The sequence below is a fragment of the Salvelinus sp. IW2-2015 genome, linkage group LG17, assembly GCF_002910315.2.
Source record: "Salvelinus sp. IW2-2015 linkage group LG17, ASM291031v2, whole genome shotgun sequence".
Lineage (NCBI taxonomy): Eukaryota > Metazoa > Chordata > Actinopteri > Salmoniformes > Salmonidae > Salvelinus > Salvelinus sp. IW2-2015.
Window position 1 is genome coordinate 14,920,283 of NC_036857.1, and position 61,877 is coordinate 14,982,159.

The 61,877-nt window shown below is 42.1% G+C and overlaps 2 protein-coding genes and 1 pseudogene across 3 annotated transcripts; all 3 read left to right on the forward strand.

The window, feature by feature from the left end:
• The window catches only part of LOC111976894 (nucleolar protein 4-like), a 178,163-nt pseudogene extending 174,246 nt beyond the window's left edge, over positions 1-3,917 (forward strand).
• A 4,649-nt stretch (positions 3,918-8,566) lies between these two features.
• LOC111976783 (tyrosine-protein kinase Srms) lies at positions 8,567-23,559 on the forward strand. The gene is made up of 8 exons (XM_024005902.2): positions 8,567-9,423; positions 12,937-13,058; positions 13,538-13,704; positions 20,768-20,915; positions 21,266-21,424; positions 21,752-21,933; positions 22,331-22,487; positions 22,711-23,559. The coding sequence occupies exons 1-8, from the start codon at positions 9,077-9,079 to the stop codon at positions 22,908-22,910; spliced, it is 1,482 nt and encodes a 493-aa protein (XP_023861670.1). The 5' UTR covers positions 8,567-9,076; the 3' UTR covers positions 22,911-23,559.
• A 1,352-nt stretch (positions 23,560-24,911) lies between these two features.
• On the forward strand, positions 24,912-51,120 carry LOC111977245 (intermediate filament family orphan 2-like). 2 transcript variants are annotated; one of them, XM_070447877.1, is made up of 9 exons: positions 24,912-26,014; positions 40,304-40,364; positions 42,039-42,137; positions 43,037-43,222; positions 46,926-47,089; positions 47,892-48,096; positions 48,649-48,747; positions 48,999-49,135; positions 49,422-51,120. In XM_070447877.1, exons 1-9 carry the CDS (start codon positions 25,455-25,457, stop codon positions 49,522-49,524), a joined length of 1,614 nt encoding a protein of 537 aa, XP_070303978.1. In that variant the 5' UTR covers positions 24,912-25,454; the 3' UTR covers positions 49,525-51,120. The 2 variants fall into 2 exon arrangements, with proteins under 2 accessions (XP_070303978.1, XP_023862387.1); XM_024006619.2 differs by having other exon boundaries at positions 47,925-48,096.
• Positions 51,121-61,877: the final 10,757 nt, after the last annotated feature.

Sequence of the window (61,877 nt, forward strand, 5' to 3'; positions counted from 1 at the left end):
GTGTGTGTGTGTGTGTGTGTGTGTGTGTGTGTGTATTTTCTCAGGTGGGTGGATGTACTGTGGATGTTTTCCAATAGCCAATGGCGAAGTCTGTTCTTCTTAACCTTGAGTATATTATATACTTGGAAGTGGGACTGAACTCTCTCGTCTCGTCTCCCCCCAGGAGGAGCAGATAGCACTTGACAAGCCCAGTTCTCGCGAGCCAGCCTCCCTGGCCCACTCTGCCTACTCCCTGGCCGCCTCAGCCTACTCCCAGGACCAGCTCTACATCAACGGTGGGCTCAACTACAGTTACCGTGGTTACGGGGGCCTAGGAGCAAGCATGCAACACCCTGTCTCCTTGACAACCGCCACTGCTCAGAGCAACGGTGAGAGAGGATGCTTCACGTCTTTGATTGACCAGCGAATGGCATCTTAGAGTAGCAGCATACCTTAGCTTACCTGAAGCATGCTCCTTGTACTGTAGCAGCAGCACTGGCCTAGTTAAGAATGGACTGAGATGTATTGAAACATATCGAGAATGAGAAATCAATTCCATATTTAAATAATGCCCATATTTGGACGTARCAAACATTTACAAACATACATAAAATATATTTCCTACTGTTGATAAGTGGATAAGAATGCATATTTACAATTTCTAAGAGTTACATTTGTAGTAAAATGCCCCCAGTAGGTGTCTTCATTTAAGTGTGTTTTTCCCCAGGCCCTACTGACCTCAGCATGAAGTCCCTGGTGTCCAACTCGTCATCGGCCAGCTCCAACAGCCACGGGCGGAGCGGTGGCGGCGGAGGGAGCGGGGCCTCGGCACAGCTCAGCCCCACGGAGATCACAGCCGTGCGTCAGCTCATCGCCGGCTACCGCGAGTCAGCCGCCTTCCTGCTCCGCTCAGCCGACGAGCTAGAGACCCTGATCCTGCAGCAGAACTGAGATGAAAACTCCATCTACCCCGACTCCCTCCTTCTCCCTCTCTCACTCCAACTCTCCCACACGAACCCTAACTAACCGACCAACCACTCTCGCACTCAGCAGATCCATTCGTCCGTGATATCGTCCTCCTCCACCAACCTTTACATTCTCCTCATCGCCAGGAAAAGAAGGCATGCAACAGCGCTACCTTCCTCTAGTCTAATAATCCAAAGCCCTTTGATTGTTTTGGCATCAGTGCGTGGAGAGAWAGAGCACTGTCTGTGACCACTTGGGAACAGCGTTTCTCCCTCTCTTCAACCACCTGTAAAGGAACGCGCTCCCTCCCAATCATAACAGCTCTCCCTCACTCCCATAGCTCTGTGGAAAGAAGAGGGATGACACTAGTGTGGGGGAGAGAGTGGTGGGCTGGTGCACTGGAGAACACTGAAGGGTTGTGCTGTAATGAGAGAAGAGCGCCCCCTTGTGTACGAATAAAATAAGTGGATCCTTTTTGTGTGCCAGGAAGCTCTATGTGCTGCAGTACACAGATCCCCTAAACAACCTCGCCCTCCCCAATAACAATGAAAGCGAGACTCCCTGATTAGTACAAAGAAAAATCCTTTGATTTGAATCAGTTTTGTTTTTTCGAAGCCTGTAGAATATTTACGTTTGTTTGGCACCGTTCCRAGCTACTGAAAAGGGGTGTTGACTGATCTGAAAGAGAGCACTAACTATAAGACACTGAACCACTTTGTTAATGAAAAGAGGCTAAGGAAGAAGACTGGGGGAAAAAATGTAAAAAGAGAGACAACTTGTCGCGCTCGCTGTAAATAAGCTCTCTGTGTCCTAAAGCACTTTCCCCTGATTCAGACCTCACCTACCCGTTGAGTAATAAAGACCGTGATGTCCCGGGAGCAACACTTTAACTTATGCATTATGGAGATGCCATCTTTTCCACATGGAAATACCTCAGATCTACCAACCAACCGTTCTAGTACTTCATTCATACTGGGTGCCGTTATCATACAATGCTCACCAGTTACTACCTGATGTGTTCAGTGTTTTCAAAGACCTGCAGGAAGCAACGTCTTAACYATTTCAAGAAGAATAAATATTGTAACTATAGTTAAAATTTTATCCCAAACGAASTATTGTTTGTCCCGTTATTTGTGTAATGTATATATTCAGTCCATATTTGATTCTAGAAGCATCAGTAAAGTGAAGGACTGGGGGCAAGGAAGTATGTTCTGTGGGACACTGAACCTCTCCAAAGGTAGCTGGAGATTTTTTTCCAGAGGTTTCCATGTTTTCCACCCCCCTGGTGGCTCGTTGCTCCCCCATCAATTCCAGGTTTTGGTTTGTCCCGATCTGGTTGTCAACACTCATCACCCGATGATACCGTCTCTTCTGGGTCTGGTTCTGCATTCCTCTCTCTAACCTACCCTCCTCCTCCGGACCTATACCCCCCCCCCCATCCCCTTCTCCCCCCTGACCTTACCTGACCTCTGTCCGGCTTAGTTCTGGACCTTGGTTCTGGGAGGAATTCTGTATTTCTTTGTCTATTGACTCTTTGAGATGGCCATTAATCCACGCTGCTGCTATATGGACCGGACTTTTGCCACAGACCTATAACCTCAAGTCAGGACGCCAGCCTCCTGCACAACCAGAGCACCTCAAGACAACAACACAAACAAAAAGAAGCAAAAACTACTCGAGACAGATAAGAGACAAAAATTWAATTTTTGAAAACGACATGCCATCCCAGTCAGTTGCTTCTCTCTGCTACTAGGCACTCTGGTTGATCTTTTTGTTCTTTCATAAGGCTGTGTTGTTTTTACATTAACTTTTTCCTTTGTAGTTTTCTTCATGAGTTTGAACCTCTGGAGGCATAAAAGGAGCAATGTGCTTCTCTTGCAGCCACTCACAAGGGTCATCTGGRCCTATCTATCTTACTGTACAATGTGTGGCCAAAGTCTGTGAGGTTTGTACCTTTTTAGAACGAGAGGAGAAAAAAAGCTAAATGTTTCTTCAAGAGGCAAGCCTGAAGGGGCTCATTGTTGTGTCACTGTAATTTGCTCCCTTTTGCACACTGAAGCAACAGAAATCTGTGACGAAGGCCCTGCTTGTTCAGGGCTCCATCTTGCACTGGCGAGGTGTGTACTACTAAAGGAAAGAGGAAGAGTATCGCAATGCAGTTGATAATCATCACATTCCTGGCCCTTGACTGCATAGTGTTAACGAAAAGAGGCTATCTGAGCCCAAAGTGCGAGTTGTACAACGCATCACATACGACCACCTCTATTGTGTAAATGAAAGCCATTGATTTAGGTGCACTAGCTCCGTGGCCTGTGAGAGGTCATGTCTAGAAGGGATGTCAAAACATAGATATTCGAGTCACATCAGAGAGAATTTTTGCATTTTAGTTAACCCTAACTATTTTCCTAACCTTAACCTGCTGCATAAGTTCTCCGAACCTGCTATGAAAAGTCACTAATGACATTAGCGGCATCCCATCTAGTCAAGACCCCTGTGAGAGATTGAATGGAGCACTGGGCTCACTGGCAACATTCTGAACCACAGAACAACACCTTGATCTATCCGCCTAGCATACATGTGCAATGTCAAATCTGATCTCCATAATGAGTACAAAATTATTAAGATTTATTTTTTATTTTTTTACGTTATGGAAATAGTATGCCTAGATAGAAAGTAGAAAATGAAGTCCAAGAAGTCCACTTCATCTCAGAGCAAGCTCTTGATTGAATCTGCTTAGTGGGTAAAAAAATGACAAACACAAGAGAAATATGCAAAATGACCAGTCAAGAGGAAACCCCCTCACTGTGTTCTCTCTCAATGTGGCTTTGATGGCTTCAAAACGTGTTTTCTTATTAGTATCGCCCTCATTTCTGCGGATCCATCCTTCACTCTGCTTATGCCCTGGGATCTTAAGCTACAATTCTCTCAGTACAGTAGATGACTATGACGTTTTTTTGTGGGGGGGGGGGGGGGGGGGGAATTAACTTAGAAGGGGATTCTCTTCATTCTTATTCACTTCAGTCTTAAAACTGCCTTTTTTGCCACTGCAGGTTTGAGGTTTCAAAGGATTGCCAGACAAGTAGTACAAGCAGTGCTGTTGCCAAACTGTACATAGTGCTGTAATTTATGATCTTACAGAGCAGTTGCTAGAGACAGTTTTGCCGTCCTCTGTATTTCCCTACTACCCCAGGTCAACACAGAGCGATGGATGGATCCTACCTCTTTAGAAATGACCAGTTGAGCGCTGCTGAATTTTGTACTGTCACATGCCACGAACGTCTGCTATATAGTTTAGTGGGAAAAAGAAGAAGATTGTGAAAGTTATGCATTTGTAATATAGATGAGGGACAATTAAATGTATCTCTAAGAAGGTGGTAAGAGATTATATAGTAAAGCTCTCACTAAATACTCCTCCCTCCTCCGTTTGCACCTCTGGGGTTTGCTCTGTAGTTTCTCACAGACAGCTACATACGTTAAGAAAACATACTGTAAAAATAGGCAAAAGACAATCTTGGAAATATGTAACTTGCTCACTGTTTAATTTCCATTCCTTTCTGTGTGCAGCTATTGTATACAGTGCGTCTTGGAGTATTTTAGCCATAATCACAGCATTCTTACTCAAACTTCTGGCTCCTTAACGGCGGTGGAGCGCTCATAGTGGCCCACTGTCGATACACATTTTCTATTTTTATTATTATTTTATACATATTTTATAATGCAAGTCAGTGGTATTATCAAATAATATTTTGTACAATACCAACATCTCAAGTGAAGTTACTCTGTATGCCTATACTGTACATTCCAAACAAGGATGTCAACACGTTTAACAACCAACCTGACCAGCTTCACGTTTAGTGATCTGACCTCTGTGCCCAACACAAAACCCACACCCTAACAAATGCTTGAGGGAGTGCTCTCTGTTAAGATTAGCATTGTTGACCTTGTGATTAGCTTCAAACATGTTGTTGATTGGAGCCATGATTATTCTCCTGCTTAGGTCCAAAAAGACTTGACATGCCAGAGAATGTGCCAACCAAGCACAGACCAAGTTTGCAACCTTAGCCATGGCCTTCATGAAACTCCCCCTCTCAGACTACTGCATGTATCTCTCCCCCTGGGAATGCTATGCAGCAGTGTCRGCACTTCAGTGAAGGGGCAGTGTTCTGAGTGTGGGAAAGGTGTGATTCCCTTAACCCTGATCATACTGTTTTAAGCGCCAACTGACATTGGACCTCAATGACTTTACAAATGTCACCCCCAACAGAGATGGTTCCACTCAGACAGGAGCAAAAATATGTGTGGTGCTGGTCAGGGTACCGCAAATGAACACACATTTTAAAACAAATATCTGCTTTGGTCAGATGTATAGCTCGACATAAAAACAAGAAAGGAGAAAAAAATGGCGGAACTTTTTATTTTTCTATCAGGGCAGTGTACAGCTACAGTCAAATTAAAATAGTTTTTCCGACCATAGTGTGTTTTATTTTATAATTTGGTGGTGCTTTCGATTCCTCGGTTCTGTTTTAGTTTTTCCACTTTACCTACTGTACGAGAAGCTGATTGTCTTTCTCAGTTTCGATTTGTACCTAATACCAATGTGAAACTGTATTTTCCTCCTGATTTTGGACTCAGTGGAAGTGTGATGTTTACATGTACAGATTTTTGCTATTCTTTTTTGTTGTTTTGTTTGGTCATTTCTCTCCACCCTGTTTTAAGTTAGTCTGATACCTTGTACATTGATGGGAAATGGGACCATGTCTAATTAGGTTAATGTCACATGGACACATATTTAGAAACTAGTTGTTGGGAGAGCTGTGTGCTTGGCTTAAGGAATGCCCTCTCCTTAGCTTACCTGATACACACAAACCAGTGAGTCACAGTGAACTGAAGCTCTGGTGTGACCACTTTACCAATATACGAGAATTTGTTCCTCAGTGAATGATAAGCCATTGACATGCCCTTGAAGGGTTTTCTAGACTATTAGTATATTTAGTGAGGAAAAACTCAACTGCAGACAAAAACCTCAGGAAAAGGACACTTTAACACATCTTACTGAAGGCCCATTTCCCTCATTGATACCATATAAATTATATCAAAATTWTTWTTTTTTTTTATATTTATTGTGTTATATATATATATATATAACAGTGGATACCTTTTTTTCCAGTACATGTGGCTAAATATTTTTATTATTTAGAAATATATATATATAATATATATATATATATATATATTATGTGTGTGAAGCAACTTAAAGATTGAAAAAATAAGAAAAAAAATATTTCTGTTTGTTTAATGCAAAACAGCATGGGTGGTTCTTTTCCCTAACATATCACTTTGATTAATGAAAAACCAATGATTTGAAATGAAGCTTTCTTAAGTGTGATGTCACTGCTAAGGTAAAATGTTTCCAAACTTAAATGTGACTTTTTTTCTCCAAAGCTGTACATCACAAAGCTAAATATACTAATAAAACAGTGTGCTATCTATTAAACAGAAACCAATGTCTTTTTGTCTTTTGCCAGGGATGTAATAAGGGAACGGTTGTTTTTACAAAATATATGTATAGGTATTAGCTTTAGTGGATATTTGTTTATTTTTTGTTGTATACACTAAATTGCACAACATGATGTACTCTACTGACAGCTGAATGCTTTATTGTAGGCTATACGTTTACATTTATATTGTGTTCATTGTACAATACAATATATTTCCAAACCAATGAGGAATTGAGGTGTACATCATTACCATAGTTATATAGTCTACAGTGAGGGAAAAAAGTATTTGATCCCCTGCTGATTTTGTACGTTTGCCCACTGACAAAGAAATTATCAGTCTATAATTTTAATGGTAGGTTTATTTGAACAGTGAGAGRCAGAATAACAACAAAAATATCCAGAAAAATGCATGTCAAAAATGTTATAAATTGATTTGCATTTTAATGAGGGAAATAAGTATTTGACCCCTTCTCAATCAAAAAGATTTCTGGCTCCCAGGTGTCTTTCATACAGGTAACGAACGGAGATTAGGAGGCCACGCTCTTAAAGGGAGTGCTCCTAATCTCAGTTTCTTACCTGTATAAAAGATACCTGTCCACAGAAGCAATCAATCAATCAGATTCCAAACTCTCCACCATGCAAGACCAAAGAGCTCTCCAAGGATGGAGGACAAGATTGTAGACCTACACAAGGCTGGAATGGGCTACAAGACCATCGCAAGCAGCTTGGTGAGAAGGTGACAAAGTTTCTGTGATTATTCGCAAATGGAAGAAACACAAAAGAACTGTCAATCTCCTCAGCGCTGGGGCTCCATGCAAGATCTCACCTCGTGGAGTTGCAATGATCATGAGAAAGGTGAGGAATCAGCCCAGAACTACACAGGAGGATCTTGTCAATGATCTCAAGGCAGCTGGGACCATAGTCATCAAGAAAACAATTGTAACACACTATGCGTGAAGGACTGAAATCCTGCAGCGCCCGCGAGTCCCCTGCTCAAGAAAGCACATATACATGCCCGCTGAAGTTTTGCCAATGAACATCTGAATGATTCAGAGGACAACTGGGTGAACGTGTTGTGGTCAGATGAGACCAAAATGGAGTTCTTTGGCATCAACCCAACTTGCCGTGTTTGGAGGAGGAGGAATGCTGCCTATGACCCCAAGAACCATCCCCACCGTCAAACATGGAGGTGGAAACATTATGCTTTGGGGGTGTTTTTCTGCTAAAGGGACAGGACAACTTCACCGCATCAAAGGGACGATGGACGGGCCATGTACCGTCAAATCTTTGGGTGAAAACCTCCTTCCCTCAGCCAGGGTATTGAAAATGGGTCGTGGATGGGTATTCCAGCATGACAATGACCCAAAACACACGGCCAAGGCAACAAAGGAGTGGCTCAAGAAGAAGCACATTAAGGTCCTGGAGTGGCCTAGCCAGTCTCCAGACCTTAATCCCATAGAAAATCTGTGGAGGAGCTGAAGGTCGAGTTGCCAAAGCTCAGCCTCGAAACCTTAATGACTTGAAGAAGATCTGCAAAGAGGAGTGGGACAAAATCCCTGCCTGAGATGTGTGCAAACCTGGTGGCCAACTACAAGAAACGTCTGACCTCTGTGATTGCCAACAAGGGTTTTGCCACCAAGTACTAAGTCATGTTTTGCAGAGGGGTCAAATACTTATTTCCCTCATTAAAATGCAAATCAATTCATAACATTTTTGACATGCGTTTTTCTGGATTTTTTTGTTGATATTCTGTCTCTCACTGTTCAAATAAACCTACCATTAAAATTATAGACTGATCATTTCTTTGTCAGTGGGCAAACGTACAAAATCAGCAGGGGATCAAATACTTTTTTCCCTCACTGTACTTCTACATCATACACTGTGATAACCAATGGGTTATAATTGTGTTACCAGCATCTTTCTTTTTTAACAGTAAAACTACGATTTTAAAAAACAACATTTATTAGTATATTGATAAGGAGAATTACGTATAATAGATAGGGAATTAAAAACTGTGTGTTGCCTATACGCACGGACTATATCACTTGCACCAGAGACAATGGTGTAGTTGTAGATGGACAGATATACTCTGGGGTGTTGTTGATTTAACCGCCAAGCACGAGCAGCAGGCGGACAGGTTCACAGACGCGGGGATAGCGGGAAATGTCTAGTGTTCCAAACAAAAACCCTGACTATACCCATTTCGTGGACCTGGCACAGCAAATGCCACTTGCAGTGCAGAAATTTTGACCGTATTCCAGAGAGATGCGGTATTTGGTTATCATTCATTGGAGGACAAGTATAGGTAGGCTATTTCCTCTTTTAGGCGCACTTGGCAAATGACTGAGGATCAATGTGGGCACAATTGGACATGGATATCTCGTTTCCGCATTCCCACGGCCAACAGTATTGTGTCCCTGATCCATCTCAACACAAAACAGGTTTCTCCTGATTATCAACCTAATTATCGCTGATGCCGCACTATGTTTGCTGTGAAGGAGAGAAAGGGCAGCTCGAAGACGTCTCGAAACTGTATAGGCCTCTGGCTCTCCTATTAACACATTTATTTTCGCGTCGTATTGTCGCGGTTCCCTAAAAAAACCTGGATACCTCGGCGTTGCGACTGGCTTGGGATGGAGGTTTGTTGTCGTGGTTGCATGCCATGCTGTAGCCGACTATGGAACTGGATATGGCCCGAATTCCATTACCCAAATATGACCCGACCAGCCGAAATCCCCACTATTTCAGGTGATATCCGTTCCCCGTCCCCCAAGAAGAAACCGACTCAGCTCTATGCGGCTCTGTTTGATTTCGAAGCCAGGAGCGAGGAGGAGCTGACTATCAAGGAAGGGGACAAGCTGTCAGTAATAGAAAAGAGGGGGGATTATGTGTTTGCCAAAAAACTTACCGGTTCGATGGAGTCCGGACTGGTCCCGGCTACATATGTGGCCATTCTACAGGACGAGTTCGCTAATCACAAGTGAGTGGCGCGTCTATGCGCGCGGTCAACCTCAACATTGTTTCATTCATAATATGCAGTTGAGATTTCACCATGTTTCTTTCACTCGTTTCGGGTTTGATTGGCTTTTGTCCACCATATTGTATAGGATCATGTTTAATCTACCAGGTTTACCAATAAGGTATTCCAGAACCTACAGCGACATCTTTTTGGACGTATTTATTATTATATTTTTTTTGGTCTGATCTGGACCGGCCTTAATTGATTTCTGGACCCATAGCCGCGGGAAGTAGGRGGTACTGTTGAAAATGTRTAATTATACTTTTTTTCTTCACAAAAGTAGTATGCTGGGACTTTACTAGTCCTGTATTAGCGGACCAATATAGCCTTTTCTAGCGTAGCTCGGGCTAAAAAATCACAGCACCCCCCACCCTGCAACATCTTCCATCTGGACCGGCCTTGATTTGGATAAAACATAACACTATACAAACGTATATGGACACCCCTTCAAATTAGTGGATTCGGCTATTTCAGCCACATGTTGCTGACAGGTGTATAAAATTGAGTACACCGCCATGCAATCTCCATAGACAAACATTGGCAGTAGAATGGCCTTACTGAAGAGCTCAGTGACTTTCAACGTGGCACCGTCATAGGATGCCACCTGTCAAATGCCTGCCCTGCTAGAGCTGCCCCGGTCAACTGTAAGTGCTGTTATTGTGAAGTGGAAACTTCTAGGAGCAACAACTGCTCAGCCAAGAAGTGGTAGGCCACACAAGTGGTGCTGAAGCACGTAGCGTGTAAAAATCGTCTGTCCTCAGTTGCTTCCAGGGGCAGTTTGGAACTCACTACCGAGTCCCAAACTGCCTCTGGAAGCAACGTTAGCACAATAACTGTTCATCAGGAGCTTCATCAAATGAGTTTCCATGGCCGAGCAGCCGCACACAAGCCTAAGATCCCCATGCACAATGCCAAGCTTTGGCTGGAGTGGTGTAAAGCTCGCCGCCATTGAACTCTGGTGCAGTGGAAACACGTTCTCTGGAGTGATGAATTACGCTTCACCATCTGGCAGTCCGACCGACAAATTTATAAAAAATAAAAACAGAAATACCTTATTTACATAACTATTCAGACCCTTTGCTATGAGACTCAAAATTGAGTTCAGGTGAATATTGTTTCCATTGATCATYCTTGAGATGTTTCTACAACTTGATTAGAGTACACCTGTGGTAAATTCAATTGATTGGACATTGGAAAGGCACACACCTGTCTATATAAGGTCTCACAGTTGACAGTGCATGTCAGAGCAAAAACCAAGCCATGAGGTCGAAGGAATTGGCCATAGAGCTCCGAGACAGGATTGTGTCGAAGCACAGATCTGGGGAAGGGTACCAAAAAATGTCTGCAGCATTGAAGGTCCCAAAGAACACAGTAGCCTTCATCATTCTTAAATGGAAGAAGTTTGGAACCACCAATACTCTTCCTAGAGCTGGCCGCCCGGCCAAACTGAGCAATTGGGGGAGAAGGGTTCCTCTGTGGAGATGGGAGAACCTTCCAGAAAGACAACCATCTCTGCAGCACTCCACCAATCAGGTCTTTATGGTAGAGTGGCCAGGCGGAAGCCACTCCTCAGTAAAAGGCAAATGACGGCCCACTTGGAGTTTGCCAAAAGGCACCTAAAGGACTCTCAGACCATGAGAAACAAGGTTCTCTGGTCTGATGAAACCAAGATTGAACTCTGGCCTGAATGCCAAGAGTCACGTCTAGAGGAAACCTGGCACCATCCCTGCGGTGAAGCATATTGGTTTCAGCATCAAGCAGATGTTTTTTAGCGGCAGGGACAGGGAGACTAGTCAGGATCGATGGGAAAATAAACGGAGTAAAGTGCAGGGAGATCCTTGATGAATACCTGCTCCAGAGCGCTCAGGACCTCAGACTGGGGTGAAGGTTCACCTTCCAACCGGACAACGACCCTAACCACACAGGCAAGACAACGCAGGAGTGGCTTCGGGACAAGTCTCTGAATGTCCTTGATTGGCCCAGCCAGAGCCCGTACTTGAAGCCGATTGAACATCTCTGGAGAGACCCGAAAATAGCTGTGTAGCGACGCTCCCCATCCAATCTGACAGGTTGAGAGCATCTGCAGAGAAGAATGGGAGAAACTCCCCAAATACAGGTGTGCCAAGCTTGTACAGTGGCATCATACCTAAGGAGACTCCTGGCTGTAATTGCTGTCAGAGGTGCTTCAAAAAAGTACTGAGTAAAGGGTCTGAAATGTAAATGTTATATTTACGTTTTTTTATTTTTAATAAAAGTGCAAAAATAACAATTTAACACATTTTAGAATGAGGCTGTAACATAACAAAATGTGGGAAAAGTCAAGGGGTCTGAATACTCCGAATGCACTGTAAGTGCAGTGTGACAGATGAGAGCGATTATAAATATTATATTTTGCAATCTTCAGTTGGCTCATCTTTCCTATATTAAATGTATTGAAAAATTATTATTGTGATATAATGCTTACTTCAATGAGAATGTACAATATGTGCTGTTGAAATTTGGCCATAGAATCAATGACCTAAAAAAKATGTATTTTCAAAGTCTGTAAATTATCTATTTCCAACGTTTATTAAGAAACAAAGATAACCTGATTGCAACTTCTGGAAAATAAATATTTTCTACTATAATTTTAAACCAGATTTCAATGTACGAAAAATACGTATTTTCAACAACCGGAAAATGCATATTGTTTACGTCCGTAAGATCCATCTTTTATACGTTTTTTCCCCCAACGTCTTTTTGCTTACTGGGTAGGCTATATTTAACATGTTTTATTTGAGGCTCAAAAAAAAGATTTGGCATGGTCATTATTTCAAATAGAACTAATTCAGATTAAATAATGTCAATGTTTGTTGACAGAGAAGTGACACAGCACCCCTCCCTCCCTTCATGTTTACTACTGCACAGTTGACAGCATTGTAGTATATAACAATGCCACTGTATTACATTTCTGTATGTGGCTACCGTTACCATTTACAAATAAAGTTCCTGTCTTTGTGGTCAGATTGGTGCAACTGCAGTCAAGTTGTAGCTTTAGTAACTACTCTATGCGAAGTACAGCAGTGGATACACAACTTTTGACAAATGATAATCTCTCAACTCAGCTCACACCCGCACCTGACAGAGTTTCAGGTGAAACCTAATCGTCATGGAAAGGTACCTAGTGTTTGCAGCACAGCACAGCACAGCCACACCTATTCTTGTTAATTACTGTAAATAGCCTTCCTTACTCTCTGGAGTCTAGCCTATTAACCACACCTACTTTTCCACTCAAAGCAGCTTGAGTTTGAGAAATAGATCAGTTATTAGATTACATTGATATTGGGGGGGTTCACTGCGGTTGTTTTTTAGGAGAAATTTGTGTGTGTGTCTGTGTCAGTGTGTGTGCTCTTGTCTGCAAGTGTCTCTTTTTGTCCATCTGTCTTCCTCTTTCCCTGTCTGCCTGTTCATCTATCCATCTGTCTGTCTGTTGAGGTGGTATTATGGGAACATCAACCGGCTGAAGGCTGAGAAACTGCTCCAAGCCTCTCAGAATAAGGATGGCTCGTTCCTGGTGCGCATTAGCGAGAGCCACAGTGATGAATACACCATCTCAGGTAAGCCCATATTGCATGGTCACATGTTAATTACTTGGTAATTCATTAACACAAGCACCGTATGCACCATTTGGTAGCCTACTGGGTAGCTCTGAATTAATTTAAGTAAATACCAGAAAGAACCCATTGTTACCCACAGAGATCCTATTAAATAGAGTTCTAATATTTAATTATGTTGTTACCACACAATTTCACTATTAAATACTATGCAAACAAATACCAGTGGAAAAAGTGCAGTCATTCATTCACCAATGGGTGGCAATAAAGGACTTCCGTAGTTGAGAACCACCATCCTCTGATCACCCACTATACTGTAAGCAATGTCCAAGTCAGTGCTCATATGGCCTGTTGCTAATATTACTTTGGCCAAGTGTGGGTGTGACATAAGACATTTAAAAAGGAAAACCGTGTGTAAACCACCCTGCTTTTGAAATGTGTAATTTAAAACAGTCAAATCATGTTTGCCCTCTCCTCCGCAGCCAGAAACGATGGGAAAGTGTTCCATTTCCGGATCCAGCGTTCATTGATCGGGGCGTACTTTGTGTCAGACAAGATTTCCTTCGCCACTCTGGGGGAGCTGATCCGCTACTACCAGAACAACTCCAGGAGTCTAGGAGTGCCTCTGGATGAGCCATGTGCACAGCAGGTGTGTGTACCACCCGGATCTCACACACACAAATCCAGAGTTTTTGGCAGACAAATTCCCCAAAATCCAATCATATGTTAGAATTATGTGTTTACATTACATTACGGAATCAAGAAGCAGTAGTGTAGTAGCAGTGATCAGGCTGTTTTTACTGGAGACCTCTCCGTGATCAGATCTCTTCTCTCTTCCTTCCCAGCAGAGATGTGACTGAATCAGAGGCTGTGGAAAGCCCCGCAGACACACACACACTCCCCCCTCACTTCAGGCCCTTTTTATTTCAGTTGACACTTCTGTAGCTTCCTCGTTTTGTTGTATGAAACAAACATTTAGACTGAGCCTCTTGAAAGGAAAGCCAAGATTTCAAATTCTCTTCATGAGATTGAAAGGAGCAGATGTTACATTTCATTTGTAGTTTATTTCATTTAACCATTTGTTTATTTTGATTTGCCAAGACAATCACAATGTAAACTTGGTAATCATTTAAGTATAAATCATCCTTTGTAGATTATTTATTGATCATTTCTTGATTGACACATATATGTTGTAGCACTTGATTATGAGTCTAAGTATCAAATAATACATTTGTATTTTTAAGAGCCTGTGTTTTTAAATAAACGTACCTATCTTTCAATGTACTAAAGCCATCTGATCACCACACTCACACGACGGGGCTGTAGTGGAGCGGGTCGAGAGATTCAAGTTCCTGTGTCCTCATCACTAAGAAATGAACATGGTCCACACACACCAATACAGTCATGAAGGCACGACAACGACTCTTGCCCATCAGGAGGCTGAAAAGATTTGGCATGGGCCCTCAGATCCTCAAAACGTTCTACAGCTGCAGTACTGAGAGCCTCTTGACTGGCTGCATTAACGCTTGGTATCCGACCACAAGGCTCTACAGAGGGTGATGCGGACCGCCTAGTAAATCACTGTCAGAGGAAGGCCAAAGACCCCGGCCACCCATGCCATAGACTGTTCACTCTGCTACCGCACAGCAGCAGTACCAGAACGCCAAGTCTGGGACCAAAAGGCTCCCGAACAGCTTCTACCTCCCAGCCATAAGAATGATGAACAGTTAATCAAATGGCCACCTGGGCCTATTTGCATTGACCCTTTTTTGCAGTCGTCACTAGTTACCACAGCCACAAAGTCATAAACCCCCCACCTATTTCTACAATTTGTCTATTTAAAAATCTGATTTAACCTAAACCACAATCCTAACCTTCTGCCTAACCCTAACCATAAATTAAGACCAAATATAAAAAATTAAATTAGAATACGGCCAATTTTGACTTTTTTGCACACACTCATGCATATTGTCACGAACCGGCTCGAAGCCCATAACAAAATCTATCAGTGTCTGCATGGAGAGAGTCTTCCCAATTAATGGGATAGGGGTGCATTTATCCTGGGACACACCCGAGCCCAGGTGTCCCATTTCGCTGACGACCCTCCCGGCTCCACCCACCGGCATCCCAGTAAGGAAAACTAGAGCAAAAGAATTCGGCAGACAGTGGGAGGGTCGTCACCCTTCAAAAGCCTGTTGACAACGAGAAGACCATACGTAAATAGCCTTAGCTTTCAGCAAATCTGTCATGGGAGCGACCACAGTAGAGAAGTTCCTAGAAAAACTACAATAATAACTAAATCATTCCCAAGAAACACATCAGTTCCTTTTTAGTAGTTGGTGGGAAAGCATCAATAGCTACCACCTTAGCCCAAACAGGATGCACTTCAACCTGCCCAACCACCTTTCCATGGTATGTAATGGTCGCCTGAGAACTCACATTTAGCCAGATTTATCGTGAGGCAACCCGCAGCTAGGCGGTCGAACAAGGCTTGAATACGGGACAGATGTTCCTCCCAAGTATCTGCATATATATCACTACATCGTCAAGATAAACAGCGCACCCGGCCAGACCGGATACAATCCTGTTCATAAGTCGCTGAAAAGTGGCAGGTGCATTACGCATTCCAAAACTCATAACCGAATACGAGTACAGACCAGAGGGTGTAAAAGGCAGAGATTTCACGTGCCCTATACGTCAGTGGCACCTGCCAATAGCCCTATAACAGGTCAAATTTGCGCAAACTTAGCTGCGCCGACTTAATCAGCGCAGTCCTCCATTCGAGGAAGAGGCAATGAATCTGGCTTAGTGACACTTTACCTTACGGTAGTCCGTACAAAATCTGTTTGTCCCATCCGGTTTACTGACCAAGATACAGGCAGAATCCCGACTGGAGAAAGAAGGCTCTGCCATCTTACTCTCCAGCATGTACCTGACCTCAGCATCCAGACAACGCAGTTTCTCTGAAGAAACTCTATAGAACCGCTGACGAATGGGGTCAGCATCTCCAATGTCAATATCATGTTCCATTATGTTTGTACGTGTAGGTGTATCAGAAAACAAACCTGGAACTCTCCGAATCACACCAACCATCTCTTTCCGCCCATCAACAGGTAGATGAGCGAGAAGGCTGTCTAAAATATCCAGTGTCTCTGAATTTTTCAATCTACCCTGCAGTATGCAATCGTCGGGACCAGGAACATCTTCCTCCTCATGCACAGACCTAGCATGACAAGAACCCAGCGAAATAACGGTATCAGCCAAAAGAACAGATTTACCGTCCTCTGTAGACTCCCACTGTTCAGCCTCAGAGGAACGTGCATAATAGGGTTAACAAATTTACATTGCACAGTTGGTGCGCTTTTCTTCATTCTGGAGTGGCAACTAGATAGTTTTGCTCAGTGCACTGGCTCACAACGGTATATGGACCTTGAAACTTGGCTTGAAAAGGAGAACCAACAATTGGCAGCAGAGTAAGAACCTGGTCACCTGGACTAAAGTGACGAGGCTCAGTTCACCGATCAAATATGCCCTTCATTCTCTCCTGTGAAGATGATAGCTTCTCTTTAGCCATTTCCCCAGCGGCGTACAGGGGTCGCCGGAAATCACACACATAAGATAAAAGGGACTGAGGGGACTTCCAGTCATCCTGGAGAAGAGATAGAAGTCCACGCACTCTATGTCCAAACACAAGGTCATTTGGACTGAAACCCGTACTCTCCTGTGAAACCTCACTAGTGGCAAACAGTAACCAATGCAACCCCTCCTCCCAATCCATCTCAGTACAATAATCTCTCAAAGACTTAAGTGTTTGATGGAAACGTTCCAGTGCTCCTTGACTTTGCGCGGGATAGGCGCTAGACAAATTGTGTTTAATATGGAGCTGTTGGAGAACCTGACCAAACAGATTAGTGAAATTAGATCCTTGATCACTCTGAATGACCTTAGGGATTCCAAACAGTGAGAAACTGAGTCAAAGCTTTTAGCACAGACTTAGTCGTGATAGACATGAGGATAGGCAGAAGGAAACCTAGTGGTCTGACACATCACAATGAACAGGTAACTACTACCCTTTTTAGAACGAGGCAGAGGACCAACACAGTCAATAATCAGATACTCAAAAGGTTGGCTGAGTACAGGAATAGGAAACAGTGGTACCGGCTTTATAGCTTGATTAGGTTGACCAGTTAATTGACAGGTGTGACAAGTTGATGAACTCAGAAACATCCCTCTTTAGTCTAGGCCAAAAGAAATGTCTTAATATGCGATCGTAGGTTTTCCTCGCACCCATATGTCTGTCCAGCAACGTCTTTGTGGGAAGTTGGCAACACCAGCTCACGAAGCTTAACTGGTACAACAACCTGACTAATCGCCTCCCCCAGAAAACAACAACCATGAGACACCCACTTTCTCATCAGGACATCCTCTTGGAGAAAATAGACATGTGAGACATCTCCCAACTGTTCAACAGGCACAATTTGGTCACGCAACTCTTCTAATGTGGGGTCAGTCCGTTGCACGTTGATTAGATCGGAGCGGGATACAGATAACGGGATAACAGGGAAAGCAGTGACAGACTTCTTTGTGGTATTCTCGTTAGCCGGCGCAGTGACCAGGTCGCCACGGCTCAGAACTGACAGTGTTCAAACCTATTCCCCTAATTAGATCACTATTCCCCAAATCATTCTCAGCAGAGAAGGGTAACAGACTCCAACAAATGATTCAGAGGCACCTGTGTCGCTCAGGATCTTCACTGGCACTAGGTCCTTACCTAAGACACAAAACCCTCCATAATGAAAGGTAAATAGTCTGGGTCAATATGGACTTTCACATGCCCCTGGGCCTGAGACAATGTGTCAGGAGTGAACTGATGTGGAACAGGCACAGCTAACGCCTTAGATTTAACATAAGCACACGTACTGAATGTACCCCTAGCCCTGAGAACTTGACATTCGTTTWCCAATGACCTGAACCTTGACAGTAGTGACACTCTTGACACAAGTCAGCTTTACCACGGGAGTCAGGCTCAACCCTAGTTGAATGAAACTCTGCCCGTGAACCAAAGTATCTCGGTGAGCGAGGCCCAAATCTCTCCGAACGCCCCACTCACTCCGAATACGGGGCTCTGCCAAGACACTTGTGAGTCAAAATATACTCATCCGCCAAAACCGCAGCATCAGCGACAGACTTTACTTTTCGTTCATTAATGTACATGGCTATACGATCAGGGATTGTGTCCTTAAATTGCTCTAACATAATCATATCACACAGCCCTTGGAAAGTCATAACTGCAGAGGCGGAACACCAGCGATTAAACTGAAGATAATTCTCGCTCAAACTCAACATGTGTTCATCATCCCTTTTTAAAGTTCTAAATCGTTGGCGGTAAGCCTCAGGAACCAATTCGTAAATCTGTAACACAGCCGTTTTAACCTTATCATAACTGACACTGTCGGCTACACTAAGAGCTGAATATGCTTCCTGCGCTTTACCAGTCAGCACACACTGCAACATTAAAGTGCAGTCAGAATCAGGCCAACTCCTAACGTCAGCAACACACTCAAACAACGAAAAKAATATCTCAGGGTCCTTTTCATAAAATGTATGCAACAACCGTAAGTTCCCAACAATATCAAATGTATCTGGGGCACGACCCCTAGGTACATCTGGGTCACCTTCCCAGAGCAAACTCTCCCCTGAGAGCCTTCCTTCCCTTACCAGCTCTAGCCGCAGCTAGATTTTAGCACACTCCAAATCCTGTTTAAATTCCAATTCCTTTTCATACTTTAGCCGATCATGCTCTAGCTGTAACAGAAGCAGTTCTTTCTGCTGTTCAAAAAGAAGACTACTAGGACTAACCGATGGAGCGGTCATTAACGTTAGAGAGAGGGCGAGTCCTCGGCAGAGGCTGCCCTAGTGGTAACTTCAAGAACACCACTCTCCATCAGATTGGCCTTCAATATCAACCTCATAGAATTTTGACGGTTATCACTAATTTCAACCTTGTAGCAACCTTCAACAGCTGTTCTTTAGTAGATAATTCTAACAGTTCCTCTGATGGGAAGCAAATGAACTCATCTAGGTAAGATGCCATAGTCGCAAGAAAATTAAAAAAATCTCACTCTTCCCCTCTGCTGAGCACACCAGACCACAACCAGAGAAATGACAATCACAATGGGCACCACAGAAGAGCGATATGGAGCTTCCCCAAAACCCACAGTAACTCAACCCTAGTCTTCATGCGGATTTGCGGTGGGTAATTATGCACTGTAGCCCGCTGGCAAGGAAATAAATCACCCAGCACGCTGGCAGATTCCACCAAGCCACAGATGTGCCCCCGAGACAACTGCTCAGTCCACAGACACCACACAAAAATAACCATGCCCAACATATTCCAAAGTGAAACACATCACTAAGCCTAACAGAGGAAAAAAGGCTATAGCTCCGGGTAGCTAGTGTCACTACCCTACCCAAATCTCCCACTGAGGTACACAGTCAATTGTACTCACCGCCTCAGACCGATGTCCCAACAGCGAGTAGAGCAAGAGTCTCCAGCCTGAGCAGGGGCCTGGAAACTAACCAATGTACTTTCTCCAACGCAGAACACAACCAACTATCCACCACAGTGGCAAGTTTACCAAACAAACAAACAAAGGCAACCAGTACTGGGCACCAAATTCTACAACTCAGACAAAAGATGCAAACTAAGCACCTACAGAGTTTAACATTAACTCCACATTTTCTCCCAAACAACACACATACTAGTAAGCCAAATGACACTAGTATTAGTCTTTCATAATGCAACAAAGTGCTATACGCCAAAATGTCTAGGAACCAACCTTATGTTCCCAGATGAGCCCCCACTTGTCACGAACTGGCTCGTGTAAGTGAGTGGTTGCGTGGATAAATGTGATAATGAGGGGTGTTGAAAGGTGCCAACACAAACAAACAAAAACAGCTACAAAAATGCCACAACCAAAATCTATCAGTGTCTGCATGGAGAGAGTCTTCCCAATTAATGGGGAAGGGGTGCATTTATCCTGGGACACACCCGAGCCCAGGTGTCCCATTTCGCTGACGACCCTCCCGGCTCCGCCCACCGACATCCTATTAAGGAAAACAAGAGCAAAGAAAAATAATTCGGCAGACAGAGTGGGAGGGTCGTCACAATATTGACGCCACTTACACACACTTATGCACTCTTCACATACGCTGATACTACTCTGTTTATTATCTATCCTGATTACCTAGCCACTTTTACCTCTACCTACATGTACATATTGCCTATTACCTCAACTACCTCGTACCCCTGCACATTTACTCGGTACAGGTAGTCCTTCTATAAAGCCTCATTATTGTAATCTATTGTGTTACTATTTTTATTTGCTAATGTTCTTACTTTTTAACTCATTGTTGGTTAAGGGCTTGTTAGTAAGCATTTCACGGGAAAGTCTGCACCTGTTGTATTTGCCGCATGTGACAAATACTATTTAATTTTATTTGACACACAAATGCGTAATCATTTTGCTTGTGGTTTGCACTTTTGGGACTATTTCATTGGTTCCATTGTACTGGGAAAACAAAATGAAGCACAGCTCAAGTATTTGAAAGTATTCGCCATACCCGGTAGCTGTGTTCTGTGCTGCTGTAACAGTATTGTGGTGTCCAGTTGTGTGAGGCTGCTTGTAACAGTGTTGTTGTGGTGTCCCCAGAGGGAGCTGTTTGACATGGAGCCCTGGGAGCATCCTCGGGAGGAGTTTAAACTGCAAAGGAAGCTGGGGGAGGGCCACTTTGGAGAGGTGTGGGAGGCCCTGTGGATCAACCAGAAAAAGAAGGTGGCCATCAAGATGCTCAAACAAGGTAAGCATGCTAGCTATCGCTGCTATCATATTAATACATGATTCAGCACATTACAAGCAGAATTTTGGCAAATATTTGATGAGTGACTATTGATGAGGGAATTATTTTCAAAGACATAATGCAGATGGGCAAGTGCTGCAATGGCAAAACATTATAAAAAGCAGGAACACATGCATGCACAAAACACACAATTACATACTCTCTAACTTTGAGTCAGTCCACTCAGGTCAGGGCTCTCACATTATTCATAAAGGGATTATAATACTACATAGGGTTAGTCCTAAGCTCCTTATCACCTTGATAGCACTGACCTCAGCCTCTCTCTCTCTCTCTCTCTCTCTCTCCTGCAGAGGACACTAAGCAGGATGAGTTTGTGAAGGAGGTGCAGGCACTTAAGAACCTCCACCACCCCAAGCTGATCCAGCTGCTGGCCCTGTGTTCCAGGGGAGAGCCCGTGTACATCGTCACTGAGCTCATGACCAAGGGCAACCTCAAGTCCTACCTGGGCAGTGAGTCAGTCACACCCTCCCCTCTGTTCCCCAGTCTTTACATTGCATTCAGTGTGTGTGTTCACAGATGATTATGCTTGACCAATAACATAAGTATTCAAAAACCTCAAGTGGTCATTGGGTGCTTGGCTGAAAAAATGATGTAATAGCAGGAATCAGATATGGCTTGCATATTAAATAACTCCATCTCAGTTCACCTGACAAAGATCTGTTTGAGATTTAAATGTTTTTAACTAATAAACGTATATGTTAAGGCAATTGAGTAACTATGCTGACCTTATTATGCTTGACAGATCCTAACCTGTGTGCTCACTATGCTGTTCTCAGCGACGGAGGGTCATGTGCTGTCCTCTGCCCACCTCATCTACATGGGCAGCCAGGTGGGCGAGGGCATGGCCTACCTGGAGGACCGACACATCGTGCATAGGGACCTGGCGGCCAGGAACATCCTGGTGGGAGATGACCTGGTCTGTAAGGTGGCTGACTTTGGACTGGCACGGATCATTAAGGTAAGGATAGAATGGATGTGACATGAATGTGAAATGTATGGAGAAATGAAGAGGGAGAACCTATAGGTTAACTAAAGCTTTAGAAAAATATGCTGTATGTTGGGCTTACTTATCCTGGTCAAGGCGAAATTGTTCACTCTCAGATAAAGCAAGGATTCTTGCTTAAAAAGCAAAAAAAGAATTGGAACATTTCCATAGGAATATGAAGAAATTCTTAGTAAACACAAATGGTTGGATATGTCCCCTCGTCTCTCTCTGTGTGTGTGTGTGTTGTGTGTGTGTGTGTGTGTGTGTGTGTGTGTGTGTGTGTGTGTGTGTGTGTGTGTGTGTGTGTGTGTGTGTGTGTGTGTGTGTGGTGTGTGTGTGTGTGTGTGTGTGTGTGTGTGTGTGTGTGTAGGACAGTGTGTACACAGCCAGCAGAAGCACTAAGATCCCAGTGAGATGGACGGCCCCTGAGGCTGCTCTCTACCAGCGTTTCTCTGTCAAGTCTGACGTCTGGTCCTTCGGTGTGCTGCTCTATGAGATGATGTCACGAGGAAAGATGCCATACGATGGTGTGTGTGTCAAACGTTATTTTTACCATTATACAACACGTATCACGAGAAAAAGTCAACCCTCATTACAGTTAATCTATTACCTCTATCTGTAAAAATGCTTTTGAATATTTCCCTCTGACTGWTAATATTTATCCCTCTGAATAATATTTATTCTTCTCCCTCTTTCTCTCTCTCAATCTCTCTCTCTTTTGCTCTCGATCTCACACAAACACATACACAGGAAAGAGCAATAAGGAGGTGCTGGAGCTCCTGTCGACAGGCTATAGGTTGTCCTGTCCAAGTAGGTGTCCCCCCAACATCTATCGCATTATGTTGGAGTGCTGGAACCCAGAGGCCTCTAAGCGGCCCTCCTTCCATGCCCTGCACAGCCAGCTAGACATCATCTACGCCCGCATCTACTTCAAGACCGTGGAGGTCTAGATCTGGAGGAGGAGTAGGAGGCCAAGGGGTGACTGCACTGACATAGACACTCAGACCAATGCAAAGCAGAGGGACTGCAAGACATTATCTAACATGGTGATCCTTTTTTAACACCTTTTAGTCTGTTTTTAGCCAGTTGTCTTGGTTTTGTCATTGATGTTTTTATTTGAGGTTATGTGCAATAAATAGTCCCTCCTGGGGAAAGGGAGGAAGGAGAGAAGGAAAGGAGGGCAAGAGAAGTGGAGCCACTGTTACAGCCCACCAAGGCCCTATGCTACAGTTTGCCCCACTGCACACAGGCTAAATGGCCAGTCATACAGAAAGTGCCTATATGTTTACACACTACAAAGACTTATCTCATAGAGACAGCTCACACAGTCCACAGTGATGGAGGACATGGTAATTGAGACTGGAGAGTGAGCCATAGAGGACATCTTTTGGAATTTCTACCAATGGAAGATTTTTTTTGAACTGATGCAATTTTGAACAGTCAACGCATGATATTGAGGAGATATACTAATACAGTTTGGGAAATATGAGCCATATCATAAACTTCCTTTATTCTACTTTGATTAAGTCTCTTCCATATCTTGACTATGCATTGGGTATTTAACAACCAAAATTATAATAAAATATTTTCTAGATAACAGTCCTGTTTCATTTTGTGTGTGTGTGTATGTTAGGAAGAACATACAATTATAATGCTTCATTTGTGTACAAAAAAACGTAACCACCCAATTTCTTTAAATCCTCCATAAATTAATGGGAAAGCCAAATCAACCTCTGGTTCTTCAATCTTAGCTCATTTATAGCTGGCCGTACCGCGGCGCTGTTCACTGCCTAGGTGCTGAAATCGCAGCCGACTTTCATGACCGCTAAACGCAGTGCAGTCCATTGTGCCGAATTCAATTTCGTCCGCAGTTAGTCTTTCAGCGATATTTGTTGAATCTGAGAAAAAGGGGAAAATCTTTTCAATTAAATTCATATTACCACAATTGGATTTTGTGTGTTTGAATAAAATAAAAGTAGTAATATGACACGAAAAACGTAGGCCTAGTCTACAGTAGTATGCATTGGCAGCTGGAGTAAAATGCATTTTGACTTCTGTTATTGTTTCTTGTTATTATTATGGCCAGTAGGCCTACAGCATAAGCTCAGCAAATCTCACCAGATGGGTATACAGTTCATTCATACAGCCTTATTCTAAAATTGATTAAATCGTTTTTTCCCCTCATCAATCCATTTAAGAATGATGGCCACTGTGTTCTTGGGGACCTTCCATGCTGCATAAATGTTTTGGTACCCTTCCCCAGATCTGTGCCTCGACAAGAKCCTGTCTCGGAGCTCTACGGCCAATTCCTTCGACCTCATGGCTTGGTTTTTGCTCAGACATGCACTGTCAACTGTGGGACCTTATATAGACAGGTGTGTGCCTTTCCAAATCATGTCCAATCAATTAAATTTACCACAGGTGTACTCTAATCAAGTTGTAGAAACATCTCAAGGATGATCAATGGGAACAGGATGCACCTGAGCTAAATGTCGAGTCTCATAGCAAAGGGTCTGAATACTTATTTAAATAAGGTACTTCTGTTTTTTTTTATACATTTGGAAAAATGTCTAAACCTGTTTTCGCTTTGTCATTATGGGGCATTGTGGGTAGATTGATGAGGAATTTTTATTTATTTAATCATTTTAGAATAAGGCTATAACGTAACAAAATGTGGAAAAGGGGAAGGGGTCTGACTACTTTCCGAACGCACTGTACATACATACATACATACATACATACATACATAGCAGGATAAATGAGTTGACCAGATAACTTTGATAAACAATCAGAAATAACTATTGATTTTCTGGTTCGTTAGGAAATCTAAAGTTAGATAAGCTTGAATGGGCATGTTCTAAACATATCTTTCTAAAAATAAACATTTATTTCAGAATAATCCGGCAAGTTAGCTGGCGGGCGGGTGGGGCGTAGCATTGTAGGGTGTTTTCATTTGGCTGTAACATAATACCAATAATAGGGACAGAGCCTTGATTTCAGGCGTATTCGGCAGCTCACTGGGACGACTCTATCAAAAAGGATGGGCGGCGCAGGAGAAATGAATGAAGGCGAATGACTTTGCAAAAACTAGTTAAAATATCAGCAGCAATACAGAGAAGGTGCGCGTTCAGAAGGTGCGCAGGCTACATAGCCTGGGGCTAAATAGCGTCCTTAACTATTTGGCGTGGAGATACATTCGCCGTCAACAAGAGCATCATGAAGAAGGTGACATACGGCGTTTATCTTTATGTCGAGTCTACATTCCTACACTGTCCAAGATGACACAATGACATGGCGTTCACAGCAATGGTTGCGAGATTTGTAGTCGCATAAGCTCATTTCAAAGAATCACATCATCGCCGACCGCATTGTGGAGGGCTGGCCTATTTTTACGGCAAGGCGCGGGTGAAAAATACAGTAGGCCTAGTAGTAGCAGGCTAATTGAAGTTGACCAGTTAAGCCCCTCGGAATACCGTGGTGATTTTTTTAATTTAATGTATTGCCCATTTAACGCAAACGAAATGATGAATTCGATGGCTCTTGCTGAGGGTTCGCAATCTCCGGGTGCCGCTGGGGTCCCCGTTGGAGCGCCAGCGTCCGGTACTAGTGCTAGGGTGTCTAGTGCTCTACGGAACGATTTGGGTTCCAATATTCATGCCTTGAAAACACTTAACCTGCGATTTAGATGTTTCCTAGCTAAAGTTCATGAATTGGAGCGTAGAAACAAGTTGTTAGAAAATCAACTACAGCAAGCATTAGAGCAATCCCGCTACAGAGCCTACTTTAGCCGAGAACAAACAACCCAAACGGGCTCTTTGGACCTGTCTCTGGCTGGGTACCAGCCACGGGTAAGCACACCAGGTACGATATGGAACTTTACCCACAAGAGGTTTGGGGACCGACTCGAGACTAGGCTCCACAGCCCCGGGGTGTCATGGATGCAGGCGGATGGTGTTGATGTTGGAGTTCAAGTCGATACCGTCACCCCTGAACTGCGAGCCCTGTACAATGTGTTGGCTAAAATCAAGAGAGATAGAGACGAGTACAGAAAAAAGTAAGTGATGTCACTTTCAATTAACACTTTACGTTTTTAAGTTGTCAAGCAAACTTTTGCAAAGATACAATCAATCAAGTCACTCAGAACAAGGCATCTCACAATCTTATTCAAGTGTCTGACAAATGTTGTTTTTACTTATTTGACAGATTGTTGAGGAACTCGTTGAACTTGGTGAGAAGTTGTTGATAGGTTGTTGACAAGTTCTTGTTTGCATTATATTTACATACAAATTCTAGCAACCTTGTGTTCAGAAGTTGCAGCCCCTTGGTCTAATGCTTAAGGTGTTGGGCTGATGGTCGCAGGGACCCAGGTTCAAGTTCTGGTTGGGCTACCCTTTGAATTCGCTACACCGGTGTCAGAAGTGAGATGGCACTGTCGGGAATCCAATGTAAGTGTGTCTCATTGTTATAGGTGCAAGGGATTTGTGAGAGAAGTGCAGGATGTGCTTTGCTTTCTGAAATAAGGCTGGTTGTTACCTTACAACACCTAGTGATCTTGTCAAGAGGTTGAAGACCCTTCCAGCCCACTCCAGCTGTAACTTGAGTGTTTCTACACTGTTTTGAACAGTAATGACTAGTGCCTCTAAGGGCTGAATCTGTCGTTTATTACCCACGCCATTACATCACAATGTACAAGACCAGTGTTTCCCAAACTTTTTATAGTCCCGTACCCCTTCAAACATTTAACCTCCAGCTGTGTACCCCCTCTAGCACCAGGGTCAGCGCACTTTCAAATATTGTTTTTTGCCATCATTGTAAGCCTGCCACACACACACTATACGATACATTTATTAAACATAAGAATGAGGGTGAGTTTTTGTCACAACCCGGCTTGTGGGAAGTGACAAAGAGCTCTTATAGGACCAGGGCACCGAGAATCCACTCTCACATAGGCACGTGGTTGCAAAGGGCATCAGTGTCTTAACAGCACAATTTGCCAAGGAAGGATACTCTGAGCGTAGCCCAATCCAGAAATCTGGCAGTAGCTTCTGATTAAATTACATTTTCACAGAACCACTTGCTGAAATTTCGATGAGGCTCTCTTGTTCAGATATCGGTAAGTGGACTGGAGGCAGGGCGTGAAAGGGATAAYGAATCCAGTTGTTTGTGTCATCCGTTTTGGCAAAGTACCTGCGTAATTGCGCACCCAACTCACTCAGGTGCTTCGCTATATAACATTTGACATTGTCCGTAAGCTTGAGTTCATTTGCACACAAAAAATCATACAATGATGGAAAGACCTGTGTGTTGTCCTTGTTAATGCAGACAGAGAAGARCTCCAACTTCTTAATCATAGCCTCAATTKKGTCCCGYRYAYTGAATATAGTTGCGGAGAGTCCCTGTAATCCTAGATTCAGATCATTCAGGCGAGAAAAAACGTCACCCAGATAGGCCAGTCGTGTGAGACTCGTCATCATGCAAGCGGTCAGACACGTTAAAATGATGGTCAGTGAAAACTTTAAGCTCGTCAATTTATAAAAACCTGTCAATACTTTKCCCCTTGATAACCAGCGCACTTCYGTATGTTGTAAAAGCRTTACATGGTCGCTGCCCATAATCATTGCATAGTGCAGAAAATACACGAGAGTTCAGGGGCCTTGCTTTAACAAAGTTAACCATTTTCCCTGTAGTGTCCAAAACATCTTTCAAGCTGTCAGGTATTCCCTTGGCAGCAAGAGCCTCTCGATGGATGCTGCAGTGTACCCAAGTGGCGTTGGGAGCAACTGCTTGCTTGTGCGTTACCACTCCACTATGTCTCCCTCTCATGGCTTTTGCACCATCAGTACAGATACCAACACATATTTTTATTTCCCCTTTATTTAACCAGGTAGGCAAGTTGAGAACAAGTTCACATTTACAATTGCGACCTGACCAAGATAAAGCAAAGCATTTCGACACTTATTCCATGTGCAACTCTGTGTTGTTGTATAACAAACATACAGTCAATAATACAGTAGAAAAATAAGTCTATATACAATGTGAGCAAATGAGGTGAGATAAGGGAGGTAAAGGCAAAAAAAGGCCACAGTGGCGAAGTAAATACAATATATCAAGTAAAACACTGGAATGGTAGATTTGCAGTGGAAGTATGTGCAAAGGAGCTAAACAAATAAATACAGTAGGGGAAGAGGTAGTTGTTTGGCCTAAATATAGATGGGCTATGTACAGGTGCAGTAATCTGTGAGCTGCTCTGACAGCTGGTGCTTAAAGCTAGTGAGGGAGATAAATCTCTGAAACTGGAAACACTTTTGTAGTTCGTTCCAGTCATTGGCAGCAGAGAACTGGAAGGAGAGGCGGCCAAAGGAGGAATTGGTTTTGGGGGTGACCAGAGAGATATACCTGCTGGAGCGCGTGCTACAGGTGGGTGCTGCTATGGTGACCAGCGAGCTAAGGGAGGACTTTACCTAGCAGGGTCTTGTAGATGACCTGGAGCCAGTGGGTTTGGCGACGAGTATGAAGCGAGGGCCAGCCAACGAGAGCGTACAGGTCGCAGTGGTGGGTAGTATATTTACATTTACATTTAAGTCATTTAGCAGACGCTCTTATCCAGAGCGATAAGAGCGATATCCAGATGCTTTGTTGCGAAAAAGGAAGCCAATTCTAGATTTAACTTTGGATTGGAGATGTTTGATGTGAGTCTGGAAGGAGAGTTCACAGTCTAACCAGACACCTAGGTATTTGTAGTTGTCCACATATTCTAAGTCAGAACCGTCCAGAGTAGTGATGCTGGACGGGCGGGCAGGTGCAGGCAGCGATCGGTTGAATAGCATGCATTTAGTTTTACTTGTATTTAAGAGCAGTTGGAGGCCACGGAAAGAGAGTTCTATGGCATTGAAGCATTGACCAGCAAAGTCCATTTGATGTCACAAAGCTGTCCAGTACTTTAAAAATATCCTCTCCTGTTGTCCTTGTTTCCAGTGGTTTGCAGAAGAGGATGTCTTCCTTAATTGACCCCCATAAACGTAACGGACATATACCAGGAGCTGTGCCAGGCCCGCCACGTCTGTTGACTCATCCAGCTGTAACGCATATAATTCACTAGCTTGTATGCGAAGCAGTAATTGTTTCAAAACATCTCCTGCCATGTCACCGATACGGCATGAAACAGTGTTGTTTGATGAAGACATTGTCTGTATTGTTTTTTTTTTTGCCTTTTCCCCCAGCATTGTCCCAGTCATATCTGCGGCAGCAGGAAGAATTAAATCCTCCACAATAGTATGGGGCTTGCCTGTCTTGGCCACTTGGTAGCTCACCATATATGACGCTTCTAGCCCCTTCGTATTAATGGTATCTGTTGCTTTTATACATGTCTTACTACTCAAAAGTCGTCTTAATTCTCACTCAAACTCCTGTGGCTTATTTTTCAAATTGGCATGTTTTGTTTCTAAATGTCTGTTTCATCGAGTTGTGATAGTACTTTTGCACACACTGTGTCTGAGGAAAGGCACTACTCCCAATACAATTGAACCCCAAATCAATGTAGTTCTCATCATATTTGCGGCTCTTCGATGGTCTAACGTCCCTGTCTGTTGTTCGGTGCTTTCCCGTGTAAGATTCACAACTGTCAGTGTCCATGCTAGCTGGGCTAACAACAAATGTAGAATTACTGATGCTAGCATTGGATGTGCTCGTGGAAGCAGAACAACTTGTTTCGTCGACAGGTGCAGGTGTAGTACTGCTGGTAGTAGTAGTACTACCAGTAGAGCTGGTATGGGTCTCTACGGACGTGGGCCTTGCTTTTTTTTAACCATTTATCAATTTTCGACCAAACGGAATGAGCAGCAGCTACGTTTGGCTACATACGAACTTGGTGGAATTCCCGCAAGAGAATAACGGTTAATGTGATTGGATGTTAATTATTTGACTAGGCTGCCTGTATTTTACATTGTGTTGTTATTTCACTGAACACTAGATGGTTTCATTTTATTTTCAAATCAAATCAAATGAAAGTATATTTGTCACGTGCGCCAAATACTACAGGTGTAGACCTTATAGTGAAATGCTTACTTACAGGCTCTAACCAATAGTGCAAAAAAGGTATTAGGGGAACAATAGATAGGTAAAGAAATAAAACAACAGTAAAAAGACAGGCTATTTACAGTAGCGAGGCTATAAAAGTAGCGAGGCTAAATACAGACACCGGTTAGTCAGGCTGATTGAGGTAGTATGTACATGWAKRTATRGTYAAAGTGACTATGCATATATGATGAACAGAGTAGCAGTAGCGTAAAAGAGGGGTTGGCGGGTGGTAGGTGGGACACAATGCAGATAGTCTGGTTAGCCAATGTGCGGGAGCACTGGTTGGTCGGCCCAATTGAGGTAGTATGTACATGAATGTATAGTTAAAGTGACTATGCATATATGATAAACAGAGAGTAGCAGCAGCGTAAAAAGAGGGGTTGGGAGGGGGCACAATGCAAATAGTCCGGGTAGCTATTTGATTACCTGTTCAGGAGTCTTATGGCTTGGGGGTAAAAACTGTTGAAAAGCCTTTTTGTCCTAGACTTGGCACTCCGGTACCGCTTGCCATGCGGTAGAAGAGAGAACAGTCTGTGGCTAGGGTCTTTGACAATTTTTAGGGCCTTCCTCTGACACCGCCAGGTGTAGAGGTCCTGGATGGCAGGCAGCTTAGCCCCAGTGATGTATTGGGCCGTACGCACTACCCTCTGTAGTACCTCGCGGTCAGAGGCCGAGCAATTGCCGTAGGTTGCGCGCCCGTTAAACTGCTGCCATTTCTTTCAGCGCCATTTTGACAGTGAAACAAGGCTACTCAGGCGAGAGAGAAAAAACTCACCCAAATGTATAGCCCCGTTGGAAAATATAAATGTACTGTTTGAAAATGTGAAGAATATTTTTTCTTTTTAATGTGAATCACATTTTCATTTGGCGTACACCTGACGGCGTTGCGCGTACCCCAGTTTAGGAATACCTGCACTAGAAAACTGCCACTGGCAATTTCATATGATTATGTTAGGTAATAAATATTAGGTTATAAAGTGGTCTACCTCTACAGTGTTTATAGAGAAACAATGGTGTTCGTCTCATCAGTTTTCACAGTTAATCCTCAGGAAATTAAACAGCAAAGATTCTCATCCCAGAGAAATTCCGTTCTCACTGTGACCACCTTCCCAGAATCAGACGATGTGATCATGCCATTTTTAGGCATGCAAAGTTGAGGAAAGTTTTTTTTCAGCTGTGTCAGGCAATTCATGATTTTGCCTCGAGGATATTACTCATATTTGTTGCAAAGTTTTACATTAATTACCATGGCAAAATAATACATTAATTGAAAGAGCAGTGCCACATCTAATATTAACCCTCAAGTTTTAATAAGAAATACTGAAGGAAGTGAATCACAATGATTCTTCCCAAAACACAATTCTAAACTGTCACAAAAGTATGTTTTTATTGATAAGTGTGAGGCTGGAAGGAAGGGCTTGGTAGTTTAGGAACTATGCCAATGCGTAGCATTTGTTGCTTTTTTAATACCAGAGCTATTTTAATTGTATATGAGTATGGTAAGTGTATAGGCTAAGTATGTTATTGACACAAAAACAACAATTTCGAAAAGCACCAGTTTCAGACAATTTACTCCAACACACAAGTGTAGTCACCTTTTGTACAACCAATAAAAAAATACAAATAATTCACTGGCCATCTGGCCATATTATGCTACTGAAAATATATGTACTTGACCCTAGGTCCATTCCTTTTCACATCTACCAATTTCGTGAATTATTTTGTTGTGATTACATGTGTAATGGAGTGTACGTCCACTAACGTTTGAACATCTTGAAGAACGATCTGGACTTAATGGCCATGTACTCTTATCTACACCCGGCACAGCTAGAAGAGGACTGGCCAACCCTCAGAGCCTGGTTCCTCTCTAGGTTTCTTCCTAGGTTCCTGTCTTTTCTAGTGAGTTTTTCCTAGCAACCGTGCTTCTACATCTGCATTGCTTCTGTTTGGGGTTTTAGGCTGGGTTTCTATATAAGCACTTTGTAACATCTGCTGATGTAAAAAGGGCTTTATAAATAGATTTCATTGATTTGATTGAAATGTTGCTAGTCATACAAAAGCTGACCTCTTCAGTAAGAAAGATGTCAGCAACTCCAACTCCAGTTATGTTTAATGACAATTCTATTCACGGGGGTTTTAAGTGTGTGTGTGTGGTTTCTGAAAGTGCAGAATAAAGAAAGAGAAATGATTAGTAAACTAACATATAATTTCAGGATATAGCATTAAACAATATTACAATGAAGTAACAAAGTAAACTGCTATAACAGTAAATAAGTCACATTGACAACAGCTAGGTTTTTATCCAATTGGCAACAAATGTTCATGTGAATATTCAAAATCCACATAAAGAAAATGTGCATTTTCCACCCAGCAGACTTGTTGCGGATAAAAATCAGTGTGTGATGACCTAGTGCACACAAAATTTACTTTTCTCGCTTAAGTTTTCATGTACCAAATAAAAATTTAAAGTTCAATGTGTTTCCATAACATTTTCAACTCTGTAGTTTTGTCAYAAAAATGGTTGTGTTAAATAGCAAATGTGCCTACTCTGGTCTTGGCACGTGTGCTCCAGCCAAAAGCTAGCAGATACAGTGCGGGTAGGTTTTGCTGGTAGGCTAGTGTACAGATGAGGTTATTATGGATGAGCGAGAATATATTTTTTTGTCAAACGGCAGTTAAGCATCAATCAGCATGTCACCAGAATAAGACCCTCGATATTTATTAGAAAGCATCATGATCACCGTGCACTTTMACCACCCTGTGAAGTTCATCAGAACTTATTTCATCTGTAGCCTAATAAATTGAATGGTTTCCAGAGTCATAGTGAGAGGACCACGCACCATTTACATTTACATTTAAGTCATTTAGCTGACGCTCTTATCCAGAGCGACTTACAAATTGGAAATTTCATACATATTCATCCTGGTCCCCCCGTGGGGAATGAACCCACAACCCTGGCGTTACAAGCGCCATGCTCTACCAACTGAGCCACCATATCATCAAGTTTATTTAAATATGATAGTTATTATATCAATATTTGCGCATAAAGGCATTTCCACCACCATTTCTCGCATAATTAATTTAACGACACAAAGATCCCAATATGTCGAATGAACAAATGATCTATCGGCATTTATAAAATTGTACCGGAACTACCTGTTTCCATCACAGCTGCCGTGTTTTTTTTTTTATACGATATGACTACTTTAAAAAAAAACTGTGGATGGAAACGTGGTTAGTGACAGATTTAAATGCACCATTGATTTACATAGGAAACAGTAATTGAAAAGCTCCACAAGGGGGCAGGGCAGATGGCTACACAGGCCGAAGGGACAAGACTGCAACTTCAAAGGAGGCAGTCTTAGCAGTGGAAACTAGCAATTCTCCGACGTCGCTAGCATGCAGATTATAGCTAAAGAACTAGTGGAGGAATGTACATAAGCACATGGAACATAGTAGGATACTACAAAAAAGGTTATGTAATTAGTACCTCGCGTGTCTGAGACTACAATAAAGAACACTCTCTACACATTCTCTATACATGTACCAATTACTGGGCATGAGGCCGCCACGTGCAAATCAATTAGCAATGGAAAATAACTACACTCGGTGTGCTAAAGTAGAAGACAACAATATACAACTAGAAAAATGGTGTGCATGCTAGCTTGTGAACGATCAATCAATTGATTGATAGGATAGTCTGAACATGTAAAAGGTTTGGTGTCTCTAGCTTGAACGGTTGAAGAGTTACTATTGGTGGGTTGTTTTATGCTAATTTATGCACATTTATATAGTTATAGTTGATAAACGTTTTAAAGAATTTGAAGTTAGGATAGACTGAACATGTGAAATTTAGTTTGGTCCCTATAGAGTTTCTGCTGGTTTGTTATTTTATGCAAATGTATATATTTATATAATTATAGTTGATTCCAAGTTTTTAAGAATTGGAAGTTAGGATAGCCGGAACATGAGGAAGATCGTTTAGTATCGCTAGCTTAAACGGTTTAAGAATTATTTTTGGTGAGTTGTCCTTTGTCAAGTTGGCTGGATGTCCTACCATACCCCGTTCAAAGGCACTTAAATATTTTGTCTTGCACATTCACACTCTGAATGGCACACATACACAATCCATGTCTCAATTGTCTCAAGTCTTAAAAATCCTTCTTTAACCTGTCTCTTCCCCTTTATCTACACTGAATGAAGTGGATTTAACAAGTGACATCAGTAAGGGATCAAAGTTTTCATCTGTTGTAGGTTATTGTCCTGCTGAAAGGTGAATTTGTCTCCCAGTGTCTGTTGGAAAGCAGACTGAACCAGGTTTTCGTCTTGGATTTTGGCTGTGCTTAAGCTTTATTCGGTTTATTTGTATCCTAAAAAACTCCCTTGCCCTTCCGATTACAAGCATACCCATAACATGATGCAGCCACCACCATGCTTGAAAATATGAAGAGTGGTGCTCAGTGATGTGTTGAGTTGGATTTGCCTTTAACATCACACTTTGTATTCATGACATGAAGTTAATTTCTTTGCCACATTTTTTGCAGTTTTACGTTAGTTCCTTATTGCTAACAGGATGCATATTTTGGAATATTTATATTATGTACAGGCTTCCTTCTTTTCACTCTGTCATTTGGGTTAATATTGTGGAGTAACTACAATGTTGTTGATCCATCCTCAGTTTTCTCCTATCACAGCCATTAAACTCTGTAACTGTTTTAAAGTCACCATTGGTTAAATTCCTTCCTCTCTGGCAACTGAGTTAGGAAGGACACCTTTATCTTTGTAGTGACTGGGTGTATTAATACACCATCCAAAGTGGAATTTATAACTTCATCATGCTCAAAGGGATATTCAATGTCTGCTTTGTTATTTCTACCCGTCTGCCAATAGGTTCCCTTCTTTGCGAGGCATTGGAAAACCTCCCTGGTCTTTGTGGTTGAATCTGTATTTGAAATTTACTGCTCGACTGATGGACCTTACAGATAATTGTATGTGTGGGGTACAGAGATGAAGTAGTCATTCAAAAATCATGTTAAACACTATTATTGCACACAGTGTCCATGCAACTTATTATGTGACTTGTTATGCACATTTTTACTGCTGAACTTATTTAGGCTTGCCATAACAAATGGATTGAATACTTATTGACTGAAGACATTTCAGCTTTTCATTTTTTAAATTAATTTGTACAAATTTCTAAAAACATAATCCCACTTTGACATTATGGGGTATTGTGTGTCGGCCTGTGACACCAAAAATCTCAATCCGTTTGAAATATAACACAACTTAATGTGTTAAAAGTCAAGGGGTGTGAATACTTTCTGAAGGAACTGTAAGTCTATGGCACTTTTAAAGATTGTTGTAGTACAAAAAGTATAAATGCTCAACAACCAAAAAATTATCATGCAATCTGAGTTGGGGCAGTCCACACATTTGGAAGTTGGTTTCGTGTTAATAGCTTAGGTTGTTTAAGCACTAGAGTGTGCGGAAGAAATCAAATAATACTAATAATTATAATAATATGAGTATGTCAGAAATCTAGAGTTGCCTCCCGAGTGGCGCAGCGGTCTAAGGCACTGCAGTGCTTGAGGTGTCACCACAGATCCAGGTTTGATCCTGGGATCAGTAAGGCGACGCACAATTGGTCCAGCGTCGTCCGGGTTAGGGGAAGGTTTGGCCGGCTGGTATTGTGCTTGTCTCATTGGGTAAAAAATTATAATAATACAATAAAAAATATATAATCTAGAGTTGTGCATTAATTGCATGCACACCGAATTAAGCAAGTATGCATTATGATAAGGTACTTACTGTTGCATGAACACACACGTACAAAGTTATTATAATCGGTAAGGAAACAAACAAAGGCAAGGTGCGCCAGTGGGAAATGTGCTGCTGCACTCAACAAGTTTAGTCAGATTCTGACTATAGAATATGCAAATGTCTGCATGCACAGAACAGGTGAGTGAAGTAGCACCCAGAATGGCAGTAAATATTGTACAACAGGTATTTGACTTTGTCACTCATACAGGTTTAGTCTAATGTTGTTTCACTCCACACTGACCCATGCTTCCTCTGATCGGTGTGGAATAATATAACAGTGTAGGAGGAGGCCCAACCCAATGGAGGCCACAGTAGGACCATTGTAGGAGTATCCCATCTGTCTCTGTTGGGCTCAAGTGCTCCTTGCCCTGTCGTTCTCCAGTGGAATGCATTGTCAGGGTTATTTAGCCCTGGGTTGGAATTCCAGTGCCAATGTAATGCACATGTTTATATTTCAAATAATATCCATTTATTAAAGTATTAGAGAGACACAGACACACTGAGGTGAATTAACAACGTTGAATTGAAAATAATTTATTTGGGTAAAAACATTTAGGCCTACAACAAGATGTACATTGTATTCCCAGAGGACAGCACTTAAAGTATTAAATCAAACTTTTGTTTCCAAATTGGTCCCCGATGGTAAAAACTTAAGATATTATGAAAGAGGGGCCTCTTATTTTCCTTCTGTGTGCTTCTGACAATTCAAACCTAATTTACCAATGAGTGTTCATGGTCGATTTCTCTCAAAGCGCCCATCAATAAGAGTAACCAGGATAAAGGTCCAATTTATAAACCTGGATTGTGGAATATTAGCTATTATGTAATGCATGGGCATTCATCAATCTAATTTCTGACATAACTGTATGGGCTATCAAACCATTGTCATATGACGTGCCAAACTGAACATGATTTCTAAATGGCATTTATTTATTCATTTATTAACTAGGGCTTCATTCGCATTTGATTGTTTGAAGATTTGGGGCCACATGTACTTCAGAGTTATGGTGTGTTCCACTCGTTAACTTTGAGGCTTTAACAAGGGCCCATTGTTTCAACAACCAGAGAAGGCTGTGTTTTAAAAAGAACGCTGAAAGAATGAGCTGACTTGGATGACAGTGTTATTATGACTGCTACCAATATTAGGTTTGTATGGTCAGCAACTTATTATTTGAAAAAGAGGGCATTGGAGTGGAATTGGCAGCCTGTGACCAGTGAATTTCAGGTTCAAAGTTCAACTTTTTTTTTTACACTTGATGTTGTACCCTTGAATATTTTTTTTTTTATGAAGCTTGTTGATATTCATCAGGATTAAAATGGCCTCAACACTTTCAAGCAACTGAATTGGAATGTTTCACTCTGTTTAAAAATGTATCCCTAATGAACGAGACCCCGATCAGGGACCACCTCTGACCTGGTTACTATAACACCCCATACAAACTATCTGATGACTGCTTCCTCGGAATTAATCCCATATTCTTCCAAAAAGGTGTAGCCTATATTTTATTGGTTGAAATGATCAATTAGCGGATGGAAATATTACAGATTATGGCTTTAAGGGTGACCTTCACCATTCTAACCCACCAATCCTTATCCATGGATGGTGGTATTAGGGTTGGGTGTGTTGTTGTTTTGCTACTGTCAGGGGAGTCTAGCCAGCACTGCATCCTGGCTCCTGGCACAAGGACCTGCCTCCTAATGGGATTGTTGTCTGCCTGTGTATCCACCCCCCTCTGCTCCCTACCCCAAGCCGTCCTGCAGAGAGAGAGATGGAGAGTGCACTTCTTAATTCAACCCCTATCCTATTTTGGTGTCTTTGTGAGTCACCAAATACATTAAAAGGAGAAAAGAGATCTGTCCGGAATATTCTATCGGTAGAATGCTTTATATCACGTTCCATCTACTTTGATAATGAATGTTTCTGATTGTCATATCAGCTTAGCTTGTGCTGAGGCTTGTACCTTTTTTGAACTACAGTTTTGACCAAGCTTGCTTACATACTAAGGAAGAGTGAGTGGATGGGTGGCAGTAAAACAATACGGCTCTTAGTTATAAGGAGCTGCTTTTTCTAGACAATGACATCCTCTTTCATTGCTCCAATTTGTCAAGCCTTCCTGTCTTTTTTATACCTTTGAAAATCAGTAGCCTGGAGCAGAACATTGGTTTAACTGACCACTCAAAATCTGCTGGCAAAAGTGGCAAAAAAAAGTACCCTCTAGCATGTAATCCCCAAAGGCAACTTTGAAGATCAAAAAGAAAACTATTAGCTTAATTTTGTGTTAATAGTAACACTTTCTTTGAAGATGGTATATGAAACTACCATTGAAGTCAAAAGGCCTTTGCTAAATTAGCATGGTGGAACTGTATAGCTCCGTTGGTAGAGCATAGCGCTTGCAACGCCAGGATTGTGGGTTAAATACCCTCTTGGGCCACCCATATAAAAATGTATGAATGTGTGATATTAAGTCCCTTTGGAAAAAATAGTCTGCTAAATGGCATGTATAAGTAAGCATATCCATGTTGACAAGTTAAAAACAGCCTGGTGCTTTTGGATTAGATACTGTACATCCTCTAAATTTAGCCCCAAGGTTTTTCAATTTTGGTCAGAAGCCTCGGGAACCGAAGAGTAAGAGGATACAGGGGTGAATCTCAGTCAGTCTGACTATATATTAACAGAGTAAACAGCTATCTATCTATGGCTCTGCTCTTCAGAAGGACAAGTCATTATTGAACTGATAAAGGTCTGTGTATATAATCTGATATAGAATTATGTCTTGGCTGTAGATTAAACCTAACTGATGTGTAAATGAGAAGGAGAGAGATAATCTGAAGTGCATTTTAGGCTGTAACGACACACTGATGTAATTGAATCAATAGGTGATTCTTGCCTATTCTTGTGTCGTTAGCATATCTGGCAGTGGCAACCCCTCTCCTGATGCTTCAAAGTATTGTTGAGCCATTGAGTCCATAGTGTTGTCAGTGTTGTCAGTGAGATTGTGCTCTTTTCCATGTCCACTTTGTAGCGTTCCTCGAAAGAGAGCCACTGTTCTCTATTTGTCTGAGTATCCAAGGATGAATGTCTAGCAAGTGACGTTTATGAGGGCATTATGTTGAAACATTCAAATAAAATGTTTAAGAACATTGAATCAAACGTTGGCACTGGGTAACTGAGCAAATACAGTACAACTACCCACACCTTTTCACTTTTATTCTCCCAATCGCTGTAAGTAATCTTTGCCCACAGGGTGGTAAATGGTTATAGCATATCGAACAGTCCATTGATATTTGCTTAGTGACCCTAGAGGCTTTTATATTTCTCTCTCTAAGTCTAATTAAGCTGCTGTCATCACTGTCCATACAGGGCTTAGACTGATATAAAAGCATACACTACCGTTCAAAAGTTTGGTGTCACTTAGAAAGAAGAATACCTTTTTTTGTCTATTAAAATAACATCAAATTGATCAGAAATACAGTGTAGACATTGTTAATGTTGTAAAAGACTATTGTAGCTGGAAACGGCTAAAAATGTTTTATGGAATATCTACGTAGGCGTACAGAGGCCCATTATCAGCAACCGTCACTCCTGTGTTCCAATGGCACATTGTGTTAGCTAATCCAAGTTTATTATTTTAAAAGTCTAATTGATCATTAGAAAACCCTTTTGCAATTATGTTAGCACAGCTGAAACTGTTGTGCTAATTAAAGAATAAATAAAACTGGCCTTTAGACTAGTTGAGTATCTGGAGCATCAGCATTTGTGGGTTCGATTACAGACTAAAAATGGCCAGAAACAAAGCACTTTCTTCTGAAACTCGTCAGTCTATTCTTGTTCTGAGAAATGAAGGCAATGCCATGCAAGAAATTGCCAAGAAACTGAAGATCTTGTACAACCCTGTGTACTACTCCCTTCACAGAACAGCGCAAACTGGCTCTAAACAGAATAGAAAGAGGAGTGGGAGGCCCCGGTACACAACTGAGCAAGAGGACAAGTACATTAGAGTGTCTAGTTTGAGAAACAGACGCCTCACAAGTCCTCAACTGGCAGCTTCATTAAATAGTACCCGCAAAACACCAGTCTCAACGTCAACAGTGAAGAGGCGACTCCAGGATACTGGCCTTCTATGCAGAGTTCCTCTGTCCAGTGTCTGTGTTCTTTTGCCCATCTTAATCTTATATTTTTTTGGCCAGTCTGAGATATGGCTTTTTCTTTGCAACTCTGCCTGTGTGTTTTTAGTGTAACTATCTTTGTGAGGACTTCTGATATTTCGCTGGTCCCCACAAGGAAAAAGGCTATTTTAGGGTAAAGAGTTATTGTTACAATTAGGGTTAAAGTTAGAATTAGGGTTAGGGAAAAAATGATTTTGAATGSAAATTAATTGTTTGGTCCCTACAAGGATAGTAAAACAAACATGTGTGTTTGTGTGTGCCTGTGTGTGATGTGTTCCAGATGGGAGGAGGAGCTGTCTAGGCGCCAGCAGATGGAGGCCATGGTGGAGACACTACAGGAGGTGAGAGCTCATCTATGCCATCTTAAATCATCATACCCACACCACTCTCCCTCTTCTAGCTCACTGCATCCCAGTACTGTGTCTTTTCTCCTGAAGTATCTAGGCGTGGGCTGGACTAAAGGGGGTTTCCAACATATTTCTTATACCAGTCATTTCCTTTAAAATCCAAAGTTCAAAAGGCATTGTCCATAAAGGGACAATCCATGAAAGGAAGTGAAAAAGTGCACTCCGGGGAAAAATACAGATTCTTGGGATGCAGGCTCAGCCTCTGTGTTAGAGGTCTTCACAGGTCCACCTGAAGCCAAATACCCAGGTTCTCAAAATTCTAACTTTTCCTTCAGGCCCGGGTTGGGTCCAGTTTGATTGTCATCGGGTCTTGGATCTATGTAACTATAGACCCGAGTGGACCCGACCACGGCTCTGCATAGCATATAGCATATTTATTTTTCGCTAATAAGGGAATTTATTTATTTATAGAAGGCCTAGCCAAAATATAAAGACCTTTTCGTTAACCAGAAGAGCAACTTGGCTAATATATATATATTTTTTAAATGTCACTCAGGTCTAATCGGGTCTGGTCTAGACGGGTCTATGTCTGATTGTTCTTGGGTCCATTCGGGTCCTAGTCCCTCTTTTCTTTTATGACAGGGTCTGTTCAGGTCTGGGTCTGATTGTCCTCCAACTTTTTGGACCTGATGCAGGAACTCTGTGTCATGTTTGTGGGTGTTTTGCATGACTGCCAGTAAGTTACCTATTCAGGAATTGTGACTTGTTATCTTCGGATGCCTCTGACATTTGTATCCCGTGTGGCTCAGTTAGTAGAGCAGGGTGCTTGCGACGCCAGGGTTGTGGGTTTGATTCCCACGGGGGACTCGTATGGAGAAAATGTATCCACTCACTACTGTAAGTTACTCTGGATAAGAGTGCCTGCTAAATTACTAAAATGTGTACTGTGTGTCTGAATGTTGTTTTACAAAAACAGAATGGGAAAGTTCAGGATAGAAAATAGATATGGGTGGGGACAGTTTGGGTTCAGATGCTTTAGTCCCGCTGTGTACATGTTAGTCAGTGGGAACCAATGCTGGGTGTGTTACTGTGTCTTATAACCCCTAAAGACTGAAACACGTTACTCATATAACAAATGTAAAAAGCCAATAGCACTGACTCACACTGACTAGCTATGTGTCAACTGTTTCCCGCTAGCAGAATTCCAGATTACTTTTATTGGAGCTCTTGGCCCAAAACCCAGAACTCAATCCACTTTGACATTGTTTCTGTGATGCATCAAAATAGTGGATTGTAGAGTAATAAAATGACTTTTCAACATGTTATGCAGACTTTATCTTGAGAAAGGGATACTGTTGGATACTGTTGCAATAGGAATTTAATTGTAATGTTTTCAAGATGAAAACAAGGGATAAACATGGAATGAACTCCTTCGGGGGTTTAGAATTAGTGCATGGTTATTCATAAACATGTAAGAGTTTGTGCTTCTACATCTGCATTGCTTGCTGTTTGAGGTTTTAGGCTGGGTTTCTGTATATCACTTTGTGACATCTGCTGATGTAAAAAGGGCTTCATAAATACATTTGATTTGATATTGAGCCGTGGTGTGTCAGTAGATTAGATGTAGAGTGTGATGTGGCTGTGTGTTCCATGGTCTGCCCTTTCCAGAGTGCCCAGGAGTCTGAGGTGGTTCAGGGGGAGCTCACTGACAAGGTGGAGAGACTCAAGACAGAGCTGGGGGTCTTCAAGAGCCTCATGACCGATAATGTAAGTAATGATGCTTAGGCTTTATTTACAGTCCCTTATTCTCCTATTTACACAGAAATGGCATGGTAAAATGGTAAGTACAAAGTAATCACTTAGTAGTGTGTGTGCTTCATTTAAACTAGAAACACCCAACCAACTTTAAATTGTGCGGACTGGTTGAACTGGCTGTAAGTTGCTTTAATAAAACTTTTTGACACTGTTTATATATATTTTTTCATTACACCCATTTATTACCACCCAACCACATATATTTTATTTCATCCATCCACCCATCTGTTCTGTTACTGATGCATGTGGCCACTCTCAGCTGTATAGCCTGGCAGTCAGAATGCTCACAACACATGTTATCATACCTCACATAGACACTCTCCCTTGAACACTGAGGCCAAGAAATTCCTTTGGAATTGGTGGGAGCTAAGTTAGTTGCACACACAGACAGAAAGGCAGACAGAAAGGCAGACGCCGAGTGGCAGTGAGATGAGAAACCCTTATGGCTCGCCTCACACAGCCTCCCCCTGTTCTTTGAGGCCCTGTGGTTTTGGCCAGCTTTCTAATGAATGCTCCACACTCTGTCTGGAGTAGTTACGCTCACAGACTAGCCAAAACCTGCCCAGACTGCTGTTTCACACACAATGACTCTTGGCCCTTCCCAGTGACTTCTTAAACCTTAAGTTTATTTATTTATTGTCAAACAATGGCACCTTTTAAGTGCCTTTTCAGTTAGTTTATTACTTTAAAAGTGCAAGTCATGGCCTTAAAACTAGATTTAACTACGTAATAGGAAAATGTTGCCTCAGAAAACGATACTCTCTCATACTGACAGTATTAAGCAAATGTAAGAATTGACACAGCTCATGGATATTATTTGACTGTGACAATAAACCAACTCCATCCTTTAGGAAATGTCAGAATTGGACACTGCGATCCAGGAGAAGGCCATGAAGGTGGACATGGATATCTGCAGACGCATTGACATCACGGCCAAACTATGTGATGTGGCCCATCAACGCAACTCCGAAGACATGAGCAAGATGTTCAACATGAGTCCCCACATGAGCCCCTCCAGAGCAACCCCAGAGAGCAAGGTAAATAGATACAGTACCAGTCAAAAGTTTGGACACACCTACTCATTCAAAGGTTTTTCTTAAATTTTTACTATTTTCTGCATTGTAGAATAATAGTGAAGACATCAAAACTATGAAATAACACATATGGAATTATTTAGTAACCACAAAAGTGTTTATATATTATATTTGAGATTCTTCAAAGTAGCCACCCTTTGCCTTGATGACAGCTTTGCACACTTCTCTCAACCAGCTTCACCTGGAATGTTTTTCCAACAGTCTTGAAGGAGTTCCCACATATGCTGAGCACTTGTTGGCTGCTTTTCCTTCACTCTGCGGTCCAACTCATCCCAAACCATCTCAATTGGGTTGAGGTCGGGTGATTGTGGAGGCCAGGTCATCTGACGCAGCACTCCATCACTCTCCTTCTTGGTCAAATAGCCCTTACACAGCCTGGAGGTGTGTTGGGTCATTATCCTGTTGAAAAACAAATGATAGCCCCACTAAGCGCAAACCAGATGGGATGGCGTATCGCTGCAGAATGCTGTTGTAGCCATGCTGGTTAAGTGTGCCTTGAATTCTAAATAAATCACAGACAGTGTCACCAGCAAAGCACCCCCACACCATCACACCTCCTCCTCCATACTTCACGGTGGGAACCACACATGTGGAGATCATCCGTTCACCTACTCTGCGTCTCACAAAGAGACGGCGGTTGGAACCAAAAATCTCAAATTTGGACTATTCAGACCAAAGGACAGATTTCCACTGGTCTAATGTCCATTGTTTTTTTTTTTCTTGGCCCAAGCAAGTTTCCTTATTGGTGTCCTTTAGTAGTGGTTTCTTGGCAGCAATTCAACCATGAAGGCCTGATACACACAGTCTCCTCTGAACAGTTGATGTTGAGATGTGTCTGTTTTCATTTGGCCTGCAATTTCTGAGGCTGGTAACTCTAATGAACTTATCCTCTGCAGCAGAGGTAACCAAACAGGGCAATGTTTTTTTTATTTGGATCAGCTTTAATATTGCGGATAGATTGTTGCTTCCATCAATGTAATTGTCTACATCATTTCCAATCCCCCAAATATCTTTTGGGTGAGTATATACAGTTGAAGTCGGAAGTTTACATACACTTAGGTTGGAGTCATTAAAACTCATTTTTTAACCACTCCAAARATTTCTTGTTAACAAACTATAGTTTTGGCAAGTCGGTTAGGACATCTACTTTGTGCATGACACAAGTAATTTTTCCAACAATTGTTTACAGACAGATTATTTCACTTATAATTCACTGTATCACAATTCCAGTGGGTCAGAAGTTTACATACACTAAGTTGACTGTGCCTTTAAACAGCTTGGAAAATTCCAGAAAATGATGTCATGGCTTTGAAAGCTTCTGATGGGCTAATTGACATCATTTGAGTCAATTGGAGGTGTACCTGTGGATGTATTTCAAGGCCTACCTTCAAACTCAGTGCCTCTTTGCTTGACATCATGGGAAAATMAAAAKAAAAATAATTGTAGACCTCCACAAGTCTGGTTCATCCTTGGGAGCAAGTTCCAAACGCCTGAAGGTACCACGTTCATCTGTACAAACAATAGTACGAAAGTATAAACACATTATTAATAGGGGGAAAAATCCATACAATTAGCTTCGGTTAGTGGAGATAGTGGAGACTGAAACGAAAACATATTCTTAAAGTACTTTACTTCCTCTTTCAAAATATAATTAGGTGAATCATGCGTGACTCCATTTGTAACAAGTTTCAATAAAAAAAATTGGTAGCATTTCTATGTTGAAGATTGAAAAAGAACTGGATCTTTCTTGAATAAATTCCTCCATTTCTTTTAGTTTTTCCTCTAACTTATTCTGTGCCTCTATGGTACAGTTTTTATTGCTATCTATCTGTACTGTTAGTCTTTCAATTTCCTTTATGGACTCTTTTGCTCAAAATTTATTTTGTTTTATAGATGAGTACTGAATTGGATGGCCTCTAAAGGCACATTTAAAAGTGTCCCATACAATAAGGGGATCTGCTGTACCTATGTTATGTCGGGAAAAGTTATTAACAAGTTAGTTATAAACAAGTTATCATCCAGTAGGCTTTGATTAAATTTTCAATATCCTCACCCACGTGGAAATTCTGTAAGAGTAATATATATGCCAATTATGTGATGATCCGACTGTATTCTGTCCCCTATCAACACTTTTAAACTTTTGGTGCCAGAGAGAATGTCATAAGAAAATAATCAAGACGACTAGCTTGATTAAGCCTCCGCCACGTATACAGTGGGGCAAAAAAGTATTTAGTCAGCCACCAATTGTGCAAGTTCTCCCACTTAAAAAGATGAGAGAGGCCTGTAATTTTCATCAGAGGTACACTTCAACTATGACAGACAAAATGAGAAAAAGAAATCCCAAAAATCACATTGTAGGATTTTTAACGAATTTATTTGCAAATTATGGTGGAAAATAAGTATTTGGTCAATAACAAAAGTTTATCTCAATACTTTGTTATATACCCTTTGTTGGCAATGACAGAGGTCAAACGTTTTCTGTCTTCACAAGGAGAACTTGCACAATTGGTGGCTGACTAAATACTTTTTTGCCCCACTGTATCTCACTAGGTCAGGATATTTAAGCCTCCATATACAGTATACACTAATTCCAATATATCCATGACATTCATGATTTCCTTAAGTGCCTGAGGTTGATAGTTTGTAGTGTGATTTCCTTTATGGTCCATAATGGTATTTAAAACCGTATTAAAATCCCCTACCATAATAATAGAGTCTAGTGTTGCTTGTAGAGTTGATCAATTCTTATATATATTTTCAAAGAAGCTTGGATCATAATTATTTGGACCGTATAGGTTAATAAGTCATATCTGTTTATTGTCCAATAACATATTTAATATAATTTATCTACCGTACCTTGATGATCTGTTTGGATAATTTGCACATATGGATCAAAATTACTGTTAATTAATGTCATCACCCCGTTTGAATTTTTTTGCCCATGGGAGAAATATATTTCGCCCACCCAGTAGTTTTTCCACAAAACTTCATCTAAAATTGTTGAATGAGTTTCCTGTAAACAATAGATATTATATTCCTTCTCTTTTAGCCAGGTAAATACTGATCGTCATAACAATTATAACTGGCTATACTTATTTCACCACTTTCACATAATGATACACAAGTTTCAATTCTATTCATCAAAATATGTTTGTAAACGTACCATTAAAAAGTAACATGAGAAATTCACAGCTGTTAATTTAAATGCATTCCAGGTGACTACCTCATGAAGCTGGTTGAGCGAATGCCAAGAGTGTGCAAAGCTGTCATCAAGGCAAACGGTGGCTACTTTGAAGAATCTCAAATATAAAATATTTTGATTTGTCTTTTTTGGTTACTACAGGATTCCATGTGTTATTTCAAAGTTTTGATGTCGTCACTATTATTATGTAGAAAAGAGTAAAAATAAAGAAAAACCCTTGAATGAGTAGGTGCATCCAAACTTTTGACTGGTACTGTATGTTTGCTTATGTATGGTAGTGTCAAACACCCAGTATATTGGGCCATTCCATATGAAGGAATAAAGATGTCCATGAAATTCTGTATTTTACATACACACACACTCTCACTCCCCTTCACACATGTGTAGTAGGTGCAGTGAATTAGTTCACAAACAGTTGACTAGTGTGTGGTGTGTTACTCACAGGGGGCTGGTGCTGCGTCGTGCAGGAAGAAAGAGCGTAAGGCTGTGTGTGAGGAGAGGAGTCCTGAGATGGAAGCTGAGTCTGGTGGGGGAGAGGAGGATGAAGAGGAGCACGTCGTAGGGTCACTCAACATCACAGACGAGATGAAACGCATGCTCAACCAGTTGTGAGTGGCCCAACCTTAAACTTGTGTTATGTAACTTCCTGTTTTGCCTAAATTGCTAATGAGTGCTGGATCATTGCCGTTGATCGGCTATGAAAAGCCAACTGAAAATTATTCATGATTATTATTTGACCATGCTTGTCACTTATGAATATTTTGAACATCTTGGCATAGTTCTGTTATAATCTCCACCTGGCACAGCCAGAAGAGGACTGGCCACCCCTCATAGCCTGGTTCCTCTCTAGGTTTCTTCCTAGGTTTTGGCCTTTCTAGGGAGTTTTTCCTAGCCACCGTGCTTCTACACCTGCATTGCTTGCTGTTTGGGGTTTTAGGCTGGGTTTCTGTACAGCACTTTGAGATATCAGCTGATGTACGAAGGGCTATATAAAATAAACTTGATTTGATTTGATCCGGAACATGTCGATTTTGACCTGGTTTAGTTCAAGGACTAAGGTCAAAATGTTATCCAAATAACTGTGGTTTGAGCCATACAATATGATTATTTGAATTATATCCCCACTGTAGTGTGTCTCGTTAGATAGCATCTCCTAATCAGTTTCATGTGTGCTTTGTTACTGTGTCAAGTTTTCATCTGTCTGTCAGTCACTGTCTGTCTGTTTGTTTTCTTTCTCTTCCCTGTCCTCTTCATTTTGCAACCCTTTTCAAATGTGCATGCCTTTCGGTTTGGTTTCCCCTTTCCCTTTTTKTCTTCTCTCTTTTCTCCCCTCCCTTTCCACCTTCATGTCTCCTCTCTTTTTCTCTGTCCCTCCCTCTCCCCACTTCTCCATCCCTCTCTTGTATGCAGAACTTGCATAGATGATAATTCCTTTGTCACCAGGAGGGAGACGTTTGACTTTGATGACGACTGTGACAGCCTGGCTTGGGAGGAGAATGGGGAGACACTGCTCCTCTGGGAGGACTTCGCCAACTACAACACCCCATGTGCTGCAGCCAGCGCTACTGCAGGTGCCTGTGCTGCAGCAGAAGGACAGGGGGAAGGCCCTGGGCAGGTTAGTGCTGCCCCCTACTGTTCATCCAAAAGCATTGTCTGGGAACTTTAAAAATAAAAAGTCAGATGTCTCTGTTGATGATTTAATCGCCTCATGCCCTAGTGCTGTAAGGCCTTTATTCTGACTGGCCTCAGAAAATGTAAMGGAAATGTATGTTAAATAAAACTGTGTAATTATTTATTTGAATTTATTTTATTGTTTATTGTCTAATTGTGTGTTGGTGCATGTGTTGTGTGCTGTTTAATTGTGTGTTTATTTACCTTATCTATCCATCTACATTCTACAACTGTACGAATGTTAACTGTATAAAAGTGCTTATTGTAGATAGCGCAAGTCTCCAAGCTGCAAAAAAGATGGCGCAGTACTGGATGGCGCAAGCTCCGACCCAACTTTGCTATTTTATTTTATTATTGCATTGTTGGGTTTTGAGTTTGCAAGAAAGGCATTTCACTGTACTTGTGCATGTGACATTAAAACTTGTAAAGTCTACTACTGTATTTTGAATGTTGCTACAGTACACATCGTTTAAATGGGTCTGTTGTGGATTGATAGGCCTCTCAGGATGGCAGTCTGGGTAGCCTGATCGACGAGACCGAGATGCTTTTCCAGAACCGAGAGAAGGAGTACCAGGAGACCATGGGGCAAATAGAGGTGGGAGATCAAGAGAACAGAGGTCATAGTTAATGTTGTGTGACTCACTCTCCTGTGTGTTAGTCATTCATTGTTATTAATATTTGGCTACAGTCCATATTTACCCCCCAACCTGTTTCTCCTTTCGATCCCCTCTGACTCACCCTCTCACATCTCCTCCCACTCTTTTGCTCTGACTCTTACATCATTCACCTCCCTCACTCTCTCTTTCACTCCTCCCGTCCCACCTCTCTGATTCTCTCTCCCCCCAGTATGAGTTGGCTACAGCTAAGAGTGATATGAACCGTCACCTACAGGAGTACATGGAGATGTGTTCTATGAAGAGAGGCCTGGATGTGCAGATGGAAACCTGCAGAAGACTCATCAAGGGTTCAGGGGGCAATGGCAGGTCAGACATGCCTTTCTCCATACATGATGAGAAACAATGTAATTTCAATGCAATGGGGCATTTTTCCATTTGATGCCGAAACGTCAACATTAATCAGTCTCCATTTTATTTCATTGTTTTTTTGTATGAAAAAATGTATTTACCATCAGACATTGTTAGTTGTTTCTCCTCACATGTTATTAAGCACTAGTCTAGTCAAGAAATTCTGCACTTGCTCTGTCAATACAGTAGGCCTAATCATAGAGGATATGACTGACATCTTCCTTATTTCCTCCCTCTGATATAGGAAGTCTCCATCATTCAGCTCAGTGGCGAGCAGCGACTCAGGGAACAGTGATGAGATCCAGGAGCTGGAGAAGGACGGAGAGGCAGTAGGAGGGGTCAGCTGATAACTGAACCCTGACCCTCCGGCCCCTCCCTCCACCACCTTATCCAACAGAGATGATGGAGGAAATGCTGTGATCCTCGTCTCCTTCAGCAGGTTTCCAGTTGATCTAGGAGGAGTCCTGTGGACTCAATGTAAACTATTGGTGCTTCACCGTTTATTACCCATACAGGAATTAACTTGTATTCCTCAACAAGGTGCAGTTTTGGTTCTTCCTCACTGCTTCTCACTGTCCTATCACTGACTAAAGTACTCACCCCTACTCAACACATATCTCCACACACACTTAACTTACTGTACACCTATGGTCATTTAACTGTGTATTCACCCCAGTATTCATCCTAACCATGTTAAGATACAGAAATCCGGACATATTCAGCCATTAGGGGGTCTATCAAAGTGGTCCATATGATATATTTCAGAGTAAGTGTTGGCAGGGAAATTGCATTTCATGTACTAAAGAGGTCAGTCTTCACACACTGAAGTCAGATTCGGATGCACTCTGAGATTGCCTTACTGTAGATGTCATTATACACATACAAAGAAGGCCCGGAGTACCTTTGCAGGTACTGTAAAGTCAGTAAATGTGTACCAGTTCCCCCATATCTGGACACAGCCATCACATGAGGGGTAAAACTGAGTTGAAGTACTGTACTATGCAATAAGCAAGCCTTATTTTTCTGGACTAACCTCCATTACTTTGCTGGCCAGTTATGATTTGTCTATTAATCTGACAGCCTAGAGGACTTGGGGCCAGATATACGAAACATTTGCACTAATGCAAATTTACACCTATCAATTTCAGAAGGCAATCAAAAGAAAACAGACCTAAATACAAAGCTAAACCACAACACTGTCTTAATTTACTTTTCTGTTTATTCTCTCGTTCTTTCTCTTAATGTCTCTTTACCTTTCCCTTCATTTTTATGTTTAAAATCTCTCTAAAACGAACAGGTGAAACCATTGTACCAGTGCCAACTGTACATTTGGCCTCAACATGGTGTCACTCAGTATTTTCAGAGGGTAAATATGAACAAACATGGTCATTTAAATAATACCCATGTGCCTACTGATACACGAGCCTGGTCTCAGATCAGTTTGTGCTCTTTAGCCAACTCCAATGGTTGGTTTGGCATGATAACAACCATAGGAGTTGGCAGAACAGCTCAAACAGATCTGGGACCAGGCTACTGATATGTACRCTGGACTCAGAATTAATATGAATTGCCTTATTACGTTTGTTTWATTTTTGTTAAATGCTACTTTAGCATGAACATTTATAATTTATGATACTGTTATGGATGTTTGTTTAGATTTCATGGTTTGTATGCTCTCCAAAAAAATGTAAAAGAGCAATTTTGAATCATAAAAAAGGATAATCACATTTGAATTGTTCATGATTTTTGACATTCGTAATTGAATATATCTGTTAGTTTCTTTGGGAACAGTCATGGCTGGCAGGGATTTGCTGGCTGCAAGTTTCGTATTTGTATTTTATGTGCAGAATGCAGCTGAATTCTGATGCTTGCAAATGTACTGTATGACTGAACCATATATTGAATACAATTTTATTCAATAAAAAGATGGCTTTTTATTTTAACATGTTCTGTCTTAGGGCAGATAGTAAATTGACAGCCTACTGTGTAAGATTTCAATTTGTSCTTGATTACAAATATAATTAATCTGAATTACTATAACATTGCAACACATTTCAGACAGTTGTAGTGGTCTTTATATGTACCACAGGAGAACCAAGAAATGAAGAGCGACACCACAGCTGTCTTTTTGGATTTTATGTCGATCTGCAATAGTATTGTGAAGGGACAGGACAGGAACACATCAGTCTCCATTGCACCATCTGACAAGTTGTTCTATAAAGGAGCATGAAGAAAGGTAAAACACATATCCTGTCTCACATCCCCAATACATTGCTAGGTGCTTTCAGTGTTGACAGTACCAAAATACAACAACTCATGTACAAAAACACTGCAACACAAACAAGTTACAACGTGAAATCGCCTCTATCCCATTCAGACCTTAAAGGGACTAAACTCCATCTCCCATAATAAAACCCAAGCACCAGTCGCCTGCTTAGCGGTTAGTCTGCATCACAGAAAGGCATGCTAGCTAGGAACAGCAACACTTTTTAGCACTCTGTAAACTATATTAATAACAAAACTGTCAAAGTTACATGTTTCAATAGTCTCACACGCCCTTATAACAATATATACAGAATTAACCTTGACCTGTTTTATTTATTGCACGTTATGGACTTCTACAAAGTAGTGATCTGCAACACACCTTTCTCTCTGTGTTTCCTCGGACTGAAGAGAACGGGAGCTACGGGTAGTACCAGGGGGTTAGTAAGTGACGCAAGTACCCAGATGAAATAAAATACATTTAATGAAACAAAACCCAAAGATGTTAACATCATTCTGCTACTGTAGCTGCCTACCTAACATCAACAAGCAGCACCAGTAGCGCAACAATTAAAAATAGACACTAAAAGTAAAGTTCCTGGCGATCACAGCGTTCTGACTCCCCCCTTCTGTCTGAACTTGGAATATTCCTGTTCGCGGGTTTGGGCCATTGACCGCGAACCTGGTTGTTCTGTTTTGCGTTGTGTACTAATCTAATAATTTGAAGTTTGATGGAATAACCTTTTTACACATTTACATTCACCACTGTGTGAAAGTAGATAACATATTAGATATAAAATATATATAGTAAAGACCAARGCTATAATGAAATACTGTAAATGCGATATTTAATGAGTGTATAATTAGACTTCCTCTACAGGGTCTTGCCAAGGACTTTGAAACAGTTGATTGTTGAAAACATCCTCACAAACAGGGAGTGCTTGTGTGGTTTCTCCTGTGGTTGAGAGGTGKAGGGAAGATCCTTCTGTAGTGGAGACTTGGCAGTTTCTGGTGCCATGTTGGGTGTTARAGACAGGAGAGATGGTTGACATTAGCATGATTTTGTGTCCATCAAACAGTATCCATCAGGCATTGGTAATGGAATTATATAAAAGCCCAATAACCTTGTGTATTAACATTTTTAACTATTTACACTATTTATTTAAAATTGATCCAAGAGCAGGGGGGGCTCCAGAGTGGTGCAGCGGTCTAAGGCACTGCATCTCAGAGCAAGAGGCGTCACTACAGTCCCTGGTTCATCTGGTCGTGATTGGGAGTCCCATAGTGCGGCACACAATTGGCCCAGCATCGTCCGGGTTTGGCCATCATTGTAAATAAAAACGTGTTTTTAATTGAGTTGCCAAATTAAATACATTTAAAAAATGTATGGACTTAAGTATGCAATAGTCATCCTCGTGGGGAATCTTAGCCTGGTCCTGTACTGTCTCTGAGGCCTGGCTGTTCTTGTTGCTCTTCTTGGACCACTAATTRTTACCACAAAAAATACAATGTTAATTGCTAATATTGTTAGTACATTTCTGAAATATTTCTACACTTCACATTTCTACACTTCTATAGGTTTAGACTACTACATGATACTCAAATTTTACCTATACCCTTCATGAGGTTGCTACAACCTGGCCTATGAATGAACATTTACAACGTCAATGCACACAAGTCAAGAGAGAAATTTGTGGTGGCAAACAGTGACACATGGACAGACAGTGACACATTCAATACCGCCTTGCACACTGCCTGCATCTAGCTGATCTAGGGTGTAATCATTAGTCCAACAGTTGCAAACGAGAGTTTCTATTGGACAAATACAGGTATGTTTATCCCAGTTTCGTTCTGTTTAAGACCACTGCGTTGCAGTGTATTTGGTTTGCATGAAGGAAATCGCACTAAGCTACTTCTGGTGACCTGGATCGGAGGGAAGCATTGAGGAGAAAGTGAAAACATGTTTCTCATGTCAGAAGGTTTGAAACAGACCTCAACTTGCACCTCTTCATCCATGGGTTGGCCAGAGGAGGCATGGCAGCGCATACACGTTGACTTCGCAGGTCCAATCGAAGACAGAATGTTTCTCGTGGTCGTGGATGCTCATAGCAAGTGGCCAGAGTTAGCCATCATGAGGTCTACCACTGCTGAGAAGACCATCGAGAAGCTTGGAGAAGTGTTTAGTCGGTTCGGATCGCCACTCCAACTCGTTAGCGACAACGGACTGCAGCTAGTGCCCCAAGAAATGGTTCATACAGGTGAATGGTGTATCACCCATCTACCAACAGGGTGGCAGAGAGGTTGGTATAGACCATGAAACATCTCAGAGTCAAGCGACACCGCACCATGCTTGAACAGCTTCCTGCGCTACAGGAACACCCCTCACACAACCACCAAATCTTCGCCYGCATTGCTACTCATGAAGAGAGAACTATGCACAAGCTTCGACCTACTCAAACCTACGAACGCAGAGGAGACAGTGCGACGTCAACAAGAATGTCAAGTCAAATGTCATGAACTGAGCGCAAAGGACAGAAATCTGAATCCGGGAGAAACTGTCTTAGCAAGGAATTACCTCAAAGGACCAAAGTGGGTTCCTGCTACAGTCATTGCTCAGACTGGACCTGTGTCCTACATTGTCCAGACTGCAGAGGATGTCATCTGGAAAAGGCACACAGATTAGTTACTGTTGAGTAAAGCAACACCGACAGAACCACAAGTTATGAGTGGTCCAGAACTGTTACTGGGTGACACCCTGACCCAGCAGTCATCACCTAGGGGCTCACAGTCACGTTCTCAGGACACTGACTCATCCGCACCCACACAAGTGTGCGATGAGACTGACACAGGCTACTCACATGCCTACACCTGTGTCAACACTACAGTCCAAATACGTTGTTGACCCTGACGACACTGGGCCAATTGTTGCCGCCCTATGGGACTTTCAATCACGGCTGGGTTGTGATACAGCCTGGAATCAAACCAGGGTCTGTAATAACACCTCTAGCACTGAGATGCAGTGCCTTAGACCGCTGTGCCACTAGGGAGCCCTAATTGCTTATGTTGAATTCGAGAGGTATCATAAAGATGATGTCATAAATGATAGGACATCTCCAACTGATATTGTACTATACAAGCAACCAGAGAAGACATGAAAAAGGGTCCTTTGTAACTGTACAATTTGTTTGAAAAAGCCTTTATAAACAAGGCATGTAATACCAATATCTAATAAAGATAGATAAATCTTTGTACATTCGCAATTATAGCGTCTGTGGCAGCACCATTGAGGCTTAGTCAATTTTCTTCTTCACGATTGGCTGATCCCTCCTGATGACCCATTGGACATGACTCCAACAGGGTCACMAAGAGGGATCAGCCAATGAAGTAACTCCCACCCAGTTGACTACATTAAAATGGTGGAAGCCCTCAATGGCACTGCTCATGCTAATACGGTCTTTCAGCCACTAGAGCCTCTTACATTCTCTGTTTAAAACAGAGCACTATGGGACATGTGTTGGGATATTTGRGATAGCTGGTTTCAAATCAAAGGCTTATACCGATGTAGGATCTCAATTTGTTGCTGAATGTTCCTGCACATCAGAGAATGCAAATGTGTACTGTATTTTATTTTTAAAAGGCTTCTAAATCTATTTCCACTTTCAAATTTCAGACTTGATTTGTCCTAACAAAAAATGTACCAACCCCTATTAAAATGGCAATCAATTATAATCCACATAATAATTCACATTTCMTGTTGCTGCAGGATTATTTTCYTGCTGTGAGACACTGGTCAAATTAAGACCCTACACCTGAAGTTTCTAACAATAAAAATAATTTAAAAATAATAATAAATATACACTGCTCAAAAAAATAAAGGGAACACTTAAACAACACAATGTAACTCCAAGTCAATCACACTTCTGTGAAATCAAACTGTCCACTTAGGAAGCAACACTGATTGACAATCAATTTCACATGCTGTTGTGCAAATGRAATAGACAACAGGTGGAAATTATAGTCAATTAGCAAGACACCCCCAATAAAGGAGTGGTTCTGCAGGTGGTGACCACAAGTAGGAAAACCTGCAAAATCGGCAGTGTATCAAATACTTGTTCTCCCCACTGTATATATATATATATATATATATATATATATACACGGATGAAGTCGGAAGTTTACATACACTTAGGTTGGAGTCATTAAAACTCGTTTTTCAACCACTCCACAAAGTTCTTGTTAACAAACTGTAGTTTTGGCAAGTCGGTTAGGACATCTACTTTGTGCATGACACAAGTAATTTTTCCAACAATTGTTTACAAACAGATTATTTCACTTATAATTCACTGTATCACAATTCCAGTGGGTTAGAAGTTTACATACACTAAGTTGACTGTGCTTTAAACAGCTTGGAAAATTCCAGAAAAGGATGTCATGGCTTTAGAAGCTTCTGATGGGCTAATTGACATCATTTCAGTCAATTGCAGGTGTACCTGTGGATATATTTCAAGGCCTACCTTCAAACTCAGTGCCTCTTTGCTTGACATCATGGAAAATCAAAAGAAATCAGCTAAGCCTCAGAAAATAAATTGTAGACCTCCACAAGTCTGGTTCATCCTTGGGAGCAATTTCCAATCGCCTGAAGGTACCACGTTCATCTGTACAAACACAAGTACGCAAGTATAAACACCATGGAACCACGCAGCCGTCATACCGCTCAGGAAGGAGACGCGTTCTGTCTCCTAGAGATGAACGTATTTTGGTGCTTTAAAGTGCAAATCAATCCCAGAACAACAGCAAGGACCTTGTGAAGATGCTGGAGGAAACAGGTACAAAAGTATATATATCCACAGTAAAACGAGTCCTATATCGACATAACCTGAAAGGCCGCTCAGCAAGGAAGAAGCCACTGCTCCAAACCGCCAAAAAAAGCCAGACTATTTTTTATTTTTTTATTTTTATTTTATTTTACCTTTATTTAACCAGGTAGGCTAGTTGAGACAAAGTTCTCATTTGCAACTGCGACCTGGCCAAGATAAAGCATAGCAGTGTGAAACAAACACAGAGTTACACATGGAGTAAACAATAAACAAGTCAATAACTGGTAGAAAAAAAGAGAATCTATATACAATGTGTGCAACAAGGCATGAGGTAGGCAATAAATCGATAATTACAATTTAGCAGATTAACACTGGAGTGATAAATCATCAGATAATCATGTGCAAGAAGAGATACTGGTGTGCAAAGAGCAGAAAGTAAATAAATAAAAGCAGTATGGGGGTGAGGTAGGTAAATTGGGTGGGTAGTTTACAGATGGACTATGTACAGCTGCAGCGATCGGTTAGCTGCTCGGATAGCAGATTTTTAAAGTTGTTGAGGGAGATAAAAGTCTCCAACTTCAGAGATTTTTGCAATTCGTTCCAGTCGCAGGCAGCAGAGAACTGGAAGGAAAGGCGTCCAAATGAGGTTTTAGCTTTAGGGATGATCAGTGAGATACACCTGCTGGAGCGCGTGCTGCGGGTGGGTGTAGCCATCGTGACCAGTGAACTGAGATAAGGCGGCACTTTACCTAGCATAGCCTTGTAGATGACCTGGAGCCAGTGGGTCTGACGACGAACATGTAGCGAGGGCCAGCCGACTAGGGCATAAGGTCGCAGTGGTGGGTCGTATAAGGTGCTTTAGTAACAAAACGAATGGCACTGTGATAAACTGCATCCAGTTTGCTGAGTAGAGTGTTGGAAGCTATTTTGTAGATGACATCGCCGAAGTCGAGGATCGGTAGATAGTCAGTTTTACTAGGGTAAGTTTGGCGGCGTGAGTGAAGGAGGCTTTGTTGCGGAATAGAAAGCCGATTCTTGATTTGATTTTGGATTGGAGATGTTTGATATGAGTCTGGAAGGAGAGTTTGCAGTCTAGCCAGACACCTAGGTACTTATAGATGTCCACATATTCTAGGTCGGAACCGTCCAGGGTGGTGATGCTAGTCGGGCGTGCGGGTGCAGGCAGCGAACGGTTGAAAAGCATGCATTTGGTTTTACTAGCGTTTAAGAGCAGTTGGAGGCCACGGAAGGAGTGTTGTATGGCATTGAAGCTCGTTGGAGGTTAGATAGCACAGTGTCCAAGGAAGGGCCGGAAGTATATAGAATGGTGTCGTCTGCGTAGAGGTGGATCAGGAATCGCCCGCAGCAAGAGCAACATCATTGATGTATACAGAGAAAAGAGTCGGCCGAGAATTGAACCCTGTGGTACCCCCATAGAGACTGCCAGAGGACCGGACAACATGCCTCCGATTTGACACACTGAACTCTGTCTGCAAAGTAGTTGGTGAACCAGGCAAGGCAGTCATTAGAAAAACCGAGGCTACTGAGTCTGCCGATAAGAATATGGTGATTGACAGAGTCGAAAGCCTGGCCAGGTCGATGATTTGCAACTGCACATGGGGACAAAGATAGTACTTTTTGGAGAAATGTCCTCTGGTCTGATGAAACAAAAATAGAACTGTTTGGCCATAATGACCATCCTTATGTTTGGAGGAAAAAGGGGATGCTTGCAAGCCGAAGAACACCATCCCAACCGTGAAGAATGGGGGTGGCAGCATCATGTTGTGAGGGTGCTTTGCTGCAGGAGGACTGGTGCACTTCACAAAATAGATGGCATCATGAGGAGGAAAATTATGTGGATATATTGAAGCAACATCTCAAGACACCAGTCAGGAAGTTAAGCTTGGTTGCAATGGGTCTTCCAAATGGACAATGACCCCAGCATATTCCAAAGTTGTGGCAAAATGACTTAAGGACAACAAAGTCAAGGTATTGGAGTGGCCATCACAAAGCCCTGACCTCAATCCTATAGAAAATTTGGGGGCAGAACTGAAAAAGCATGTGCGAGCAAGGAGGCCTAGAAACCTGACTCAGTTACACCAGTTCTGTCAGGAGGAATGGCCAAATTCACCCAACTTTGTCTGGGAAGCTTGTGGAAGGCTACCGAAACGTTTGACCAAAGTTAAACAATTTAAAGGCAATGCTACCAAATACTAATTGAGTGTATGTAAACTTCTGACCCACTGGGAATGTGATGAAAGAAATAAAAGCTGAAATAAATCATTCTCTCTACTATTATTCTGACATTTCACATTCTTAAAATAAAGTGGTGATCTTGACTGACCTAGACCGGGAATTTTACTAGGAATTGTCAGGAATTGTGAAAAACGGAGTTTAATTAAACGTATTTGGCTAAGGCGTATCTAAACTTCTGCCTTCAACTGCACATATACATACAGTGGGGAGAACAAGTATTTGATACACTGCCGATTTTGCAGGTTTTCCTACTTACAAAGCATGTAGAGGTCTGTAATTTTTATCATAGGTACACTTCAACTGTGAGAGACAGAATCTAAACAAAAATCCAGAAAATCACATTGTATGATTTTAAGTAATTAATTTGCATTTTATTGCATGACATAAGTATTTGATACATCAGAAAAGCAGAACTTAATATTGGTACAGAAACCTTTGTTTGCAATTACAGAGATCATATGTTCCTGTAGTTCTTGACCAGGTTTGCACACACTGCAGCAGGGATTTTGGCCCACTCCTCCATACAGACCTTCTCCAGATCCTTCAGGTTTCGGGGCTGTCGCTGGGCAATACAGACTTTCAGCTCCCTCCAAAGTTTATTATTGGGTTCAGGTCTGGAGACTGGCTAGGCCACTCCAGGACCTTGAGATGCTTCTTAGCCACTCCTTAGTTGCCCTGGCTGTCTGTTTCGGGTCGTTGTATGCTGGAAGACCCAGCCACGACCCATCTTCAATGCTCTTACTGAGGGAAGGAGTTGTTGGCCAAGATCTCGCGATACATGGCCCCATCCATCCTCCCTCAATACAGTGCAGTCGTGCTGTCCCCTTTGCAGAAAAGCATCCCCAAAGAATGATATTTCACCTCCATGCTTCACGGTTGGGATGGTGTTCTGGGGTTGTACTCATCCTTCTTCTTCCTCCAAACACGGCGGTGGAGTTTAGACCAAGAACCTCTATTTTTGTCTCATCAGACCACATGACCTTCTCCCATTCCTCCACTGGATCATCCAGATGGTCATTGGCAAACTTCAGACGGGCCTGGACATGCGCTGGCTTGAGCAGGGGGACCTTGCGTGCGCTGCAGGATTTTAATCCATGACGGCGTAATGTGTTACTAATGGTTTTCTTTGAGACTGTGGTCCCAGCTCTCTTCAGGTCATTGACCAGGTCCTGCCGTGTAGTTCTGGGCTGATCCCTCACCTTCTCATGATCATTGATGCCCCACGAGGTGAGATCTTGCATGGAGCCCCAGACCGAGGGTGATTGACTGTCATCTTGAACTTCTTCCATTTTCTAATATTGCACCAACAGTTGTTGCCTTCTCACCAAGCTGCTTGCCTATGTCCTGTAGCCCATCCCAGCCTTGTGCAGGTCTACAATTTTATCCCTGATGTCCTTACACAGCTCTCTGGTCTTGGCCATTGTGGAGAGGTTGGAGTCTGTTTGATTGAGTGTGTGGACAGGTGTCTTTTATACAGGTAACGAGTTCAAACAGGTGCAGTTAATACAGGTAATGAGTGGAGAACAGGAAGGCTTCTTAAAAGAAAAACTAACAGGTCTGTGAGAACCGGAAATCTTACTGGTTGGTAGGTGATCAAATACTTATGTCTGCAATAAAATGCAAATTAATTACTTAAAAATCATACAATGTGATTTTCTGGATTTTTTGTTTTAGATTCCGTCTCTCGCAGTTGAAGTGTACCTATGATAAAAATGACAGACCTCTACATGCTTTGTAAGTAGGAAAACCTGCAAAATCGGCAGTGTATCAAATACTTGTTCTCCCCACTGTATGTAAATGTGATATTTCAGTTTTTTGATTTTTTTTATAAAGTTTTTGCTAGCAAAAAAAACGTTCAAACAGTTTTTGGCTTTGTCATTATGGGGTATTGTGTGTAGATTGATCAATGTGGAAAAAAGTCAAGTTACATGCTTTGTAAGTAGGAAAACCTGCAAAATCGGCAGTGTATCAAATACTTGTTTCTCCCCACTGTATATATACACTGCTCAAAAAAATAAAGGAACACTAAAATAAACACATCCTAGATCTGAATGAATGAAATATTTCTTATTAAATACTTTTTTCTTTACATAGTTGAATGTGCTGACAACAAATCATACAAAAATGATCAATGGAAATCAAATTTATCAACCCATGGAGGTCTGGATTTGGAGTCACACTCAAAATTAAAGTGGAAAACCACACTACAGGCTGATCCAACTTTGATGTAATGTCCTTAAACAAGTCAAAATGAGGCTCAGTAGTGTTAGTGGCCTCCACGTGCCTGTATGACCTCCCTACAACGCCTGGGCATGCTCCTGATGAGGTGGCGGATGGTCTCCTGAGGGATCTCCTCCCAGACCTGGACTAAAGCATCCGCCAACTCCTGGACAGTCTGTGGTGCAATGTGGCGTTGGTGGATGGAGCGAGACATGATGTCCAGATGTGCTCAATTGGATTCAGGTCTGGGGAACGGGCGGGCCAGTCCATAGCATCAATGCCTTCCTCTTGCAGGAACTGCTGACACACTCCAGCCACATGAGGTCTAGCATTGTCTTGCATTAGGAGGAACGCAGGCCAACCGCACGAGCATATGGTCTCACAAGGGGTCTGAGGATCTCATCTCGGTACCTAATGGCAGTCAGGCTACCTCTGGCGAGCACATGGAGGGCTGTGCGGCCCCCCAGAAATGCCACCCACACCATGACTGACCCACCACCGCCAAACCGGTCATGCTGGAGATGTTTGCAAGCAGCAGAACGTTCTCCACGGCATCTCCAGACTCTTGTCACGTCTGTCACATGTGCTCATGTGCTCAGTGTGAACCTGCTTTCATCTGTGAAGAGCACAGGGCGCCAGTGGCGAATTTGCCAATCTTGGTGTTCTCTGGCAAATGCCAAACGTCCTGCACGGTGTTTTGGCTGTAAGCACAACCCCCACCTGTGGACGTCGGGCCCTCATACCGCCCTCATGGAGTCTGTTTCTGACCGTTTGAGCAGACACATGCACATTTGTGGCCTGCTGGAGGTCATTTTGCAGGGCTCTGGCAGTGCTCCTCCTTGCACAAAGGCGGAGGTAGCGGTCCTGCTGCTGGGTTGTTGCCCTCCTACGGCCTCCTCCACGTCTCCTGATGTACTGGCCTGTCTCCTGGTAGCGCCTCCATGCTCTGGACACTACGCTGACAGACACAGCAAACCTTCTTGCCACAGCTCGCATTGATGTGCCATCCTGGATGAGCTGCACTACCTGAGCCACTTGTGTGGGTTGTAGACTCCGTCTCATGCTACCACTAGAGTGAAAGCACCGCCAGCATTCAAAAGTGACCAAAAATCAGCCAGGAAGCATAGGAACTGAGAAGTGGTTCT

Bases quoted from the DNA above. Each gene is read 5' to 3' on its own strand.
- LOC111976783 (XM_024005902.2), top strand. From the start codon at position 9,077: ATGGAGGTTTGTTGTCGTGGTTGCATGCCATGCTGTAGCCGACTATGG. The intron at 20,916-21,265 runs GTAAGCATGCTA...TCTCTCCTGCAG, and splicing joins CATCAAGATGCTCAAACAAG to AGGACACTAAGCAGGATGAG. The intron at 21,934-22,330 runs GTAAGGATAGAA...GTGTGTGTGTAG, and splicing joins GACTGGCACGGATCATTAAG to GACAGTGTGTACACAGCCAG.
- LOC111977245 (XM_070447877.1), top strand. From the start codon at position 25,455: ATGTATTGCCCATTTAACGCAAACGAAATGATGAATTCGATGGCTCTT. The intron at 26,015-40,303 runs GTAAGTGATGTC...GATGTGTTCCAG, and splicing joins AGAGACGAGTACAGAAAAAA to ATGGGAGGAGGAGCTGTCTA. The intron at 49,136-49,421 runs GTCAGACATGCC...CCTCTGATATAG, and splicing joins GGTTCAGGGGGCAATGGCAG to GAAGTCTCCATCATTCAGCT.